General features: G+C 36.9%; 1 protein-coding gene across 1 annotated transcript; it reads left to right on the forward strand.

The window, feature by feature from the left end:
* Positions 1–15,036: 15,036 nt before the first annotated feature.
* On the forward strand, positions 15,037–38,400 carry LOC121417288 (recombining binding protein suppressor of hairless-like). Its single transcript, XM_041610934.1, has 11 exons — positions 15,037–15,637; positions 19,559–19,733; positions 21,991–22,104; positions 23,744–23,909; positions 24,633–24,807; positions 25,751–25,888; positions 28,111–28,223; positions 31,094–31,234; positions 33,369–33,524; positions 36,416–36,519; positions 37,909–38,400. The coding sequence occupies exons 1-11, from the start codon at positions 15,415–15,417 to the stop codon at positions 38,237–38,239; spliced, it is 1,836 nt and encodes a 611-aa protein (XP_041466868.1). The 5' UTR covers positions 15,037–15,414; the 3' UTR covers positions 38,240–38,400.
* Positions 38,401–72,089: the final 33,689 nt, after the last annotated feature.

The following is a 72,089-nucleotide window of genomic DNA, read 5'->3' on the forward strand; positions in this document are numbered from 1 at the left end:
TAGAGAAAAAAGACACTCCTTTTTTTTGGAATGGAATGGACTGTATAATGAAACATACTACCAAGTTTGAAGTAGCCACCGACATGTAATTCAGGCATTTGAAACAAATTGCTTTTGTTTATTTGTATGTATGAGGGTAATAATGCACATCCTCCCGCGTAAGACTCAATCAAGGATATGATTTTTTTAATATAATTTTTTATTGCCACCTAAACTGGCCCATGACAAAAGGGCATAAGTGACATTTCAGTGTTTTTGAGACATTGTGGGAAACCATGGGCTTTACTACTTACATGTACATGAAGAAGTTGATGCCGTGTACTTCGAACAGGTGGATTATGAAACAAAAGGGCTTATTTCCGTTATTTTTGTCTCGCTCTCCTTGTTAATTATTACTTACTGAGTATTGTAAACTATTCACATGTTACTCATTTTCAAATAGTAGTTATGCCCTTTTGTCACCAGAGGCACTATAATATATTATCACCTTGCTTCATTTTCACATTGTTACAAACTAAAGCAGTGTCATCAAATTTCCTCATTCTAGCACAGTTTTTTTTTACGATGTCACAGAACGATCACCGACACGGAGCATTAAACACACACAAACAGAAATTATTTCTATTTTGCAGCTGTATGCGTTAGGTGACAAATTGCCAACACTTAATTGCGTGAAAATATGCTTTTTCACATTGCTTCAACAAAAACTTTTTTTTATTCATTTTCTTTTGCCAAAATATGCGGTTGTGAAGTAAACATCAGGGATTGTGTAGAAAAGCTTGAAATTGTCGACATTGGACAGGATTTGGGGTATGAATGCCCAGGGGGAGTGTTTCGCAAAGATTTGAGCGACTAAAAATCACACTTAAATAAATTCTCGGTTGCGTGTGGTATATAACATACCAATGACATTAAACTTCGACCACACTTCTATAGAGTGCCCGTTGTCAACTCCTTTACTATTTATTCTATCATTCCAGTTCTGCGGCCAAAAAAATGTCCAGAAAATTGATCATGCTGTGAAATCAGAAGAATTTTTATACTTAGATTATACGGTTCGTTCTATTGAATTATCTGGTACATTATAGATACAAAGAGTAAAGAAGTGTCAGAATTTAAAATTAGCTTTTCCATAGATGTCAAAGTTTGAACTAAAACTCTTGTTCTAGTTTGGGGTTAAATGTTTTATCAGAATAACACCCCATGATTTTATATCATGTATACTTTGAAGTACTCAGTTGTATTTTAACATAGGACACCATCTTTTTTTAACCCAGCATTATTTATTACTTGTGTAAGTCACTATATAGGAGGGTGTATGAAATGACCTTGTAATGTATTCGATATATATTTTTAATCAGAACTTGTACTGTAGTTTTTTCCATTTTATTTAAAGAAAATATAATCTGTGTATTATTGCTCATTTTTATATATATATTTAACTGCCATTCTCCATCAATGTAGGTATCATGTATTATGAAGATATGTGAAATTGTATCCATTCCAAGCATTACAATTTTGATTAAACAGAGAAAAGGTATATCAACATGGTTTTGTCTGAAGTATTTGATGTCATTTGTGGATGTACACATGCTCACCTCCCCCCCCCCCCCCACACACCCACACTCATAAAACTGTGGTGTTAAAACTGACACCAATTGGTGTTAATAGAGGACCACACCCTGAGGTGTTAAAATAACACCCTAGAGATTGAACATAACAACAAAGAGTGTAAATGTAACAACCATAGGTGTTGTCATAACACCTATAGGTGTAAAACTAACACCACCAATTTGACACCGGTGTAAAATAACTGGTGTGGTCCTCTATGTACACCAGTTTTTGCGATGAAAACAGGAAGTTCACCCAGTTAATAATTTGGTTTAAACAAAAATTGAGAACTTTGGAGAAGAAAAAAAAATGTCGAAATTTTGATGAAAATCCATAAATGAGTGCAGGGGTTATGAATTCATTTTCCCCTCAAATTTGTGATGTCTGTGACGTATAGAGCAGCTCCCCCATGAATCATGTAATATAAATTCCATGAATTCTGATTTTAAAAGTCAAGTCCAGCCCAAAAAACTTCATCTGAATCAATAGAGAAAAATCAGACTAGCATTACGCTGAAAATTTCATCAAAATCGGATGTAAAATAAGAAAGTTATGACATTTCAAAGTTCCGCTTATTTAAAAAGGATAGTTATAGCACAATATTTAGTCACATGCAAATGAGAGAATCGATGATGTCCCTCTTTTATTTCTTATGTTTTTAATTATTTGAATTATACACATTTCAGTTTTTACAGATTTGACAATAATGACCAACTTTAACCATAGAATGTTAAACATTGGTAATTCCACATGTTCAGGGAAAATATAGCTTTGTTTCACGGGATGATCAGAATATTTCGTATTTCACATCATAGAATACGAAATAAATTGTGAGTGAGTGAGTGATGTCATAAGTCCCCTCATTTGCATATCGACCGGGACGTGCATATCAACTGTTTTGTGAAATTAAGCGAAACTCTAAAATATCACAACTATCTTATTTTACATCCGATTTTGATGAAATTTTCAGTGTTATGCTTATTGGATTTGTATCTTTTTTTTTATTCATATCAATTTTTTGTTGGGTTGGACTTGTCCTTTAAATTTGTGATGTCATTATGCGATCAACTCCCTCATAAATCATGTATCATAAATTCCATGAATTCCAATTTTGTTTGATAATGGAGCGTCATGATGAATTAAAATATTGCTCTTATCAACGTGACTGTATATCTCGTGCACAAATAGATTCATTTTTTGTTAGAAAATGGCATTTTGAGAATTTCTATTACAAAAGGAATTAATAATGCGCTGCTTATCTTTGACGTCACAAATTCAAAATTTTATAATTTAGGTCAGTGTTTGCCCCCCCCCCCCCCCACCACTTGATAATTAATAACAATATTCAGTTGTTATATAACATGTATCACATACCATTTAACGTTAGTACCCAATGGAGTGCCTGTGGAGTATAAGGACCCCCCCCCCCCATTGTGGTTTTGTGAACTTTCCTGATCTTTCTTTTTTCTTCTCCTTTTCTTCTTTCGGTTCGTGCTTGTCAAATGGCTTCAGAGAATATGTGAACTGTAAACAATTTCTACCAGAAAACATTAATGGGGTAACAGTTTATCCACTTTTAATTATCAAGGGAGGTGGGAAATTGGTTGCCAAAGAAATGGCAAACAAAATGGAAAATTTTTGCATGCCCCGCCCCCCCCCCCAAAAAAGAATATATTTTCAGGGTAGGCTATAAAGAGAGTACAATTCACAGAGCAAAATGCTTCAATTTTCATCAAAATCGGATTATCGAAGTTATTGAAATTTGAAATATAGCAATATTTTGTGGAAAAAACAGTTGTATGCTCGTATCATGAATATTCATCGGGTGGGCTGATGAACATCTTTTTTCTTATGTTATTACATGAAATCATAATTGTTCCATTTTCTCATACATGATTGTGTTCAGTAGCGGATGACCCGGAGGAGACAAAGCATGGGGGGGCACAGCATTGTTCACAGACAATGCAGTGCCCCCCCCCCCCATGCTTTGTCTCCTCCGGGTCACGGTCCGCCACTGATTGCGTTAATGATGTGTCTCCATTATGATGATATAAGTGGCAGCAATAAATAACTTATGCACTTAATCAGTTACGATGAACAAATAAATCTATCTGGACTTACTTTGACTGAAACAGGGGACAGTTTCACGTCCGATCCGGGACGCTACTTCAGCTCTTCTGAATCAGAATCAGCACTTAATCAGTTGTCAATCCAATTGTTTTAGTTCTTGGTAGAAAAAATTTGAATAAACCTTATTTCATACAAAATACATGAAATAAGGGATATGACATCAGTCCACCTCATGAATATTTATAAAGACATGCGTAGACCTTTTTCACCGGAACAATGCAAATCTTTAAAATCCAATAATTTTGTTATTTATTACCCTATATTGATCCCATTTTCAGCATTTTGCTCTATGAATTTTACTCTATTTATTTATTGAGATATCAATATTTCAGCCTCGAGTATCCCTTTAAGATTTAATAAAATGAGCTTTTGTTTAGGATTCATGATCTCTACCCCCCCCCCCCCCCGAAATAAAAGAATGTCCTGTTACATCGTCCCAGTATTGTATTGAAAGCGCATCAGTAATATATCTCTATGATTGCACTTATAATCGACCCGACATCATTGGGATCTCCGCAGGAAAAAATAATAATCGATCGGAAAAATGAGATGCTTTAGAATTTTCAACACGAGATGGCAGTATGCAGTTTGGGAGCAATCCCATTAAAGGGGAAGTTCACCCTGTAGAAAACTTTGTTGTAAAAATAGCAGAAAAATTAGTAAAAAAATATTGGTGAAGGTTTCAGGAAAATCCGTTAAAAAGTAAGAAAGTTATTAGAGTTCAAAGTTTTGGATTTGTGACGTCATAGACGAGCAGCTGCCCCATGTGTTATGTAATATAAAATGCATGAATTTCAAATTTTGTATGGTTCCTGATGACTTAATTTTGTTTTCTATTCATGATCGGGTGTGAAATGATTTGTCTATTGATATACAAAAGGTACAGTGAAAACCATGTTCACTTTTTGAGAAAATGACATTTATTTGATTTTTTACCATTCGCTATGTATGAATGCTGCTCGCATATGACGTCACAAATCAAATAATTGAAATTCTAATAACTTTTTAATTATTTGATGAATTTTTCTCAAACCTTTGGCAATATTTTTTATTATTTTTTCTGCTATTTTTACAATAAACTTTTTGTCAGGGTGAACTTCCCCTTTAAGGTGAAGGTGCCGTGGCCGAGTGGTCTAAGGCGCCTGGTTATACATGAAAAGTCCGGAGTTCGATCCCCGGCCGCGGCTCCTATGCCCGTGAGCAAGGCATTTTATCTACATTGCTCTTTTATCCTGCTTTCAAATAAATGGAAAGGCTATATGCATTATTGGTAACTAGGTGTGCACTTGTTTAATTTTTTTTTATTAAGTTCGATGACGAGGAATTATAGTGCCGATCAAAGGTCAAGTCCACCTCGGCAATTTTTTTTTTGTATTAAGTAGTTTTTATTGACAACTTCAATTCATATACAAAATACAACACATAAGAAGTTTGACGTCTTTACAAATTGATTAATACTTTGACAACTCATAAATATAACACTATAATTTTTCCTTAAATGTTACAATAAAACACAATATCAGACATCTTCCAATACATAATTATAAATAACATTGATAATGATAATAATATACATTACGAATAAGCTTCTACAGTAAATTAAAAAAAAATAATTTTTCCCCAGTGTAAAATATTAACGTAAAAAGAGATTTTCCGAATATACAAAATTTAGTCATTAATAAAACCTAAACGAATTGAAGCCATCGGTGTTTATTTGTATATATCGATATAGAAAAATTAAACAATTTAAAATATTACACAGTATACTATACAAAAAAAATTTGTAGTAAAATGACAACAGATAATTTATGTTCATTCTGCAGTAAAGAAGAAGAAACATATGATCATATTTTCTTTTCATGTGATAAAATAAAAACTATATGGAAAGAATGTGGGAACATTAACTCCCTATCATTACAAATATAGATTTAAAAAAAAGGTGTACACGTAGGCGTGGAAGGGCCAACTAAAGGAGAGGCTCAATTATTAAATCACATAATAATCCTCATAAAGTATATGATTTTAAAAAAATAGTAGAAACACAAAAGATCCACCGACCCTTAACCATATTAAGGAAAAAATACAAGAAGATAGACTTGCAGAAATAAAACTAGCTGAACAGAGAAGTCTATTATAACAAACCATTTCAGAAAATGGGACAGGTTTATTTTTTAGGGATGCTGGGGCTAAGAAATTTCAAGCATTATACAGTTATCAAACACTGTAAATGCGATGGAGATGGTCTGGTCCCCGGATAAGCCCGTTTTTTGTCTCGCCCGCGGCACACCCCTACCAATTTTTTGGTCGAGTGCCCCCCCCCCCCCCGGTGTCTGGTCCTATGGTCGCACTCCTGTTGGAGGGGTTCGGGGCGGTCATTTTGGGGTGGGCTTTGTATCTTTGGGGTGCATTGTGGTTCCTTCTGGAGTGAAAATTAAAAAAAATATATATATAATGCTGTTCGCTCCAGAGGGAGCTATATGGCGCGCTGTCGGGGATATGGATCCCACTTTTGGAGTGACTAGTCTCTTATCTCTCTCTTGGAGGGGTGTGTTTGGGGGCCGGGTGGCTCTTTTGCATTTGGAGTGACGATTCAGGTGCACAAGTTAGATCATGCTTGTGGCTCAGAATGTAGACTGAAATGGAGGGTAGCTAGGGTTGACGGGAGGGAAGCAGGCCGCGCTTCCTGGGCTTTGATGGGATGTGGGGGGGGGGGGGGGGGCAGTTGGGATGGGAAGGCTTTTTACTTCGTTTACTCATTCAGTTCAATTGCGTCGCTATAAATTCTTTTGTTATACTATTGTATGTATGATTTTGAACTGAATGATTTAATAAATACTACTTCAAAAAAAAACAAGCATAATGCCGAAATTTACATCAAAATCGGATGTAAAATCAGGAAGTTATGCATGACATTTTAAAGTTTTGCTTATTTCTTATTATATGTACAACTTAGCGATATGCAAATGAGAGAGTCGATGATGTTCCTAAAGTTACTATTTTTTTTATTTGTGATTTATACAATATTTTTATTTTGACATGCAGACTTGACAATTAATGTGAATCTTGAAAAAAATAATACCAATTGGGAAAACAATCGATTTCATTTTCTGGTCCTACATTATGGAATCATCTGCCAAATAATATTAGAAACACAACCAGTCGCAAGATATTTAGCAAATCGTTAAAATTAATGCTACTGGAAGATTATAATTAGGCCTAATTTGGTATGGTAAATACTGCCTGAAAGCAAATAATTCTGTATGAAGATTTTTGTGAATAATTAAGATGTTATTTCTTGTAAATAGTGTAAATATGTTCACTCAAAATGATCGCAATTGTCTGCATCAGTAATAAGTAGAATAAGTCCTAAATTTGATATACATTACTGAGATTTAATTAAAATTATTTAAAAACTATGATAATGACGTTATTTCGGGCTCACCTCGATTAGCATCTTGCTATTATAAGCTCCAATTACCAAATGTTTTGTTTGTATGCAGGGGCCGCGGAAGCGGGGGGGGGGGGGCACCCAAACGGAATCTTTCTTCTAAATGGGGAAAATGCTAAGTGGTTTTGAGAGATGTATCATACCGTGTCCTGTCGACAAATACCGAAACATTCTTTGAGTCCGGGCAGGCCGCTATCTCAGAAATGCTACCTCTGTTTTTAAAAATTTGATTTGCAGTTTAGTCGACAAGGGTGGTGCTATATTGTTGATGGTAAAATGAACTATGAGATAACGTCATTTAATACTATACCAATTAATAAGTCAAAAGACAATTATTAGAGTGTGTGATGTCATCATTCTTTATAGCCGTGCCGTGTATAATGACTATTTTCTTTTTAATGACTTTTTAATTTGACACCTGATATTGGTATTCTTGAAACACGCCTGTAAAAATAAAATTGCTCGTAATATATCAAGCGACTTGAAGCAGGAACAGAAAAGTCAAAAGAAAATGCAAGCGTTGAGAAATGTTTTATCACTGCATAAAAAGAGGAAACCCAATTTAGTAATGATTCCTCAAAATGGGTGCGCGGAGCAGTGATATAATTTTCTGCTCGAGCCAAAAAAATAAAATAAAATAAAGAATAAATAAATATAAACAAAAAATGAAATAAATTAATAAATAAATGATTGAATAAATAAATAGGCTCTAAGTAATTGATTGAATAAATCAATCAATGAATTAAAAAATAGAACAAATAAATGAATGAATAAATAAATAAGTAAATAAATGAATGAATGAATCAATAAATAATTTAACAATTAAATAAATCATAAAAACACAAAATGAAATACGATCATCGGGCCGATCCCCGCACCGTCCTGTCAAAACGTTGACGTCAAGGTGGTTTGATAACTGAATCATTCCATCGTATTAAAGTGATTGGTTAACATTGGTTTGACTTTTAAAAGATCTCAGCTAGAAGGTCACACTTGTCACCTGTGTCTGTGATATGTTACAAAAATGAAGCCCAGAAAAAACTGCGTTCGAAAATCATTATTTAGTGCTTCAAAAATTGAAATATAAAGTGACCGGAAACACCATCTTAATTTCATCTCATACACTTATGTGTACTATTTAGGTGTCTATAAGACGCCTGTTTACAAAATCGGGGTTTGCCTTGTAGTTTTCGCTTTTCGTTCTCAATAATGGTTGTTTTCGGGGTTTATTAGTTCTAATACATGCATTTGTACACATGTTTCATCTTGGTTGGAGAATTTTTAAATCGGCTGCTCACAAAGTTAAACAATACCTTTAAATGAACGATGATAGAGAAAGATCACAGTTAATTACTGTTCATTTATATTTCATCCGCTTTTCTTCTTTATTCATTAATATCTAATGGATTTTAATTGTTCTTATGTATTTTTAATCATTCCAAGCTCATATAAATTTGTTTTTTATCTTACATTTTTTTTTCACATTCAGAGAGAGAATAAAAAAGGAGAATAAAAGTGACGATAATCATGATCTCTCAGTGTCGTTTGTTTGACAATGGCCTGACACGATGTCCCATATTTTTTCTTGTTCAGAGAATTGAAGGGGCCGCTTCAGCCTTTTTCAAGTTCAATTTGTGAACATGACTGTCAACTAGGTCGTAGTTCCGAAACCTAGCTATGTACATTGTGTGCTGGGAAAATGAAGAGGTAAAAGAAGTTTCTTTGTGCCTTGGTATGGTAGCTGCACAATCATGGACTATTCGATTATAACTAAGGGGATCCTCAGAATTAAAGAAAAAAATAGGAGATGTATATTGTTCTGCATAATTCATAAAAAACTTGATGAATGAAAACATTAAAAAAGGTTAAGACAGGCAATTATTTTTAGTCAGAAATATTGATAGTAACCAAGTAGGGAAGATCATTTAAAATAACAGTCTCATAATTCTCCCTAAAAATAATGGACGCGTCCACCAGCCTTGCCTGGGAAATCTGTATGCAAATTAGGCATTTGCCTTTTTATCCACATGTCCCCTCTGAGGAAGCCAAGGTCAACATTGGAATGAACTTTTTTTACTCGATGTTGAAAGAAACTGTAAGCTTTTCCCAGATCAATGTTGTTTTGGGGTCGAAACATATCCTCCTTGCAAATCTTTAATAATGGCAACTCGAGAACGGGTAGCGATGTTATGTTAGAGATTTTAATCCGAGATACACAACAGTGCAGGGCATGGGGAAAACAGGAGGTCTATTGCATTGTTCGAAACCAACGGCAGGGCAGCGAACAAAGGCCGAGTCGCCCTTGTCTGACCCCGTTATCTAATCCAGGGGGAGGGTAGTTTCGATGGGAACAGCCATTCCCACGGCTCATAATCAACTATGTAAAGTTCCCACGGTGTGCTTTTCAGGACCGAAACAAGCGGTGGCCAATTTCACGCGTTATTTTCGTGGACGGATTTCAGCGGGATATTTGATAATTTTTCTTTCAATATTTAATTTTTGTTGTAATAATTCAAATTATAAAAATAATTATGAGTACTCTAAAATATTTATAAAATCTGATGGACTTATCAAATTGAAAATTTTATTTGAAATCCATACAAATTTCTAAAAATGTATTTCTAAATTGTATTACGCAAATTGATCGTGGGAATTTGCCGAGTGGGTGAGAAAATTCGCCCAAATTAACGCGAAGTTGGTGTCTGGAGCTGGAAGAAGAAGACTCCGTGAAAAGTGGTGGTGAAACTTTTCGTCGTAATTGGATTTAATGCGGTAAATATATAATTATCGTTGCTTATCAGGCTAGAAGTGAAGAATGTTTGTTTTGGATGATGTTCAGAGCGTTTGATCTTGTTTTGTAAGATTAGAGGGTTAATTATGAGAAAGATGAACTTGCGAACGTTGATGATGTGATGAGGGTGACAAGTGCAGGCCCTGTGCAATGCAGTGCAGTGGTCTTGATCTATGCACTGGGCCTGGCTTGCGAATGCTGCTGATTTTTAGTAGCAGGGAGCGAACTAACGTTACGCTGCACTCTGCAAATGCGCTTGGCGGTGATTTTACACCTTTTGGGAATCCTTACACAGTTACACTGTAAACTATGGCACAGGTACAGCGTAAAATATCAGAAATTTTCAATATTTAAGGGGGGTTATTCTTGTCTAGTCTCTGTCACGATAACTATTTTGTCAGTGACACTGATTAACTACAGTCTATGTGTCAGTAGGCCTATCAAGTATCATCATAATCATTCTCTACAAAAAAAAGAGGAAATGTAACAGCAATTATGGGACTGTAATTTGCGCACATTTTAAAAATTATCATTATGTTAATATTCAATCGAAAATTTCTCACAATTCACACGAAATCAACTAAATTCATAAATAGATATATAACGAAAGGCAAGATCCCAGACTAGAAAATGCTCGATGGGATAATGGGATTATAAAAAAGGTCAAGGGTTTCGCTGGTATTGTGATCTCAGAATTCTATGGTGATCGACCAGTGTGCACTCGGCTGAAAAAAAGTGTTGTGAAAAAGAGTGACCTTGATACTTTTGCAATGCTGAACAAAAAAAAGAAGTCAAGGAGACATCTGTACTGGATCTTGCTCCGCTCTTGACCACCTCCGCCAAGACTTCATACTCAGAGTAAAGGAGTGTCTCACTGACTTCCCACTTTATCTAGACGTGTATACTGCTGATGACCCACACCAATTCACCTGTGCTACCTTATTAACCCATCAACCTGGTCTCCCATCCGAAGTCAATAACTGTCTGCTCCTTAAATCTCTCTTTTTTCTACATAAAATGCATGGCTACCGTTCCAACCTGTTGCTGAACCTATGATTTACCTGACTGGGAATTGTTCTATTTGAATCTTAGAATCTCCAGAACAGTGGAGGGATCACCTAAGAGAGAGTACATGAAATTGTAGTAGAAAGGGGTTCAGTGCCATAAAATCGGTTGGTATCACATTTTACTTACTTGTTTGAAGACCTCTGCTTGCAAAGTCGTGATTTCTTGATGCTTGTCAAGAAGTTCAGATTTTCTCTTAACAGATCTGGGAAGACCAGCTAATAATAGATAGCTTTTTTTATGAAAAAAAGGAATTCACTCTGAAAAAAAGTTGGTTAAAAAATTTCAATAAAAGTTTAAAAGCATAAAAAATAGAGTAAAATATGGGGTGATGGTTGAATGAAAGTCTTTCAAACGGCAAAGGTTAGAAGAGGTAAATTTTACTTTATTTATATTTTTTAATTTGTGACGTCATACTACTGTAGTATGACTATGAGTAATTCCTCCAAATATAAATTCCAAATTTCAATATGATGATGGAGCACGATGAGTCAGAAAAATAAATACCCAATACTCGTGGAGAGTAGACTCGTCATAATATTGGTAGATAACCGTTATGAAACCAATGGCTTTCAACAATTCCTGCTAGCTCAGTGAGTAAGGCGACAGACTGGAGATGCTTCGTTCTTCAGCGAGAGGTTCAAATCTAAGATCCATCCGGAAGGAAGAAGAAAAAAAAAAGAAAAAAGAACGAAAGAAAGGCGTTTTGGAGAATTTTTTTTTAGATTAATAGAGGGGACATAAAGGCCACCGCACACCATACAACTGTTTGCGATCCGATTTTAGAGCAAATCGCACTTTGCTCATTTTCTGAATATGTGAATGCAACATATCATTATGTTTTAGGTTAGAATTATACAACCATTTTGAAAGATTGCAAACCTTCACTTTGGAGTAAAGACCAAATTAGTTTCAAATCATAGCCAATCGTACGACTGCTATGACGTCATTACGACTAGATATTAAATTCGCTTTTATTCTGAGAAGGATGATATCATAGTCACAGATTTGAACATAGGTATTCGTACGATGATTCGGAACATTACACAGTAAGATATATTCGAAGTCTCAATATTAGCATCAAATTCTACATCATTTTATTGCGCAAATCGGGTCGCAGACCAATCGTAAGGTGTGCGGTCGCCCTTAAGGAAGTCTTTCCTCACAACATACTGCCTACATGCAATATCTGTAACATTGGATATTAAAGGGGAATGAAACTTTTGGAACAAATAAGCTTGTGTAGAAACAGAAAAGTCAAAGAATAAGAATAAAGAAAGTTTGAGAAAAATCGGACAAATAGTGAGAAAGTTATGAGGATTTGAATATTGCAATCACTAATGCTATGGAGATCCTCACATTGGCAATGCGACAAGGATGTGTGATGTCACTGATGAACAACTTTCCCTTTGGTGGACTATAAAATACCCTCAAAATGTCTCTTTTTGCTTTTTGTTATGATGATACAAACTCTTTATCCATGATGTATTCTTATGTATTTCATGCCCTCATGTAGACAGAACACATGATTTATGGATAGATGTGATAAAAGAGGCAATTCTAGTGAAATATACTAAAGTAATGGGGAGAGTTGTTCACAAGTGACATCACACATCTTTGTCGCATTGCCAATTCGCTATCTCCATCGCATTTAGTGATCGCAATACTCAAATGTTCATAACTTTCTCATTATTTGTCCGATTTTTCTCAAACTTTCGTTGATCTGTTTCTTTGATTTTTCTGTTTTCACACAAGCGATCTAGTTCCAAAGGTTTCATTCTCCTTTAAGCTATAAAGCAGGGGTTCTCAAACTACGGCCCGCGGGCCGGATCCGGCCCTTGGAGTTTCTCAATCCGGCCCGCGAGACTCTGCTGGGTTTTTAAAATCATTTTTAAGTCACAATATGAAACATAGCTCAATATGATTACATTGTGTATCCATGTTAGACCTAACCGTAATAAAAGTAATGACAGTCAAAACATAATTATGAAACTGTTATAAATTTGTTGGATTAAATGCTCCCAAAATAAGGGCAAGATTGCACAAGAGAGCATCTGACCGCAAAGGTCTTTGCACTTTGCGCACATTTGTTTTTCTAAGTATCCACTTCACCCTGGCCCTTTCAGGTTTACTTGGAGTCTAACCTGGCCCTTTAAATAAAAAGTTTGAGAACCCCTGCTATATAGTATTGAAATGAATGGGGGTTTCCAGGGCTCTGTTGAGCACTTGAGGGGCGAAAATTGCCTTTGTTTCCGTAAAAGGTGTATGTGATGCATCCGCTTCGTCCGTAATGCATCTGCTCTCTCCGCAATGCGTCCGCTTCGCAATTATTTCCCGGTGACCCATTTGGAGCTGTCATCCACTTCCAACCGCTATGCTTCCTTTGACAGTCTGTTTATTACATTCCCGGGGAGGGGGGCCAGTCAAATATATTGCTGTACACACGTGTGTCTCCCGAAACACGTTTAAAGGGGTGCTTTTTCAGTTTTGGATGAGGGTTGCGCGTGCACTCGTTATAAAGGGTATCAACATTTATAAAACACTGATTTAAAAAAAGGGGTAGTTTTGAAAGACTGGTCAATGGTCAATCGCAGAGTCAAACATATTTAGGTTACATGTATGTTTTTTTTCCAAAGCTTTTTTTTTAAAGACTGGCCAAACGTGTTAAGGGTACCTGTATGTTTTTTCCCCCCCAAGCTTTTTCCCCGGGTCAAATTCTGGCAACTTGTTTAGGGGCCAAAATGTGTATACATGTAAAGCCCGCACAAAAACTTGTGTAGGTGGTTATATCTTGCACACAGAGAAAAACTTGTTTAGGGGGTTTTGGGAAATAATTTTGCCACGTGTGTGTACAGCAGTACATTTTACTGCCCCCCCCCCTGGATTTACATTCCCGCTACATACTGCCCATGTCCGTCCTTTTCTGTTCTGTTTTCGCAAATTTTCACCAATATTGTCCATTTCTGGTGCGGATGAAAACGGATGGAGCCACCCCCGAAATTCCACTCGTCTGCTGGGTCCTGTATGGGCATAAAATTTCCTGTTCGCCCACTGCCAGCTCATCCACTCACTACATGGAGTACATGTACATTGTACCTTCAAAGACTATTAAATGCCGTCCATCATTATTTTGTCTAACAACCATTCAGTCCATAACCATTTGGTCTAATCATCACTTTGTCTAATCACCAGTTCGTATATGACCACCAGTAGATAAAATGATAGCAGACGAATTGGCATTGGACCAAATAAACCCCTATTTCAGGATGCTATATAACTTCAGGCAAGTAAATTTTTAAATAGTTGGAATAAACTCGCCCAAAAATCTATTTTACTTTCCATAAAAATCCTAGAAAAAAAAAGTTTTACCTCATCAAAAAAAAGTTATGAGGTTTTATAAACCATTGACCATTTCTCTCTTTTGACATGAACTGATCTACTTGTACCTTGTTATTGCATTTCTTTTTCCAAAGTGATTTTTTATCTTGCCTGCCATGACCAAAATTAGGGTCAATATCATATGATATCGACCCTAATTTTGGTCATGGTAGGCAAGATAAAAAATCACTATGGAAAAAGAAATGCAATAACAAGGTATGCATACAGTATGTTTTGTGTTCATCCTGCATGGCATCTGCCAGTGTGACTTGCATGTTATTTTTCTTTTTTTTTTCTCTAGGATTTCTTCTTCCAAGATGGGCCCATCGAGTGATGTTCGGAGGATACAGGTCACCTGGGGCATTCGCATCGAAGGAGACCTGCAAGCCAACGTCGGTTCCATGCTCTGAGTCGGTCTCCCATTCGTCGATCATTCCAACTTCCCTCAACACGACACTTTGATACCAAGCGGTTCAAAAGCTAAGAACCTGCACGCACCGCATTATGTCAAAACCAGCCTTGACTTGTCTCTACATTGTGGGTCCGAAGTTCCTGTGAAAATGCCGTCATCAGATTGATCATGTGGGACTGAAATTAATTTTTCTATACATGTACATGTAAATGTTATACCGTATGCAATTCATCTTTCATCTTTTGTAACCAAACCAAACATCGTGCCAATTCTCCTTGTTGCTTCCATTTTAATACCACTTTGAGATATTTTCCAAGTAATTTTTGTCAAAGCAAACATTGTATGATACGTGCCTAGATGCTAAATATTACGCAAAATTAGGCATCCTGGACTGAGCAGTAAAACTATATATATTTTCAGGAGCTTGTTGGAGTTGTTCACCTTAAAATCAATTGAGACTTGGACAAAAGACTAGTCATGTAAGTGAATATCATTCCCCCTGACATAGCAACGAGACTAAAGTTTGTGAACACATATGTGAAGCAACAATCGGACTTCAACTACTTAGGAACTCAATATATGCAACTCATAACACACACCAGTATGAATCAGCATGCGTCGTACGAGGCGCTTAACCTGTCGCAACGTGGTATGGGCGTCGCTGGTGGGAGGGATCTGAGCGATGACCTGCACATGATGTCACGGGGTCAACATCAACTCATTATGGGCGCGGTGGGAGGGGCTTCGGGTATCTCATACGGTACTGTCATTCAAGTGGCGAACGATTCCATGAAATACCACAGTAAGTTTTCCAGATTTATCATTATTCTGTTTTTTAAATGATTTCAATTCAGATTTTAATTACTTTTTTTTTTTCAATATCAGTATCATTCATTTATCAGCTTCATTCTCTTATCATAAACTTATTTTTTTTTCAATTCGATTTTTAATTTTTCAGCTTTCATGTACTGTACATGTACCGTATTTGTTTTCAGTTTTGATTGTTCAAGTCTTAATTTGTGATTTTTCAATTGTTCTTCCGTTTTTCCATTTATCTTTTTATTACAATTAAAAAGCTACACTTTACGCAAAGCTTCATGTACATGTATACATGTACTTGCCTACATCTACATGTCACACACTATTTCTTTTGTTTTTATTGTTTAGATTATAGAATATCTCTTATGACAATAAGGACAATTTTGTTTGAACCACAAAATGTCTAAGGACAATTTTGCTTGAACCACAAAATGTCAAAACAAATGACATTCCCACATTTGTTCAGGGTGGAGTAAAACTATTTCACATGACAATAAGGAGATCATAAAAATTCATATGAATTATAAACTAAATAGTGAGTTGGGATGTCATCAGTCCCCTCATTTGCATACTGTGTAAAATCAACACTTTGAAACGTCGTAACTTTCTTATTTTACAACCGAATTTGATGACATTTTCAGTTTTATGCTTATTTGAATTTTCTGTTTTATTCAAATCAACTTTTTGTTGGGTGGACTTGTCCTTTTATAAAGGGGAAGTTCACCCTGATAAATTAATCTAAAAATAGAAGAAAAAAAGTGTTGGCAAAGGTTTGAGGAAAATCATTTAAGGAATAAAAAAGTTATTAGAATATTAAGTATTTGATTTGTGACGTCATATGCGTGCAGCTTTCCTATATCGTATGGTTAAAAATAAATGAAATGTCATTTTCTCAGAAAATTGAAAATGGTTTTTATTGTACCTCTAGGTTATCAATACACAAATCATTTTATAGAGTATGCTCCTGAGAATGAAATAAATTAAAAAATACATGTAAGTCAGCACAAGCCATTAAAAAAGTTCTTGAAATTAATGCATTTTATATATGTATATCATATGGGGAAACTGCTTGTTTATGACATTGCAGATCAAAAACTTGGAAATTCAATATTGAATAGATTTTCTCAAATCTTCACCAATATTTTTTTTTTATCGTTTTCATGCTATTATTTTACAACAAACTATTCATCAGGGTGAACTCCCCCTTTAACAATAAGTAAAAGTCATTATGAAAGATGCAAAATGTTACATACATGTAGATCTAGAGTTTGTAGAAACTCACCCATGTGCGCATTGCCATTGAAGTTAATTAAAAAATGGTAATATGTAGAAAGGATCATATTTCCAGTAGGAGAAACACAGAACACAATGGCCTGTTGATAGTCTTGTAAAACAGACCTCTTCCAGATTTAAGTTATAAATTTACCATTACATGTATGGTAACTTTGCCATGCTCTGTCAACTTGCATGGAATCCTTGATTCTGATTGGCTGTTGATCACCGTTACCATGGTACATGTACATGTAGTTAGCGTTGGATGGCAAGTAACTTTTATGCTGGGGGGCCCTGTTTATAAGTCAACATTTCATGTTGTACAACGCCTACTTAGCTTGTTGTACACAAGCAAATGAGTCGAGAGGCTGAATGTCAAACATTCAAACATCCAAAATGTATCATGGCTTTAGGAGGTGACGTCACAATATGATTTAATTCATTGCACTCAGTAAAGTGAAGGTGCAATATACGTATAAGCCTGTTGGCTAAATGCGCAATGCTGCCCAAGGTCATGTTCGCTTGTGGGCTTTGCTTTTCGCTTTCAAATTTTTTGCTCCTTTTTCATAGATTACTGCAGGGTAAAACTCTGCAGTGATTTCAAGTTCGGTGTTGGTGTTTTTTTCATATTTTCGTTTAATTCTGAGGCGTACGACACAGATTATTTGTGCAATGGTGCAAGATTTTGCATTCGGTGAAAGAAAAAGACACTCTCTTCACCTCATGCGAAATCTCGCACCATCTTACTCATGCCTATTCGCTATTTGTATACATGTACTAATTGGTATGTACGGTAAATGGGGCTATGCCGCTATGGAGGTTCTCGTAAACCGCTTTTTTGAATTTGGTCTTGAACCTTACACGTGACTCTGCCTTCATTGGGGGAGGGGTCAGCTTGGAGGCCCTCCCTCAACTTTTGGGGTAATAGTTTTAGAAAGCGAAAAGCTCTCAATATTCTGTGACGTATTTCCTTTGAATCTCCCGCACCTTCTAAGACCAAGTTTACGGTTCCGAAGATCCGCTTCATAACATTGTCAAACCAAAAATTGCCGTAAAACATAATTTTGTTTACAATTTAAAAACAAAACATGTTTCAAAATATTGATCTGATGCTGTTTGGGGTCACATGTGTACATACATACACCTGTAGCGACAACTTTCATAGAAAAAACATGAAAATCAAACAGTTGCAAAAACAATACAATACAATAATACATGCACATGCGCATCTACATGTAGGATATTGATCTGATTATCACAATTTTTAAAGAACATTGGCTAATAACACAATCAGAGTTCCTTCACCAAAGATGAGAAAATCTGGAGCTTTGGAGGTATGGTAAGAGCAAAAAGATTGATTTTGCATACTAATTACTAAAAAAGAATGATTTTGCATAGTAATTACGCGAAAAGAATTATTTAGCATACTAATTATGCATACAGTGTACATTTACATTAGCATTATAATTAAGAGCAATTTTTTACGGAATATTAAAATAGATATTTTTTTAGATAAATGTACATGTAGGTCCAAAGCAACAAGTTCTGAAGGGGGCCTGAGAGGCCAGGGGCCTGTCTTACAAAGAGTTGCGGTTGATCTTATCAATCGTAACTATGGACGGCCAGCAAAGCCAATGTATCAAATGCTTGTTTGTTCAAAAACTTTTCTAGATAGGAATGTATATAAATTCATTGATTTCTTGACAATTTGGTGTGTTTTCCTTTGTTTACAAAGGACATTTTGTAAATTTCCTGTAGAAAAAAGTATGCCACTGATGGATTTCCATCGAGTTACGATTGATTGGATCAATCGTAACTCTTTGTACTTAGACGGGGCCCTGATATACATGTACATGTAGAAAGCCAGCCAAAAAAGGGGTCTGCAAATCAGACTAGGCATTTGATGATGATCATGAGTGCATAGTACAGATGTCATTGGGCCTCGATTTTCCCATCATTTGTTACACTGTGTGAGGGAGGTTGCTTCACAGACAGGAGATACCCGATGCAGAATTATCATTCAAAATCATTTCCCATGGCTAGATGTACATGTACATTTGTAATGTACTTTATCAGGAAGCAGAGGGCTCTGCTGTGTATATAGTGAGGGCCGCACCTGATTGTGAATTTAGCTCAACCTGATGTAAAACATATAAGAAAAGATACTTTTAAAATTTATTTTTGATCTACATGTACCTGTAGATGGGTAGATGGTGACATGAAATACATGTACATGTACACATTGTGAATGATTGGTATATTTGTTATTTTCAAGTCATTTTAACATAAATTTGTGTTGATAATTATGTACATAACAATGTACATGGGGCAATCATGTTTTGTCATGTGCACCTGTCCTGTTTTGATTATAATTATCATCTTCAAAAACATTGCTTCTAATTATTGTTATGATATGTACATGTATGTTATTTATTATACAATAATTAATGTTTCATTGTTATCAATAATAAATTGTATTATTAACTGTTTTTATTGTTAATACAGTACTATAATATCATTTATTAATGCAATTCATGAATCGTCATTTCATTTTGTTTACAGATATTTTCAGGTATTGAATAGGCATCTCCATTTTTATGTCCATTTTTATAATCCATTTCCTTGAATTCAGGTTCCGCCAGTATCCCGTCACACTCGCAAGCATTGAGCATGGTCGCCAGGACGTCAAGCCCTCACCATAGCAACACCATAGCAACCTCAGTACATAGCCCTCCCAGCCCCGCCCTCAGCTCTTCCCCTCCCAACGCTGGGACAACAGCTATGCATGCGGATGAATTACATTCAAGGTATGAAATCAAATACTTTATTTTTTTGTACTATTAGAGTTGTTTTATCATTCCTTTCTTATAGCTATACTCTTTTTATATTTTGATTTGTCTAATTTTTTTTAATAATTCATTTTTTTTAATGTTAATTTGATCATTATTTAATTCTTGCCAAAGATAACTCTATTAGAGTTGTTTTATCATTTCTTTCTTATAGCTACAGGTGTATACTCTTTTTATATTTTGATTTGTCTAATTTTTTTTAATAATTCATTTTTTAAAAAAAAAGTATGTTGATTTTATCATTATTAAATTCTTGCCAAAGGTTACTCTATTAGAGTTGTTTTATCATTCGTTCTTTAATATACATGTAGCTACACTCTTTTTATATTTTTATTTGTCTGATTTTTGTTAATTAATTCATTTTTTTAATGTTAATTGTATCGTTATTAAATTCTTGCCAAAGGTTATAAGTTAGAAAATTGTTTTGATTGCATTTACCTGAAATTAGCTCTGCTTTATTGGCCTACATGTAATTCAATTCAAGATTTTATTCAAGACACAACTGCATATAAAGCAGAGGTCTATATATTACAAACATCAGAGAATACATCAAGGCAGGCATACAGAGATATAACTAGATTATAGAACAAGGTATACATGTGCCCTAAAATGATATTAGAAATTAACAATGAATACCGGTACACAAAACAAAGTGACAGCAATGTATAAAAAGTACAATGGAAATATTTACAATGGCCAGATCTGCCAACCTGAACAAGAACATTTTAGTATTTTCAAGGCTGAAAATCAGTATTTTGGTAAGGAAAGTAGTATTTTCACAGGAATACCATAGGACAACACATAAACTGAAACTTAAGAAATCAGTATTTTGCATGAAACCATCAGTATTCTTCTCTATTTTCAGTACTAAATATGGAAAATCAGTACTACTTGGCAGCTGTGAATGGCAATAGTAACTATTTTAGTACATGTAGATCCTGACTCATGACTCTGCCATTAAATTGTTATACCAATGCTTCCACAATTCTGATGTAAACCTCGTTCATCAGTGCCAGGGAAAAAATACACGGGGGCTCGGGGCGATTTTGCCCCCGAAATGCCCTAAAGAGCCCTGGGGCCTGTTGCATAAAACTTTTTACCTGAGAAAAATCTGGTAAAAAATGACAACTAAGGTTAGTCTGATTTCTGCCATTGACTTTAACACAGGGCAAAAACTGTGGTAAAAATAACCTGAGTTTTCTCAGGTAAAAAGTTTTATACAACGGGCCCCTGGAAAACTAAAATAGAGCCCCTGAAATTCCTATAGAGTCCAATGTAAACTTTAACACAAATTAGGATATTTGGGCTAGTGAGCTCAAAAATAGCCCCGGAAAATAAATTATTAATTTTTTCCCTGATCAGTGCACTGGATAGTATTTTCAGAAATGGCAAGTCTCTCATACCCTTTTTACACGGGATTTTCTTAGCCCCGGACTATCGCTAACCCTGTACTATCCTTACCCCCGTACTATTTTTTTCCTTTTCACACATGCCAAATTGTTAATTGCTAACCCCGGATAAGGAATGCTTGCTTTTCACACACAAAACTCGCTTACCCCGGACTAGTGGTAGCTCATGCTTTAAGGACATTTGTCGATCATTCGTAGTACAAGTACTTCACTCGTACACTTTTTACACACGCTAAAATTTCCTTACCCCGTACTATAGGTGGGGCTAAATTGCCATTTAGACCCACCTATAGTACGGGGTTAAGGTTAGCCCACTTTCGTTTTACACTAGCGATCTTAACCCCGTACTATCACTCTTAGCACCGCAATTGCTGGGATAACCCTGCTTTTTTGCAGGGCCAAATAATCCTGTACTAAAATTGGGGTTAGCCCACTTTGCAAAAATGCTGTGTAAAAAGAAAGTGGGCTAAGCTTAACCCCGTACTATAGGTGGGGCTAAATGGCAATTTAGCCCCACCTATAGTACGGGGTTAAGGAAATTTTAGCATGTGTAAAAAGGGTATCAATAAACTTGAAAGTTAAGTTTCTAACAACTGCTTGACACGAGGGTACATTGTACATGAGCATCAGCAAACATTCTGCTAGCACTAGAGTGTCTGGGAAGGAGGTGTACCTACGTGTAAGCTACCACAAGTTTCCTCAAACTGCTCTTCTTGTGATCTGCACCACAAATGTGAAGTATACAGCGGAGTACAACATGCTGGTAATATTTATCTTTGCTTTGATATCATTTTCCATTATTGTAGAGGCCAAAGATTAACCAAAGAATCAATGAAAAAATACTTAGAGGACAGGTGCCACCAGACGGTTGTCATACAGCATGCCAAAGTAGCCCAGAAATCATACGGGAATGAGAAGAGGTAAGAACTGTTCATTGTATTAACCCTGTCTCGTGTTGTGTTGTCGTAGGTTCTAATGCTCTTTTATTTTCAACCAGACTTAAAATGAGACTAATCGATGCAGGATGTACAGTTCATATATACATTTATTAATTAAAGATGATAACTTGATGATGATGATGACAAATGCATGAGTAAGTCTGATGGTGACTATACTCTGAAGATGAAGATGATATATATGCTGCAAACTAAGTATACTTTTCTGTAGCTCTAAACTCCAAAACTGATATATATGTTGGTCTGGTCAAGACTCTTTACAGCCAAACAGGTGTTGGTCAAACTTGGATGCTTGACCAAAACAACCTGTACTTCACAACCCTGAATTGGGGGAGTTGACCTTTTAGGGAGAACATGAAATGTAGTGAAGAAGAAACCCATAAAATGTGTGTGCGTCAGAAGTTTAGCTGGAAGATGAATAAGTAATACTTTCTTAAGAAATTTGGAATTGGTAGACATATAGTTTCCTGTTATACTTCCTGTAGAAGCATTGATTAAGTATTGATTATGTATTGAGATATAGGCTGAGGGATTGGGGAGATCATGAGATCATATGGCCGGGATATCAAAGAGGGGGGAGGGGTCAGTGAGATCTCGGCCGTTAACCACACATCTAAAATTACCAGGTCCCACTGAGAAGACCTTAAAGGGGAATGAAACCTTTGGAACAAGTGGGCTTATGTTGAAAGAGAAAATTCAAAGAATAAGGTCAAAGAAAGTTTGAGAAAAATCTGACAAATAATGATAAAGTTATGAGCATTTGAATATTGCGATCACTAATGCTATGGTGATTGGCAATGCGACAAAGATCTGTGATGTCACATGTGAACAACTTTCCCTGTGAAAGACTGTAAAATCCCCCTAAAATGTCCTTTTTAGCTCTTATGGTGAAACAAACTCTTTATCCATAATGTATTCTTTAAAAATCCATATTACCTGCGCTTTTTATATAAAGAATACATGATCTACTGATAGATCTCATAAAAGAGGCAGTTTATTAAAATGAAATATACAATGTATACAAAAGTAAATAGGAATTACACAATTTCTTCCAGAATCCTTTGGCACATATTTTTTATTTATACAGATACTTTGGTGGTCATTTCATTGGAGTCTGTACAAACTCATTTTGAAATCGTTACCAAAACTGGTATATCCTAAACCTAACATAAAACTCTATTGCAGCCCTAACCCTACATCTTAGAAGAAATAAAGCATAGGGCAATTGTCATGTAACTGATAATTCAGTTATGACATTGCTTTACCAGAGGGCCTGTTATTACCCTTCTCTGATCTAAAAGCTGAGTGCCCAGCATTCTAGGATCTGTAAGGTCCTTTAAAAAAAAGAAAATTTTTGTTGTTCCTTAACTTTTATTTCATCATCATTATGTAACTGTTTGTACAACTATGGATATGGAATTGATTATGTTGGCAATTAAATGACCATTCTTGGATCAATAAAGTATTCAAAAGGATATTTTTTTTGCAAGTCTTTTACATGTACTCCTACCCATGACCTCCTGTATGTGACATGTGCACTCTGCCACCATGCCCGATAAACAAGGTTAAACTATTGTTATTTTTTTTTCGTGTTTTTGTTTAGGTTCTTCTGCCCCCCTCCTTGTATCTATCTTCTAAATCCCGGCTGGAAGAGGAAGCGGGAACAGATGCTGAAAGATGGAGAGACGGAAGCCGGAAGCCAAGTCTGTGCCTTCATTGGGATTGGTAACAGTGATCAAGATATGCAACAACTCAACTTAGAAGGAAAGGTAAGGTTTTTGAAAACGGGAACGATAGATTTTGATTTTTTTTTTTTTGGGGGGGGACATTGTGTTGTAAACATGTGTTTTATTCAAATGGTTTAAAAAAAGTTTAATCTTGAATTGTTATTATTACAGGATTGCTGTGCCGCTATTGCTGTTATACATTTCAGACTCGGACAAGAGAAAGCATTTCTCTCTGAGCTTGAAGATATTTTACGGAAACTGGGAAGAATAGATTATGATTTTTTTTTTTTGGGGGGGGATTTTTTGTTGTAAACATGTGTTTTCTCCAATGGTCTGAATAAACTTTAATCTTGAATCTTTATTATTATTACAGGATTACTGTACCGCTATTGATGTTATACTTTTCAGACTCGGTCAAGAGAAAGCATTTCTCTCTGAGCTTGAAGATATTTTACGGAAACTGGGAAGGCTAGATTATGATTTTTTTTTTTTGGGGGGGGATATTGTGTTGTAAACATGTGCTTTACTAAAATGGTCTAATAAACTTTCATCTTGAATCGTTATTATTACAGGATTACTGTGCCGCTACTGATGTTATACATTTCAGACTCGGACAAGAGAAAGCATTTCTTTCTGAGCTTGAAGATGTTTTATGGAAATTGGGGGATAAATAATCATTTTTTTGGGGGGAGGCTATTGTGTTGTAAACATGTGTTTTCTCCAATGTTCTGAATAAACTTTAATCTTGAATCTTTATTATTACAGGATTACTGTGCCGCTAAGACGTTATACATTTCAGACTCGGACAAGAGAAAGCATTTCTTTCTGAGTGTGAAGATGTTTTATGGAAATGGGGAAGATATCGGCATGTTCAACAGCAAGAGGATCAAAGTCATTTCGAAACCTTCCAAGAAAAAGCAATCGCTGAAAAATGCTGACTGTAAGTATAAACTTTTTTTTTTTCTGTCTTCTCTATCTGTCTGTCTGTCTTTCTCAGACATACTGGCCCAAATTCACAAAGATGGTTTTGAAAACCATCGGTCGAACCCATGGTTTATGCAGATTTCCTGCGTAAATTACGCTTAATTTACCCTGTGTACTAAAGAGCGTCCAATACTGATGCGTTCCTTTGTCACAGTGCGACGAATTGAAGCCTGTTACCATGGTTGAATACGCTGTTTTATTCACGAGTCCATTGTTTGAAGAGTGGACTCATTGATTAAAATAGTGGACTCATGAATAAAATAGCCTTGTAAATTACATTCCACACTATTATCATGCCAATTTTCAGGGCGTTCGAGTTATCGGCGGGCAAGACCTCAAGGCGGGATTGAATCAACTAACACCCAAAAAGCCTGGCCTGTTTAGGGCTAAAGTTGCCTTAGTACAAAACCACACTTTCTTTATTTTTTCAAATTCCAGTACGTATTCAGTATGGGTCGACAGTGGTTCTCTTCGATCAATTGAGGTCCCCCCCATCAGCTCACACCCAAAAAGCACAAACAAAGTTGCCTTGGTACAAAACCACATTTTTTTTTTTAATTCGAGTGTGTATTTAGTCTGAGTCGACAGTGGCTCTCTCTTATCAATTGAGGTCGAAGCCGTTGTCCTTAAAGTTGCCTGTAGTATATAATCATGCTTTTTTTTTCAAAACTCAGTATGTATTTAGTTCAGTCTGGGTCGTCTGTTGCTCTCTTCTATCGATTGAGATTGCAGACCATGTCCTTACAGTTGCCTTCAGTATAAATCACTCTTTCCTTTTCAAATTTCAGTATATATTTTTCACGTCGACAGTAGCTCTCTTCAACCAATTTAGATCGCAGACCATGTCCTTAAAATTGCCTTCAGTATAAATCACACTTACTTTCATTTCCAAATTTCAGTATGTATTCAGTCTGGGTCGACAGTGGCCCTCTTCAATCGATTGAGATCGCAGACCGTGAGCACCAGGTACCTCCATGTAGAAAACAATAATTTCAAGGCAAGCTCTCAACAGTGGGGAGCCTTCACTATCCATCTCTGTAAGTATGAAATGGTGATCATTTACGATGGGTTTTTTTATGGTGCTTACCCACTATCCGGTGCGCCCTCTATAGGTTGCAGAGGACAGGCTGATTGACTAGCTCTGCGGTCAACATTGCAGGCAGCGCAAAGTGATAGTGTACTGTAATCCCGGGGGGGGGGCACTTACATTGATGAATGGATACCATGCACAACCAAAAAACACGTAAGAAGGATGTCTTTTTCAAGATAGGGCATGTTACGTACATGTACGTAACGTGATAAGGGTGTCAAAAACACAAAAATAATGAAAAAAGGGTATCTATTTCGATAAGAAAATTACATGTTTAGGGTCGAATTTGCAGTGATGATAAAATAAGATATAGGATGTCCTTTTTGCCCCAATACTACGTGTTTAGAGTCCGATTTGCACGAGGGGTGGAAGAGGGGGTCGTACTAATTCAAATGATGTGTAAAGGGTAAAACCGTAGACAGAAGGACCCGTACGTGATACAACAATAAAATATTCCTGTACTTGTTTAGGGGTTCATTTCAGGGAATATTTACCAAGAGTGTCGTTTTGTTTCCAAAACTTGTTGAGGGTAGGGTTTTACATGCCAATACATGTTAAGGGGTGCATTTTCAGAATATTAAAAATATGTGTTTAGGGAGCTTTTCGATGAAAGTGGCCCAATCCGCACCCCCCCCCCCCCCCGGGACTGTAATGTGACTGTGATGCTTCAAAAAGAAACCCATAGTGCAGTAATTCATCGAAAACGGTCAAAATTTCGCAAATGAATATGCGGGCAAATCTCTCTCCCACCTCCTGGACACTAGTACACTGCAAATCCGGTCAAACTGCGTCGGCAAGCTCCGAATAATCGCGCTCATGCACTTTATTATTACTAGCTCGTGAAACAGGTGCCGACTTTTTCCAATGAGGCATTGCGAATTTTGGCCTGTCCGCCGCAACTGATAGATGGCGCACTGTATTGTGAATCCAACGTATTGTAAATGCTGTGGTCAGGATAAAGTAGGAACAAATATCTAAAGCTTTTTTGATTTTATTCTTACTTGCATTTACGGTCTGCCCTGGATGTCATAATCAAATTCACAGCTACATGTATAACCTCAATTTCATTTTATAACAGATTTAAACGCTATCTAAAGCTTTATTTGATCAAACGTGACTCTCGTTGAATTCTAAAGGATTTTTTTGGTCTCCTTTTTACTTTCACCCCCCCCCCCTGCTTTCCATTCTCTCCTTCCCTATTCATGTATGTTTGTTCTGGGTTTGTTTTGGTACAAGACGCGATTCATTTTTTATTTACTGAGTATTCACTGAATTTGTTCTCCGCTTTTATTAATTGATCAAATCTTATGTTATTAAGGGAACTGTCTTGACAAGACCTCTTTGGTCTTTTACAGCTATACCTAATTTCAATACTTTTTTTCTATTCAATATGCATGTATATACCATTGAATTACTTTATCTTATCTTGAATTGCATTTTTTTTTATTGTGTGTTGTTAAATGTTTTTAATATTGGAATTGAATAAAGTTGAATTGAATTGAATTAAAAGGCATGCTTAGAAAGATGAATCATGTCAAGACTTTCATACTGTAGAGGTGTTGTGGCTCAGTGGATAAGTCTCCGGACTGTAAACCACAAGTTCCGGGGTTCAAACTCCCACCGCAGCACGAGCGTCCTTTGGCACGGCGTTTATCTACATTTGCCACTCTCAACCCAGGTGTAGTAAATGGGTACCCTGTAGGAAGAAATTCCTTGAATGCTCGATGCGCCCGATCAGGCTAGCCGTGCTAAAGCCGGGGTAATAGTATGCAGCGCTTAGAAACATTAGTATTAAGTGCTATATAAATGTTGCATATTATTATTATTAATACTGGCTTACACCTAACAAATAAGATGGCATGTTTGATCTGAAAAAAAAAACGTCCGAATTAAATCTTGGGACCAGAAGAACTCGTTTTGTTACGTTTGATTTGTTTTGGGCCATATCCCAGTAAAGCACAATACTTGAAATAATTGGTTTATTTGTAAAAATAATTCTTGTCTCTTGTAGTGGACTATGATGTTTGATTAAAAAAAAATGGTCCAAATTAATTCTTGGGACCGAAAGAATTTGGTTTGTTACTTTAATTTGCTTTGGGCCCTTTCCCAGTAAAGCAAAATACTTCAAATAATTGGTTTATTTATAAAAATAATTCTTATCTCTTGTAGTGGACGATGATGAATCGGAGAGTGAGGAGTTTACCGTCCGGGAAGGCTATATCCATTATGGCTCTACCATCAAACTAGTAGATACAATAACTGGTATGGCGTTACCAAGATTGGTAAGTTATCTTATGGCATTCTTTTCTCAATGAAATTATGATGAGGGATGTCACTTGTTATACGTCAGTTACATTTCCCTAAGGCGAGTCAAAAACAGCCATTTTACATTTCTTGTACAAGCTACAAATGGGTAGTTTGAATAAATTTATAATTTTTTTTTTCGACTCGCCGTATGTCGGCCGCAGAGGAAATTTGTCTGAGGTATTGGACTAAAACATGAATTCAGGCTTTTGAAACTTATTTTTTTAGCCACAGAAGACACGATTTCGGCCATCGCAGGCACTAGTGAACATTCCCTAGTGTTTGAGATGGATGATTACATCCAAACGGCAGAAATTTGTAAATGAATATAAGAAAAAAAAAAATATCTCAATCGGAATTAACCGAGTTGATTGGCAGTGGGAGCCTCACAAAAGAGTCTGCGGACTTGATTCACTGGGGCTGGGGTTCAAATCTCCCTGCAGCACTTGGAAAATGTTTATCTATCACATGTGCTTCTCCGTGACACCGGTTTAGCAAATGGGTACCCGGTAGGAATCCGTGAATGCTCGCTCGAGCCCCCCCCCATAAAATTACCTGTGTTAAAGCCAGGTAATAGTATGGTGACACAACATTTATTCTTGAGAAAATCGCTCTAGGCTTGATTTCGTCTTGAGATGTAGGGTAAGGGTCGAAATAGGGTTTTATGTTAGGTTTAAGGTAGGGTATAGTGTTGAAACCCGGGCCCTGTCTTACATAGGGGGCGTTGCAAGAAAATATTTGCGATCAATTTCAAAAATTCTGTTGCAATTCACAACTGATAGATCAATGTTAGCTGTAGCAAATAAGATTAAACTTCTTGTTTCAAGGAGCAAATTAACAATCAATCGCGAATTTGCAATTAACAGCAAGACTTATGATTGATTTAGGGACCAAAAATTGACTTGCAAATGATCGCAAGTTTCTTGCAACACGCCAATAGAGTTATGATTGATCAGATCAGCCTCAAGTATATGGAAATCCATCAATGTCAAAATCTTTTCTTTAGGAAATTTACACAATGTCCTTTGAAAACAAAGAGAAGCATGTACCGAATTGTCAAGAAAACAGTGAATGTATGAATATACATCACATCTAGAATATCTTTTGAACAGACGTGTATTTTAGATGTTGACGTTGCTGGCTGTCCATAGTTGTGGTTGATTGGATCAGTCGTAACTCTTTGTAAGACGCGGAGCAATTGTTGGAGCAAATGTCATGCAAACAATAATACGCAGCGCTAAAGGTAACATTTTACGACTGGTCTGCGACCTGATTTCAGAAGAAAATGTTGTAGAATTTGATGCTAACATTAAGACTTGGAATATCTTACTGTGTAATGTTCTAAATCATGTGAATACCTATGTTCAAATCTATGACTATGCTATCATCCTTCAGAGAATAAAAGCGAATTTAATATCTCGTCGTAATGACGTCATAGCAGTTATACGATTGGCTACGATTTGAAACTAATTTTGCCTTTACTCCAAAATAATAGCTTGCAATCTTTCGAAATGGTTATATTAGAATTCTTTCAATTAATATTAACCTCAAATTAAATGATATGCTCCATTCTCATTTTTAGAAAATGAGCAAAATGCGATTTGTTCCAAAATCGGATTGCGAACAGTCGTAAGGTGTGCGGTGGCCTTAAGAAGCACCATTGCATAAATGTTGTATATAATAGTTCAGCTAGTCATCTTGACTTCAACATGTATCTCTACTCCTCTAGAAAAAAAAAGTAGACAAAACATGATAATAGTTATGCCAATCGCCATCACCATAATGATTGTGTGGTTTATTGTCAATTGGTCTACTGCCAACTTGTCCACTCACCACATGGTCTACTTTCATTTGGTCTAATGCCATTCTTTCCATCAACAGTTTGTCTAACAACCAGGTCCAGTAACCATTTGTTCCATTCATCACTTTGTCTGATAACGACTTCGTCTGAGACCATTTCGTCTCATAACCAGTTGGTCTAATATCCATTTTGTTTTCATTCATTTTGCACGATTAACACTTAGTCCAATTAGACCGAATGGCAATGGAGTGTACTAAATGGCTATAAGCCAGTTCGTAGTTCCTTTCTGCGCATGATCAAAAGATTCTACGCATGATCAGAGGAAGGTCTTTAGTACTAAAGTGACATGGGGTCCGTTGCAGAAAGAGTTGCGTTAAATGCAAGATAAAAAACCAATCGCATGTCCAAAATGCGCGCTGTTGATTGGTTGAAAATCAAGTTGCACGTGAATTTTAGAGTTGCGTTTGATTGCAACTCTTTCTGCAACGGGCCCCTGGTGGTTTAAAATCTAATGAGATAAGCACCAACTTTGATGTCTTGATTATTCATATATTCTTTTGAATAGTGGTATTCATTTACATCCGCAAAAAACAACAATACGTCCACTAACGACTGGTATTTCACAGTTCGCGAAATACATTGTGCAACATACTATAACATGCATTCAAAGTAGGAATGCAACACTTGGCTTGAAGTGTTCATTGGTGTGCTATTCTAGTCACCTGGTCTATTCAGTTTCTTCATCCTGCTATGTAAGGCAAGCTTACGTAATATCTTGCTTTGAAATCTGCCTATCATAATGAAAAGAAATAAAAGGTCATTTGACCAACATTGTCCAGAAGCAGCTACGAACTGGTCTATTGGACCAACTGGTTATTAGCCGAAAAGGTGAGGGGACAAATTGGTAATTAGATCATGTGAATAGTGGATGAACTGATGGTAAACCAAATGATAGTGTATGAGTTGGCAATTGGACGAATAGGCATTAGACGAACTGAAATAAACCTATTGTTTCATATTTCTTTGATCTTTTCTGCCTTTCTCCAGATTATCCGCAAAGTTGATAAGCAGATGGCTCTGATGGACGCGGATGACCCGGTTTCACAACTCCACAAATGTGCCTTCTACATGAAAGACACTGACAAGATGTACCTCTGCCTCTCCCAAGAGAGAATCATACAGTTCCAGGTACTGACCAGGGTCACGTAACACAGTAACTGATCTTACAATTGATATTTGTAATTTTTTGTACATAGTAGTCAATGCAGTCAGTCATAAAAGTTTGTTCTGTGATTGATTGCTAATTTTTTTGTGTAACAGACCCCAAGGGAGTGTTTCATTACATATAAACAGTGGGTGATTTCAAATTCAGTGTTGACCTTTGGTGTTGGTGTTGGGTTAATTTTTACACGATTATAACACCAAACATAAAATGAAGATGGTCCCGAAAAGTCACTCACTAGTTGTTGAGATGTCAAGAATGTGATCTGGGGTCCGTTGCAGAAAGATTTGCGTTTCAACGCAAGTCAAAATATCAATCGCAAATCCCAAATGCGCGCTGTTGATTGGTTGAAAATCAAGTTGCGCATGATTTTTAAAGTTGCGTTTGATTGCAACTCTTTCTGCAACGGGCCCCAGGATCAGTTTTACAAACTCTGAATTTCAACACCAACACTGAGACCAACACCATACTTCAAATCACCCAATGATGTTAGCTGTTAACATACTCTCTGAATATATAGAATCCATTTTAATATGTTTCTCCATTTTCACTATGCCTCTCATTGGCCCGTGTTCGTGATTCAAATTCTGCCTTGGTTGAATATGTATAGCCAATATTAGACTCTCAAATCATTCATTACTGACTGGGAATGATTACTGAAATAGCTCTTTTCGTTATCAAAACATGAAGAAAGGGGCAAGTATAGATAAACATACATGTACAGTGTAAATGTAATTTTGACATATTTGGCTTGCGGTAGTTTAAACTCAGACCAAACGCTATCCAGGCTTAAGAATATAGCAGGGTGCTACATAAGCACTTGCCCGATTGCCCGGGGCAAGTAAAAGTTAGAGTCAGGCAAGTGTTTTGAAGTAAAGACCAAAACTACTTGCCCGAATTGGGCAAGCAATATTCACACAGTAGAAAGCAACATTCTCACAGTAGAATGACCAAAATTAGGGTTGATATGACATGATATATTAAGTTATTGACCCTAATTTTGGTCATGGCAGGCAAGATAAAATCACTTTGGAAAAGAAAACAAGGTAGATCTGTTCATGCCAAAAGAGAGAAAAAGGTCAATGGTTCATAAAACCGCAAAAACTTTCTTTTGAAGAGGTAAAACTTTTTTTTTCAAGGATTTTTCTGGCAAGTGAAATAGATTTTTGGGCAAGTATATTCCAAATTTACTTGTCCGACTGGGCAAGCGCTTCTAAAAAGTTATGTAGCATCCTGATATAGGTCAGTTTTACCGCTTTCAGTAACTCATGATTTTGGCCCTCACCAGACCATCACTGAAATAGTCTGCACCACGCTACTTTTAAAGGGGAAGTTCACCCTGAAGAAAACATTGTTGTAAAAATAGCAGAAAAATTGTAAAAAAAATATTGGTGAAGGTTTGAAGAAAATCCATTAAAGATTAATTTATTGGAGTTCAGTTTTGGAATTGTGATGTCATAAACGAGCAGCTGCCCCATGTGTTATGTAATATAAATTGCATGAATTTCAAATTTTGTATGGTTCCTGATGACTTAATTTTGTTTTCTATTTATGATCGGGTGTGAAATGATTTGTCTATTGATATACAAAAGGTACAGTGATAACCATTTTCAGTTTTCTGAGAAAATGACATTTCATTGATTTTTTTAACATTCGCTATGTAGGAATGCTGCTCGCATATGACGTCACAAATCAAATAATTGAAATTCTAAATTATTAGATGAATTTTTCTCAAACCTTCGGCAATATTTTTTATTATTTTTTTCTGCTATTTTTTACAATATACTTTTTGTCAGGGTGAACTTCCCCTTTAATAATGATGACGATTCAAGAATTTTGGCACATAAGGGATAACTGCCATGGTTAGTGAACACAGCATATACAGAGTAGAAGTGCTCCGTGCGAGGAGGAATTTGGCCGGGCTTGTTGCTGCTATCGATCATAAACTCTTTGGTTGGGCCTGGCATGGTCTATTCTAGCCCGCGCAATTCATGAACTCAAAATTTCACGACTCAGCCAGGGCCTGGTCCGGACCAGCAAGTTACTGAAAGCGGTATAAGTCTATCAACTTTATTTTGTTTTTTTTGCGTTTTCTCCAAGGCCACGCCATCGCCGAAGGACCCCAAAAGGGAGATCATCAATGACGGGGCATCGTGGACCATTATCAGTACAGACAGGGCCGAGTACAGCTTCTATGAAGGCATGGGACCCGTTAAAATGCCTGTTACGCCCGTACCACTTGTTACAGATTTATGTGTAAGCACTGCGTTCACATTCACTAGGTTGCGTTTATTATTACGCTTATACCTCAGTCATGTATCACCTAAGGAGAGTCGAAAACAGCTGTTTCCACATATTTTTTTTACCAGCGACATTCAGGTGGTTTAAACAAAACGGCTCTTTTCGACTTGCCGTATGGCCGCCGAAGTGAAATGTGAGGGAGGTATTAGCTCTATATGAATTTAGCTTTGAATTCATATTTACTTTATGTTAAAGGAAACCAAAACCATGGAAAGAGAAGCAATCTTATTTGAAAGAGTAAAATGAGAGGAACAATTTAAAAAAAGTTTCATCAAAATTGGTTATGAAATAAGCAAGTTATGGACAATCAAAAAGTCTTGTTGTATTTACTATGTGGATCCTCAAATTGGCAAACGTGCTTCAAAATGGCTGATTTTGTGGACAACTCTCCATTTGTTTTGTACACATATTTTCAGATTTTCCCCTTTATTTTACATATTTCACATTATCTCCTCCTGACCTTGACATATATGGTGTGGATTATATTTTCCCATGACATATGTTGTGCTCAGAAGGAGGCAAGATGCAATTTGAAAGATAATGAGGAAAATCTGAAAATTTGTGTACAAAACAAATGGAGAGTTGTCCACAAACTCAGCCATTTTGAAGCACATTTGCCAGTTTGAGGATGCCCATAGAAAGTACAACAAGAGTTTTCAAACTGCCATAACTTGCTTATTTCATAACCGATTTTGATGAAACTTTTTAAATTGTTCCTCTCATTTTACTCTTTCCAATAAGATTACTTCTCTTCTTGGGTTTTGGTTTCCTTTAATCAGTCTATATAGATTGATATGGACACAGCTTTTATGAAGGCATGTGACTTTCAAAAATGCCTGTTGCACCGCTACCACTGGTATCAGAATTACATGTAAAGACTGCATTTGCATTCACTAGACTAAGTGTATTATGCTTAGATCTAAATATTTATTCAGCTTTGATTTCATATTAGCTTTATGTTAATCAGTCTATATGTTAATATGAACACAGCTTTTATGAAGGCATGTGACCTGTTAGAATGCCTGTGAAACCGGTACTACTTGTATAAAGATTTTACATGTAAAGACTGCATTTACATTCACTAAGTTAATGTATATTATGCTTAGATCTAAATATATATACAGGGGGGTGTTTCACAAAGATTTAAGTATGACTATGAGTCGCACTTAAATGTCTTGTCGCGTGCAGTATAAAAGGCATGACAGCATTGGTCAGATCATGCCAAGAGGACGCGCACTATACCATATCCGATATCCACTGTAAACAAGCTATCGCCCGAAAAGGTCATTGTGATGTCATCGCGCATGTACTGTTACGCTTGTTTACGTCAAAATTTTGAATTTTCGATCAAGGCAGAATGAATCAAATAAAGGATGCAAAATGATCTGTAAGTACAAATCTGGTACCGTAATTGTCATTGGGATTAAAACTGCCCGCATACTTGTTAGTTGAGAAGTCCAGACATACGATCTAATGTTAGATCTACTGCCCTGAGCTGTGAACAGCCAAATTCTCCACTCACCACTGCACTGCCCAGGCAGCTGCAAGCGCTGGCCCCGGCGCGGCCCGGGCATACACACACTGCTATTGGAGGTCGGAGGCTGCCTCAAGATCTTGTCAATGCAAAGCTGTATTTGGCATTTTGGGTATAATAATGCCTTTGTGCCAACATATTATGCAGTTAAGCCCATATTTATGTTGTCCAGGGTTATCAAAGTGTCTGCATTACATTTTGGAATTTTCATGCATCCGGTAAATAAATCATGCGTCCGGTAAAAAAAATCATGCGTCCGGTAAATTTTTTCATGCGTCCGGTAAATTCAATTTACCGGATGCATGAAATTATCATGCATCCGGTAAATCATTAATTTTTGTATTTTATTCAATAAATTTTTTCCATTCTATAAAACAGATGATGCATGGGTTTCTTTCGTGGGTCAGTGGAACTGTGTGCACGCGGTAACTTTGGCATTATGGTCTAAACCCACTCGGCTGCGCCTCGTGGGTTAAACCATGCCAAAGTTACCTTGTGCACACAGTTCCTACTGACCCACTCTAACCCATGCATCATTTGTATATTGATCAATAAGATTGCGCGTTGCTTATAATGTACGCGTCGACATTTAAGTGCGACTCTAAGTCATACTTGAATCTTTGTGAAACACCCTCCAGGTCTGATTTCATTGTTAATCCTGGCCACGATATAAATGCATGCTTTTGGCGAAGGTGGCTAAATGGATGCTTGAATGAAACGTGATCATACAAGAACTGTTTTTCGTGGTAAATGTGTAACGCAAATAAGAATCCGCCAAGACTTTATTCCGTCAAGTCTTGCGCAACTTATGATATGGGGGTACACGGTTCTGAAGTTATGCAACATTTCAGAAGTGCATGACAAACCCAAAATTGCTCAAAAATGTGGTTTTATGTACAAATCCATCGCTAAGTCTGGATGTAGCTAAAATTCGTAAATGTATCATTATTTTTGCTTTTATTGATTAAAAGGAACTGATTTCATGAATTTTAGGACTGTTCCACTGTATTATGGAACTCTGTTAAAAATATGTTTCATTTATATTATACAGCTATCATAATAGCATAGACTCTACTGCGCTTTTAGCTGAGCTGCTGTATAGGCGCTAAACCATTCAAGGAATAAATCCCCCATTCACCCCACCTGGGTTGAGTGCAGCACGATGTGGGTAAAATTCTTGCTGAAGGAAATCACGCCATGGCTTGGATTCGAACCCAGGTCCCTCAGATTGAAAGACGAGAGTCGTAACCACTAGACCATGACCCCCCCACCAAAATGTCATCAACCCGTTTCTTTCCTTTTGCATTCTCAGCTAAATGGCGGCGGTGATGTAGCGATGCTTGAACTGAGAGGAGAGAACTTCGCCCCGGATCTACGGGTGTGGTTCGGATGTGTCGAAGCAGAGACGATGTACAGGTAAGACCTTTAGGAAATTGCCACTTGGTCTACCCCACTTTGCTTTCTGGGTTCCGAGAAATCAATCACAATGAAGGCTTCCATGGTAGTTACAACATTGACAAAGATACCGTAGTTTAAAGATAAATTCAACTTTTGGTAACGATCTCAAAATGACTTTTTACAGAATCTAATATAATGACCACCCAAGTTTCTGTTTGTATGAATAAGAAATATGTGCCAAAGGATTCTGGGAGAAATTGTGTAGTTGCTGAGAAATAAGCAAAATAAGCGCGGATTCGGTCACTTCCGTCAGGTCTTTATTCCAGCAATAATAATACACTGTCCCACCTGTGCCTATCTGTGTTGGTGATCTTCAGTGTGAACGGTTTTTCAGCGTAGATTTCAAGATTTCACAAAGTTCAGTTTATGTAACTGATCCTCGATGATATTCTGACAATTAAGCCTGGTTTTACAGACTTTCTCATGAAATCAGTGTTAACTGCAACTACTGGCATTTCTCTTTAAGAAATGCATGCCTGGGTCCTGTCTTACAAAGAGTTACGTTTGATTCAATCAACCACAGCTACACGTATGGAACGCCAGCTATGTTAACTTTTAAAATGCATGTTCGTTCCAAAAAAATTCTAGGTACGATGCATATTCTTTCATTCATCATTTTCTTGAAATTCGGTGTGTTCTCTGTGTTTGCGAAGGATATTGTGCAAACTTTCTGTAGAAAATAATGATGACATTGTTTTATTTCCATGTAGTTAAGGTTAATCCGATCAATCGTAACTACTTGTAAGAAGTCCATCTGATTGAAAGACAAGAGTCGTAACCACTAGACTACGCAGCCCCCACGGACCACAATGCCCTCACAGAATAAAAAGAACAAGATTTTTTCACAATCAAGATTGACAGCCATATGTTGCAGGGTACTACATAACTTTTTAGAAGCGCTTGCCCGGTCAGACAAGTAAATATTGAAATAGTTGGAATATACTTGCCCAAAAATCTATTTGACTTGCCCGAAAAAATCCTTGAAAAAAAAAAGTTTCACCTCTTCAAAAGAAAGTTTTCAGTTTTGTGAACCATTGACCGTTTCTCTCTTTTGGCATGAACTGATCTATCTTGTTATTGCATTTCTTTTTCCAAAGTGATTTTATCTTGCCTGCCATTACCAAAATTAGGGTCAAGATCATATCGACCCTAATTTTTAGTCAGTCTACTGTGAGAATTTTGCTTTCTACTGTGTGAATTTTTCTTGCCCAATTCGGACAATCTGTATTGGCCTTTACTTCAAAACACTTGCCCAACTCTAACTTTTACTTGCCCCGGGCAATCGGGCAAGTGCTTATGTAGCACCCTGCGTTGACAGCTGTGTATTCTGTTTTTCTCCTCTCCTAGAAATGCTGACCTCATGTTCTGCGTGGTGCCGGATATCTCGGCGCTCTGCGGCGAATGGAGGTACATCCAGCGTCCGACCCAGGTCAACATCATGCTAGTGCGGCAGGATGGGATCATCTACCCGACGGGCCGCATGTTCACCTACACTCCGGAACCATGCGCAACGTCCCACTGCCGAGCCATCGACACCATCATGCGGCGGGAGCGGCTCCCGGAGATGAACTTGATAGGTCCCGACAGCATGCCGGCAATGGACGGTGCGATAGGGGGGTCGCTTGCCATGTCGGGGGAGATGATGGCGTACAACGCCATGCGCATGAGCGGAAAGTGAATCGGTATCAGTACTTGTTTGGACTAGTACAGACATGAAACGGGGCTCGTTGTGTCGAGAGGAGAATCAAAGCCTTTCCGGAGGATATCCCTGTTTCTAACCTAGCGCCTCGCTTCCACATGCATCTGTTGTCGTGGAGGAATCTACTTCTTCATCCTTTCTGAGTTAATGTGAGGTCGAGATAGGTTGCTACTGCTGTAGATAAGATCTGTGCTTTATCTGACCTCTGACCTTTCTTTGACCTTTGACCTAATGAACATTGTAAGCAAAGTGACCTTAGTAACCTGCTTTGTACATCTCGTCATTGTGGAAGTTAGGGTCAAAGGTCATTCGGTGTAACCGCACTAAGTGAGGTAAATCACTCTGTATTAAGTCTATCAAATGTCCAATGGGAATATACGAATAAACGACGTTTGAATGGATGTGCAAAAGTATAAGTCAGTATTTCAATACTTCTGTGTTCTCATATTGTCTGAAATCGAAATCGTGAATGCAAGACAGATTTTCTATTTTTTGTCATTTCTTTGTCCGCCAGTCATATTTTTGAGGTAATACTCCTGCCTTATCATGTAATACACAATATTCTCTGGTGATTTGTCGGAAGATGGCTTGGTGTTGTAGTAATTTGTGTAGTTTCCTCTCTTTCAGTTGATTTCAACCCTAAATAGACTGGGCTATTTTGATGCCTAAGAAGAGAGGGGGGGGGGGGGGGGATGGGTGTTGACTCAGCCCCCCTTATGATCTCGGCTGTCGATTGCATGATTGTGACGATTGTTGGCGCGCGCGTTACCCATGGCATAACCTACAAAACTATAAGATCAAGTTTTGCGAAAAATATCATTGCTTATTTATTATGCTAATTTATGCGTAAAATCAAAAGTTTGCTCTAAGTAACTATATAATGCCCGTAAAATGCTAATTTTTGGTTCACAGACTCATTATTGGAAGTTGATCAAATATACCCTATAAAATGTTGAACCCATGGCATAACCTACAAAACTATGAGATCAAATTTTGCGAAAAATATCATTAATTAATTATGCTAATTTATGCGTAAAATCTAAAGTTTGCTCTAAGTAACTATATAATGGCCCTAAAATGCTAATTTTTGGTTCACAGACTATTGGAAGTTGATCAAATACACCCTATGAAATTCCAGCATCACATTTATTTCATTATGTATTTTATTGTTTTCTAAATTTCTTATGTATTTCTTTGTTTTTTTTATTGCTTTTTTTCTATGGAAATTGTTGGGGCCTTAATTTAGATTATAATTAAGATGAAAATTATTTTATTCAGTAAAAGGAAAAATAATGATACGTTTTTTTGAATTTTGGCTAAAAACACTTTGCATTGGATTTGGACACAAACTAACTTTTTTGAGCAATTTTGGGTCTGCATGCATTTACAACATGTGTAATTTCCGAAACGCATACACAGGAGTTACAATTTTGGTCTTGAAAGTTGCGTGAGATTTGGAAGTAAAAATTCAGCGAGCAACGAGGTCAAAAAATTTCGCGCTGCAGATTTATAGCGAAAAATTTCAGGGGGGGGGGCTGAATCAGCCCCCCACTCTTCTTGTTAGGGGTAAAAGTAGCTTGATGGTACTCCGTATTTCTGTTTTATGAACAAATATGAAATACAATATGTAAATGATATTGAAACAGAAACAAAACACAATAATGTGTTCTAAGCAAAGGGAAACGTCGGGCAAACTAACTTGAGGAATGTTGAACAAACTTTACCAAATTATCGCATCTAGAAAGTGCCTACAGTTGTGCCAAATGTTGCTGAACAGTTCATCAAGTCATCAATTTGGGGTTAGTCGAACTTAATACAAGAATATGGAATACAAGAAAGAAGTCACGGCAGGGATGTCATCTCAAAATTCAAATATTTCGAGATACAAAAAATTTTGAGAGCAGCAGAAAAACAATTTTAAATTTTTAGGTTGTGACTTGCGTAGCTACCTTCTTTTTGCCTGTAAAGAATTCTCCATAGTACATACATGTAGGAGACGTTTCCCCAGACGCTATGAGATTGCCAAAAATGCCGTATTTCTAAAATACCACTTTTTCAATTTTGAGATGCTTTGATTTAAAGGAAGCCAAAATACAAGGAGGAAATCTATTTTATCAGAAAGAATGACATTAGAGGAGCAATTCAAAACTTGTTTTTTCGAATCAGTTATAGAATTAGTAAGTTATGGTTTGAAAACTCTTGTTGTATTTTCAATGGGGATCCTCAAATTGGCAAACTTGCTACAAAATGGCTGATTTTATGGATAACTCTCCATTTATTTTGATAATAATAATATAGGGTATTTACAATGCGCACATATCCACCTTGTTAGGTGCTCAAGGCGCTCCTCTACTATTTTCCTCATTATCTTCCAAATTGCATCTTGCCTCCTTCTGAGGACAACATTTGTCATGGGAAAATATAATTCACACCGCATATGTCAAGGTCAGGAGGAGATAATGTGAAGTATGTAACATAAAGGGGCAAATCTAAAAAATTGTGTACAAAACAAATGGAGAGTTGTCCACAAAATCAGCCATTTTGAAGCACGTTTGCCAATTGGAGTATCCCCATTGAAAGAACATCAAGACTTTTAAAACGTGCATAACTTGCTTAATTCATGACCGATTTTGATGAAACTTGTTTGAAATTATTCCTCTCATTTTACTCTTTCCAATGAGATTGCTTCTCTTCTTGGGTTTTGTTTTGCTTTAGCATCCCATCCACAGAGTACTGAGTAGACAGTATTAACCCATGATATCCTTAGGGGGGGGTTTCACATATAATGAATTCGGTGGATTCACTATGCAGTGCGCCCTCTGTCGGTTGAAGCGGACAGGCCCATTTCTAACTTCGGGGTAGATATCGCACGCTAGATATAGGCAGCGCACAGTGTTAATGTACATGTACTGTATTGTGTACTGTACTGTATTGATGCTTCCAAAATGAAAACCATAGGGCAAAAGCGGAGGAAGAATTCACCGAAAACAGGTCTTCTTTTCCCAAAGAAATATGCGGAGAATTTCTCCCCCACCTCCTGGACCCCGGTAAACAGCGTAATTTTATGTGAATCGCCCGAACCGCGTCGGCCAGCGCAGCATATCACATACACGCCCTCTGGTGCGTTCAACAGATGTCAACTTCCTCCCCACGAGACATTGCGAATTTCGGCCTGTCCGCTGCATCCAATAGCTGGCGCACGGTAGGACCTATTGTGCATTCACCCTATTGTGAGAGTCATGCCTGAATGGTCCAGGGTGCTACATAACTTTTTAGAAGCACTTGCCCAGTCGGGCAAGTAAATTTTAAAATAGTTGGAATATACTTGCCCCAATATCTATTTCACTTGCCCGAAAAATCCTTGAAAAAAAGTTTTACCTCTTCAAAAGAAAGTTTTTAAGAAAGGTGTTATAAACCATTGACCTTTTTCTCTCTTTTGACATGAACCGATCTACCTGCCATGACCAAAATTAGGGTCAATATCATATCGACCGTAATTTTGGTCATTCTACTGTGATAATTTTGCTTGCCCAATTCGGGCAAGTAGTTTTGGTCTTTACTTCATAACACATGCCCGACTCTAACTTTTACTTACCCTGGGCAATCGGGCAAGTGCTTATGTAGCACCCTGATGGTCACATGACACAGTTCAACCAATCATTTAATTAGGATGCATATCACCATTTTATTTAAGTTTTGACATTGATGAGTATACATAAATGATGCTTCCTTACATTATTAAGTCCACACTGCCAGTACAGATAAAGAAAGAAAAATGAGAAGTAATCTATTTTTATAATGCAATATTTCTCAGTAGATGATGTATATAAATGTATTTTTGTCAACTCTTGTATAACGCTCTTACATGTATAGTGTATACTCCTTTCCTTTTCAGTATTGGTTGCACACAGCAAGGGGGGGGATGGGGTTTAGAAGGGGGTTCGGGGGAAATTCACCCCAAAATGCCACTGAGAGCCCAGGGGCCGTTTGCAAGAAAGGGTCCATGCAAGAACTGTCTTTCGTGTCGCTCATTTATGTGAAATGCATTTTCAATGAATTACCTGTAAACTTTAATATTGTATTCGTCTGTTAGAGTAAACCAAATTTATGTGAAATGCATTTTCAATGAATTACCTGTAAACTTTAATATTGTATTCGTCTGTTAGAGTAAACCAAATCATTGTTCATAAAATAATATGAAATCTCATGAAATTATATGAAAATTTATTTTAATCCTAGCTAGGGAATTTGATTTGTTTATCATTAATTTCAAAGATATCCTGCATACAGCGCATGGTAAAAAAATAAGCGACACGAAAGACGGTCCTTGAAATTACCTTTTCTTTCAATCGGCCATTGGAAAACAGAAAATTACCCCCTGAAATTTCTAACCTGGAATACAATGTAGCCAATGTAGAAAAAATGAGTTGTCTGGGGTCCTTCTTACAAAGAGTTGCAATCGATCCAGTCAGCCACAACTATGGAAAGCCAGCAGTGTCATTGCATAAAATGTCTGTTTGCTCAAAATGTTTTCTAGATATGATGTATATTCATACATTCATCGTTTTCTTAACAATTGAATTATGATTATGATTTGTTTACAAAACGGCAATGTGCAAATTTCCTGTTGAAAATTCTGATTTTGTTGGATTTCCATATGGTTGAGGTTGATGAGGGCCCCATCTTACGAAGAGTTGCGATTAATCTGATCAATTACATCTATGGACGGCCAGCAACGTCAACATCTAAAATGCAATTATTTTCTAGAAATGATGTTTATTCATACATTCACTGTTTTCTTGACAATTCATTATGATTCTCTTTGTTTTCAAAGGACATTGAGCAAATTTCCTCAATTTTTTTTGACATTGATGGATTTCCATACAGTTGAGATTGATTGGATCAATCATAACTCTTTGTAAGACGGGGCCCAGGTCAAATGCAACACTTTGTAAGACAGGATCTGGTTTGTAGTTCCATTCTGTGCATGATCAGAAGACAGTCATTTGAACTCAAATGTCAAGGTGGTTTGATATGCAATGAGATAAGCACTCACTTGATGTCTTGGTCATTCCTATAATCTTTTGAATTATGCTTTTTTTTATTAGATCCACTGGAAAGTGGCAATGTGACTGATATCTGAAATTTATTGGTTGGCCAAGAAACTTGTGGTAATAGCAAATTACAACTTTTTCTCACCAGATCATGAATAAAGTAATACCATCAAATTGGCCAATAAACATATGATAAGATCAATTTAAGATTTAAAAAGATGAGTTTTAAGCATAACTTTCTGATGTATTAACACAGTTAGCATTGCAAATTTGTAGGGGGAGATTGGTCCAAAGAAATGAAGCTGCAGAGTCAATGAAAGTTATACCTGTGTATTTTTCCACAGCGTTGAGTATTAACTTTTAATATTCACATGTCTGTCTGTTCGAGCTGTTTTTAGTTGGAGATAATTCTATTATGTGAAAATTTAAGTTTTTACCAGTTTCTGTTTTTTCCTTAAAATATTCAATATCAGCTGTTAGCACTAGAAATTTTCATCATTATCAGCAATGTACTTATGAACATTTTTTATATCGATTTAGTAGCATATGATTTTAAAAAAGCAATTTCAGCCATTTCCTTTTCTTTCTCTATCTCATTTATGTGCTTGAATGAGCCTTCATCATAAAGCCCCAAATTTTATTGCTTATTGATCAGTTGTTCCCACTTCATCAAGTTTTTTATAATTCTGTTTTATTGAAAAAAATCATGAAAATAACAATATTTACAAGAATTATTGCACAAGTTTGCTCATACATCCCTCTTTCTGTTATACATGTATTTGGGGATTAGGGCTGCTGAAATGTTGCTTTTTATTGGAGATAAATCCGGCAATGAAAGTACAGGATTGTTTATCCCACTCTGAAGAATATCTTGCAAGATTCTTTCTTTTAGAGCAAATAAAACTCATTACTATGAGGAGAAAGCAGATTTTTTATTGTGATAAGAATGTAATTTCATTTTATCCCCCATACTCTTGCTTACAACAAGCTTTATTACCAGGCGTTGTACAATAATTTATAGCGTTTAGATGAAAAAAGTTTTCCTTTCTTCTTATACAGATTTCGCTGCTCCCATCTTGCTTTCGCAAGCTGTGTAAATATACACTTTATTCTAGTTCATTTTGAGCCAGCAAAACTTTGTATGCAAGGTGTTTTTAACTTTTTTTTAATTTGCTCTTTGTTTAATATTTTGGTTAAAAGTAAACAAATGTTTATCTCAGTGCATATGCTACAGAGAAATATTAAATCCTTGTTTGATGAGTTTTTTTCCCCATCAAATTGGCAATGGTATTTTATTTCTTAGCTTCATTATTTCAGTTAAAGTTCATATATCAGAAAAAAAAGGATTGGTTAAGAAAATCTGTAGAAGAAAGATAGTTGCCAATTTGGATGGAGCAACAATGATTCTACAATTCAATTGCATTGCCAAATCAGGGATTTTAGTGATTAATTTTCATTTTATATATCGTTAAACATTGAACAAGATACTAGAACAATAAAGATCTTATAAAGGTTTGTATAGAATAATTATACTCTTATTTTCTCTTCCTGGTATAATTTCAAGGGAACATGTCAAGTTATTAGGCAAAATTCACACATTACATTGTCTATTATGGCCAAAAGAATTAGTGAGGGACATCATCGACTGTCTCATTTGCATGTCACTGAGTTATGCATATTACTGTTTTGTGAAAAATAAGCAAAACTTTAAAACTTTCATAACTTTCTTATTTTACATCCGATTTTGATGAAAATTTCAGCGTTATGCTAGTTTGATTTTTCTCTGTTTATTCAAATCAACATTTTTCTGGGATGGACTTGACCGTTAATGGGTAAAAAATGTGACATCTATTTAAGTGCCATTTAAAATTCCATTCTAAAAAAAGCACAAGTAACCAGCCATCTGATGTTTGTTTTAACTGCTGATATTCTGTGAAAATTTGAATAGTCAAATCAAACATATCTAGCGCCCACTCTCTCTTAGTGATATGTAAATTTTCTTCAAAAGGATTACTTGAACATTTTACCCTACAAATTTGGGGATTTGATATCAAACAGAAATGAATATCTTGTGTGTTATATCAAGTTGTCAATATTTTTTTGTTCAGTCTTCATGGTCAAAATTTAAATAAATAAAATTTCATATAATCAAATATAACATGACAAGTTGGGATATGACGTCATCAGCTTGCTCGTTGCATATTCATGACATAAGTGATACATAGGACCGTTTCTCTAAAGCTAATGCAAAGCTCTGAAATGTCTTAACTCTGTTATTCCTTGTCCGATTTTGATGAAATTTTCAGTGTTGTGTTTGTCTGAAGTCACTTTATCATCTGTTCAAACCATATTAATTGTTGTGGCCCAGTGGATTAGTCTTCGGACTTTGAAACAGAGGGTCGTGGGTTCGAATTCCAGCCATGGCGTAATTTTCTTCAGCAAGACATTTATCCACATTGTGCTGCACTCGACCCAGGTGAGGTAAATGGGTACCTTGCAGCATACCCCCCTAAATTTGAGGAGGGGGGACGGTCCCCCCTAAATTTGTTGTTGATGACCTGTTTTTTTTGCTTGCTTGTCAATTTACTTCCCTACGTTCCCCCTAAAATTGTTGGGTCGAGAAATTTTATTTTATTTTTTTTTTTTTTGCTAAAATTTTTGGCTTCCGCCGCCAATGCCTGGCAGGAATTTTAATCCTTGAAATGCCACCGCACTGTGAAAGGCTGCAGGGCTAAAGCCAGGGTAATAATATCCAATTAAGCGCATAGGGATGCATTTGGCAGTGATATGCGCTATATAAGCACCCCCTTACGCATGGCATCTCCATACTTATTCATCTGAAGTCATATAGTTGCACCAGCAGGTTCCGAGCCATTGATGACAATGCTAAAGCTCTGTCTTTAATATCGTCTCATGAAAAAAAAATATGTAAAAATGCTCTTTTAAAGGTAAAAGAAAGTAGGTGCAGCTAACAATTATTTCATGAGAAAGTATGTAAAATCAACTTCAAATTCCACCATAGTATCATAGATCTAGTTCTGGTACATTGAAATAAACTTATCTTTGTGAAATCATGAAATCTTAGCTGAAGACCGATCAATTCTGATGATCACTACCACAAAAATGTGTATGTGGGGCAGTGAAATGAAATCTTAGCTGAAAACTGATCAATTCTGATGATCACTGACACAAAAATGTGTATGTGGGGCAGTGTATTCATATTGTTTGGAAAAATATCTGACATTTTATGGAATTCTGTGCTTATTTTGCTAATTTCTCAACACTTGCACATCTTTTTTTCTCCAGAGCCATTTGGCACATATTTTTTTTTATCTATACATACAAACACTTGGTGGTCTTTTTATTATATTTTGTTCGAACTCGTTTTGAGATCGTTACCACGACTGGTATTTATCTTTACTTCATGTGTTGCAGCTCATTTTATTTGTATTGTTGGGGAATGATGCATGTTTATTTGAATAGATGAGGAATATTCTGTTGAGCTATTCAGTGTATGCATGTATATTATGTTGTACTTAATAGGAACATAATTTTGTTCACTTTGAAACGAGCCATCTTTTAATCAAATTAAGTTGTATCAGGTTCGAATGATGTACTCTGCTTCATTGTTTTATATGCCAATTTGTATTTGTCAAAAAAAAGGAGAGACTTATGCCCCTTCCCCCTTTTGTTATACAGATGAATGTATTTTGCGTCATATTTAATATCTTGGGCAGTATTTTTTATGAAAAAAAGGGAAAAAATAACTTCTCTGCCTTTTTAGATTGCAACAATAAAGTACATTTTTATGAAAAGAAAGAACATTGTGTCCTGCTTTATCTCCCTTGGTCAGTAATAGAACTTTATTCATGTTTTTGAAGTTATGCGTGACATGAATGCAGAGGCGGATCCGGGATCTTCCAAAAGGGGGGGGGGGCAAATTTTTCAGAGGAAAATTTTGGCAAGCCCCCCCAAAAAATGTTTTCTACCACAAATTAAGGATTTTTCGTACACGAAAAAAATTTGACAAGCAAAAAAAAAGGTTTTCAATTTCAAGAGGGAGAACACCTCTATTTTACTCGCATTTTTACATTACAAATTTTAATTCTGCTTCTCAAAGAGGGGTGGGGGACAAGTGCCCCCTCCCCCTGGATCCGTGCCTGCATGAATGGCATACAAAGCGCTTAAGTTTTATTTGGCAATTTCACAAAATTTACAGGTCATACGAACCAGCTGCCTTTAAATATCCCTACCTCAAGTCTTCAACTACTCTCTGGCCAGGTTTGCTACCCACAATGCAACATATTTTCAGCAGTGTAGTCTTGTAACATAGTACCTCTTAAATTACAATTCCCTTCTTCACTACCTTCTACATGATAACTTAATACCTGTTCTCTCGAAAAATTGTCAATTTCTCTGTGGAAATAAAAATATAGGCTAACTTGTATTCTGTAGACTGTACTTCTAATAATTATAACAAAAGTTACATTTCTCAAGACTAGCCAATTATAACACAGTTGATGAGAGATGATGCAAAACAATGGTTAATTCGTTCCCCCTTTTAATCATTCCTGATTCAATAGGGGCACTTCATAAAATCGTTGAAACAAAGTTTGAAAGAAAGAAATGGCACGAAATATGATAAATGATCAGGGATCTGTTGCAGAAAGACTTGCGTTTAAACGCAAGTCCAAAATGCTCGCTATTGATTGAAAATTGAATATTGGTTGAAAATCAAGTTACGCATGATTTGTAGAGGTGCGTTTGATTGCAAGTCTTTCTGCAACGGGTCGTAAGCCTAGGCTTAGTACCAGTCAATTCTCTTTTTTTTGCTCTTGCGAGACAAAGACAGGCCGAAGTGTTCTAAATATTTAACAGGTATTTTTCTCTCAGAACTTACATTTGGGTTGATTTCCTTTATGTGCAATATGCCGCGGAACGGTTTTCAAAGTGGGGGGGGGGGGGGGAGCTGACAATGCAAAAATCACAATCATGTGGTAATTTTTACTTTTTTGTACACGGTTTTGGAAAGAAAAGTGTGTGTGTGTGGAGGGGGGGGGGGGGTGAGTATTCAATATATCTTTGAGAATGCCCTTTTCTCGGGACCCTTTTCATTGAAAAAAATGATAAAACGCTTTAGCTTCCGCGCTTTGCGCGGGATTATTAATATTTTAATTTCCTCCATTGTATTCCTTTTTGTGCGTTCACAATCACTTTGAAAACAAGGTTCATGAAAACAAGGTTCAAAATCGTCAACTGAATTGGAGCTGATATAGGTACTAGAGACAAGAGAGATGGCTCCTTTTCATTTTAATTTATGAATCACCTAAAGCACTATTGCATCCAAAACGCACTATCCTGTACTCTGACGTCATACCAAAAGTACTATCCTGCACTCTGACGAGAAGCACAATGCTGAAATTTCATCAAAATCGGATGTAAAATGAGAAAGTTATGACATTTTAAAGTTTCGCTTATTTTTAACAAAATAGTTATATGAACAAGCCAGATACATCCAAATGAGAGAGTCGATGATGTCACTCACTCACTATTTCTTTTGTTTTTTATTGTTTGAATTATACAATATTTCAATTTTTACGAATTTGATGATTAGGACCTCCTTGCCTGAAAAGCACAAAATGTTAGAATGATGGAATTCCACGTGTTCAGGGAGAAATGAAACTCCATTTCACATAACAATGACGAGAAAATAAAAATATTTCATATAATAAAATACAAAAGAAATTGTGAGTGATGTCATCCGTTCCCTCATTTGCATACTGACCGAGATTTGCAACTGTTTTGTGAAATGAAGCGAAACTTTAAAATGTCATAACATTCTTATTTAACAACCGATTTTGATGAAATTTTATGCTTGTTGAATTTTTCTCTTTTTCTTCAAATCAATTTTTTGTTGGGGTGGACTTTTATTTTTTATTTTTATTCATATATATTCATTCAGGATGACAAGATCAGTTAAAAACTGTTTTACATCATGGTCCTGACATTACAAACATAAATACATGTAAATCAATGATATATTATAGATGAGATAAAAATCAGAGTAATATCTAAAAGATTGTGTTTAAAATAATACAATGCAGTACAAGAACATTTACAATATATTATACAAAGAAATAAAGTAAATGTAATTAAATCTAAGTATTTAACAACCAAAAAAGTACACGATTTATGGACGAAATGTATGAATTAATGGTTATGTAAAAATCGGTAAAACTCAGGATAATAAAACATAAATTGAATATTGATATGTAATAAGCCAGTTCGTAGTTACTTTCTGCAATCATCAAAATATTCTACGCATGATCAGAAAAAGGTCATTTGTACCAAAGTGACATGGTGGTTTAAAATCTAATTAGATAAGCACCATCTTTGATGTCTTGATTATTCATATAATACATCCACAAAAAACAGCAATGCGTCCACGAACGACTGGTATTTCACAGTTTGCCAAGTACATTGTGCAACATGCTATGATCTGCATTCAAAGTAGGAATGCAACAAATACCTTCATAAAGTGTTCATTGGTGTGCTATTCTAGTCACCTGGTCTATTCAATCTCTTCATCCTGCTATGTAAGGCAAGCTTACGTAATATCTTGCTTTGAAATCTGCCTATCATAATGAAAGAAATGAAAGGTCATTTGAGCAAAATTGTCCATGAAGTAACTACGAACTGGTCTATAGGAATAAAAAAAAGTGGTATAATTTACATTAAAGTATGAGAATACATAACACATGTGTTTCATGTATTTATATGAAGCAAATTATAAAATATAAAAAAAATGATACATAATAAATTGTAACGAATTATGACAAAGATATAGGTACTAAAAAAAGAAAACAATGTTTGGATCGAAGTGTATTTGAACAAAATGGTAGGTTAAATGTACATGAAACTGTATATCGGGTTCTGGGCTACAAATCCATTCCTTGTCCTTTAACCCTAAAAAGACTGGGGGGGGGGCCTTTTAGGCCCCTCCCTGTACATAAATCGCGATAACTTTTTTGCGCATGAAGCGTTCGCGCCGCCATTTCATGACTTTTTTTTTCTTGAGTTTTGCGCAAATTTTGATACCAAATTTGTATACCCCCATGCCGCGGTTGCGGAGTTACGTAACATTTTCGTATCACATGTCACGTAAGAAATTGAAATTTGTATTCGTTTGTGTGTAAAGTGTATGGTATTTGAATGAATGTTATACACATTGTTTTCTAACTACATTTTTATTTGTTTCTTTCTATATCATGTCACTTGTGAATTCAAGTAGCAGTTCTAGGATATGAAAATAATGAAAAACATTGCATAAAAAAATAAAGAAATACATAAGAAATGCAAAATAAAGAAATACATAAGAAATTAAAATCAAAGAAAAACATAAGAAAAGTAGTGCAAATACCAGAATCGCTTGCACAACTATATTTAGTAATTACTAATTTGCATAAGCATATCTAATAATTCAAGCATGAAACAACACAATTCCATGATAAACAACCTCTTCTTACAGCTGAAAACCTTGAAACAGGAATTTATGGACCGCAATAAGTACCAAAATATGAAAAATTCAATTTTTTGATAAAAATTTGCATATTCACATAATTAATTATGAATATAATTTGCATAAATTATGTGATATCTCTTATGCTTTGTTTTCACCAGCTAGTGTACATGTAACACATCACTTGTTTATCTTCCAAGATTGCTTTGGCTCATTGCAAGAGAGTGTAATGCAATAAAACATGCCAAATGTTGCATTTCTCTACATAACGCATGCAGAGTACTTATTTGCATATTTAGTAATTACTAATTTGCATAAGCATATATCTAATAATTCAAGCACGAAATAACACAATTTCATGATAAACAACCTCTTCTTACAGCTGAAAACCTTGAAACGGGAATTTATGATAAAAATTTGCATATTCGCATAATTAATTATGCATATATTAAAAAATACAATGAATATCAGTATTTTGACTATGTTTTCTTTTAGAGGACATGACAAAGGATGTGTGTGCCAAATTTGGTTGCGATCGGACGACCAACGGCCGAGATCTTAGGGGGGGGGCCAAAAGGCCCCCCCCCCAGTTTTTCTAGCCTCCAAAATAGCCAAGTCTTTTTAGGGTTAAGTGCTAAATTAGTATTTCATTTTTTACAGTGAAGCAGCTAGTGGACCGGACAGCACGTCATAAAATTCGGGTCAAAAAAGTGCAATTATGTCATTTGTCCGGAGTCTATATGGTCAAGGACGACAATGCTGTTTTGATTTCGTTTAAGGCTGCTTTGTTATGAAAGGCTATTGACAAAAAGATTCTCTGCGTTATATAACGCGTTTGGGAGGTGATTCGAACTAATTAATCTGTGCCTACGCAACCTACGTTGCCCTTACTACTAACAGAAGATCAAATTATAAAAAGATCCCTATCCGCCCTAGGATTACTAAATCACTTTTAAGATCCATCAACCGCAAGAACAACCTATATTATAAATACATAACTAAACCAAGTGATACATCTCGCTTTTTTTTTTTAATTTATTTACCACTTGTGGGATGAAACACCCTATCAGCCCATGCTGTTTTTCGTAGGGGTCCATACACACAACAAAAAATGTACAATAAACAATCAAACATGATAATGACAAAACACACAATTATATAACATAAATCATAAGAACATTCAATAAAAAGCGAAAGAAACAAAATACAATATAATAAAAGCAATATATATATAAAAACAATAGGGGGACTAAAAGTAAGGAATAAATGTAAAACAATAGAGAAATAACTTAAAGATAACCTAAACTCAAGCAGGGGAAATGGGATTGAAATGAGGGGGGGATGATGCAGGCGCTTTTAACAACAATAATCAGGATGAGGGGGGATGAGCATGTTTTTAAGATGTGTTTTAATAGTGATACAAGGGGGGATTTTCTTTTCAATTGGGTACCATATTTGGGCACCTCGGTAGACGAAGCATCTTTTACCATAATTTGTCTTGGGATGCGTTAACCTTAATTGGGTTTTTCCAGATCTGGTATTATAGGGTGTGTTACGAATGGAAAAGGTATAGCAAATATAATTAGGAGCAAGTTTGTAGACGGCACGATACATAGAAAGAGCCAATTGTTTTGATCTACGGTCTTCAAGATTATCAAGTTTTAGGGTGTTATACAATACTTTAGTGGGATACATTAAAGGGACCTATTTGCAAAATTTGGAGTTGTTTAGAATTGTTTTTACCCGTGTTACCCCCAAACTGTGCTACAGTAATCGAATTGAGACTGGATGATACTTTTGTAATATAAGAGAGCAGTTTTTTGATCAATGTAGTAACGAATTCTTCTAAGGAGATATAGGCTTTTAATAACTTTCTTACGTAGAGACTGGACATGATCGTTCCAGAGTAGATACTCGTCAATATATATGCCTAAATATTTACAAACACGAACTCTTTTTGTTTCACAGTCATCAATACATACTTTGCATTTATTAAGTTCGGTTTCATTTTTCTTAAGCCTCTGGGCTGAACCAATAAACATGGTTTCACATTTTGTGGTGTTAATGATTAATTTGTTATCTTTTAGCCAAGATGAAATAATTGATAAATCTTCATTCAGCTTATTATTTATGACTTCGGGATTTTTTGAAGAATAAAATATACATGTATCGTCAGCGTAGAGAGACACTTTACAGTGTAATTTATCAGGTAGGTCATTTATATATAATGAGAATAATACGGGCCCTAAAAATGAGCCTTGTGGCACCCCGCAGTTCACCTGCCTTGTAAGAGATGATATACCATTAATACACGTAAACTGTTGTCTTTGCCTCTGAAACCATTCAGTGGTGTGATGGTCAAATCCATACATTTTCATTTTATCCAACAGGATCGAATGGTCCACCGTGTCGAAGGCCTTTTTTAGATCAATCATAACCAAGCCAGTTAATTCCCCTATGTCAATTGAAGAAAGCCATTGATCAGTTACATTTATCAATGCAGTTTGCGTTGAGTGTTTGGGTCTAAAGCCGGATTGACACGGAGTTAGAATATTATTTTTTGTTATAAAATGCATCAATTGGTCGTGTACTACTTTTTCCATAACTTTACCCAAGACTGAAATAACGGAAATCGGACGATAGTTATCAAAACATGATTTACTACCTCCTTTAAAAATTGGTGTAACTCTCGCTAACTTCCATTGACTAGGGACATTGCTTAAAAGTATAGAATGATTAATGGTTTGATTCCAAACTGGTGCTGTTTCAATACTTCTCGGGTGTGGACATATATAGATTCCGGGCTGGTGTTAAATCAACACCGGAGTTTTTGCAGGGCAGTTAATATTTTCCTTCGTAAATGACCTTGAAAGTATGCAACAAATATTGAAACAAATTCACTATTTTGGATTTATATACCTTACGAAGAGTGTGAAAACATTTAATAATCAAGCCTGCATAAAGGTCAAATGACATAAGATTCAGAACATACCCAGACCATCCTGAATCTTTTAACATTTTTATGTTGCACAAAGGCCGCGGAACGGTTTTCAAAGCGGGGGCTGAGCCAAAAGTGGGGGAGCTGACCATGCAAAAATCACAATTGTATAGTCATTTTTACGCTTTTTTGTACACTGTACTGGAAAAGAGTGGGACACAAACTCATCTCTACCTTCAGTTCCTTTTTATATCTATCTGTAAATAGTGTTTGTACAGTATCGTGACACCTAAGGTTGTAAATCTTCTTTTCTTGCTTTTTTTCTGTCAGAGTAATTGCAATCAGCAAAATGAAAGTAATGATACGCACTGTATATAGCAAATATGAAAGAACATTTCAGCCCCCCCCCCTGCTTGGATCCAGTCGGATGGCCAGTTGGATCCCCTCTCCCCAATCATCGTTTTCTTCAAACGTGTACAAAAACGTAAACTGAAAAAAACGGTGTCGATTAAACTCCAGCCTGGTATCTATATCGGTCCATATCAGGAAAGCGTTAAAAAACACCAGTTGAAGGTCAAGTCCACCTCAGAAAAAAGTAGATTTGAATCAATAGAGGAAAATCAGACAAGCACAATGCTGAAAATTTCATCAAAATCGGATGTAAAATAAGAAAGTTATGACATTTCAAAGTTTCGCTTATTTTCAACAAAATAGTTATATGAACGAGCCAATTACATCCAAATGAGAGAGTCGATGATGTCACTCACTCACTATTTCTTTTGTTTTTTATTGTTTGAATTATACAATATTTCAATTTTCACGAATTTGACGATTAGGACCTCCTTGCCTGAAGCACAAAATGTTAAAATAATGGAATTCCACGTGTTCAGGGAGGAATGAAACTTCATTTCACATGACAATGATGAGAAAATAAAAATATTTCATATTTCATATAATAAAATACAAAAGAAATAGTGAGTGAGTGCTGTCATCAACTCTCTCATATGAATGTAACTGGCTCGTTCCTATAACTATTTTGTTGAAAATAAGCGAAACTTTAAAATGCCATAACTTTCTTATTTTACATCCGATTTTGATAAAATTTTCAGTATTATGCTTGTTGAATTTTTCTCTTTTTATTAAAATGAAGTTTTTGTTGGGATGGACTTGTCCTTTAAGAATGAAACCGATATCGGTTTAACACTAGTTTTGTATTGCTTAAATGCCGAATTTGTGTTAACCGGACGCCAACCGGTGTTGTTTCAACACTTCTCTGGTGTGGACTGAGGTACCAGGCTAGTGATTAACACCGGTGTCTAAGCAGAGCACAAATTTATACCATGAAGGTGTAGTTTTATGCACACTCAGCCACCCTAACCGAGTTTGGCCACCCCCCCCTCTTCCCACACACACCTTTTTTGAATTGACAAGCATGGAATCAAAATCTGCGGACTTGGAAAAGTCTGATTTATAATCTACCAAATAAATTTGCTAAGTTTCTCATGAATTCCCTTTCCAATACACTCAATACAAATGCAAATCTATCTCGTTGAGGGGAAATGTCTTCAGCAAATTGTAAAAGATGTCAAAATAGAGAAACAGTACATCATGTGCTAAATGCATGCCCTATATCACTTGACGAAGGGCGCTACACTTGGCGTCATGACAAAATCTTATTGTATTTGGCCGAATCTATTTAAGAAGGCATAAATCATTTATGGATATTATTATCATGATTATGTACACAGATCTTAAGGAAGGGCGATGGACAAAGGATGGAATATCTACCATACCACTAGAATGCACACAAACAAATCTCATACCAGATATCTGCATTTTTTAGAGTAACACAATAAAGAAACTTCTCATATTTGAATTATCAGTCCCTTTTGAAATGAATATATCCAATGCACATGAGTTCAAATCAAAGAAGTACGCCCCCTAGTCACAGATATAGAAAGCAATGGATATATCTATTGATATACGCTATGAATTGTATTTGCAAACCTCTTTCGCATATATTCAATCTATCATTTACCACAGGCATTTTTCCAGATAAATTAAAAGTTGCAAGAGTTATACCAGTTTTCAAAAAGGGAGATAAAGAATTACCTGGAAATTATAGACCAATATCAATTTTACCCGCGATTAGCAAAATATTTGAAAAACTAGTGAATGCACGATTGATGAAATTCATAGAAAATAATGAAATATTGTATTTACACCAATATGGTTTTAGAAATGGATACCCTGTACGAAACTTTCGCTGATAAATCTTATTAATCAAATTACAAGATATACTGATGAAGGAAAGGTGACAGTAGGAATATTCATCGATTTTGCTAAAGCTTTAGATACGATTAATCATTCTATGCTCAATAAGAAACTGGAACACTATGGCATTCGTGGTATGGCAGTAGAATGGTTTAATGATTATTTACGAAACAGAAAGCAATTTGTTAATTATGATGGTGTAAATTCCGAATACAGGTCGGTTTCATGCGGTATTCCACAAGGATCAGTTTTGGGTCCAACTTTGTTCTTGCTGTATATAAAAGATTTGGCAAACTCATCAAATTATTTCAATTTCCGACTTTTTGCGGATGACTCAAATTTATTTCACACTTTCAATTGTGATGAACAACACATTGATTTATCAGAAATTAGTCTCAATTTAAACAATATAATAGCATGGTGCAATGCCAACAAATTGACAATCAATGTTACGAAAACTAAATATATGTTGTTTAAAAATAGACGAAAAAATATTTTGATATCAGGACAATTGTCACTGAAAGGAACTTTATTAGAGTGTGTTGAATCAACATTATTTCTTGGTATATGTATCGACAAAAACCTTACATGGAAGAAACAGGTTGACATTGTCTGCAATGTGCTAAGCAAAAAAATTGGAATACTTTATAGATTGAGGAATTATGTAACAAAGAGAATCTTAGTTATGTTATACAACTCATTTATTTTACCACATATAACGTATGGTCTGGAAGTATGGGGTGGGACGTGCAAAACAACCCTGAACCCTATATTATTACTACAAAAACGAATAGCTAGAATAATGACGTTCAACCATCATACTTACCACTCTGCTCCTTTATTTTATGATCTAAATATTCTCGATATTTTCAAACACTACCAATATTTGATAGGAGTATTTATGCACGATTTAATTAATAATCGGTTGCCACATAGTTTTATTGATTATTTTTCATTTATAAATCATCCTTACCATACAAGAACTAGAGAAAAGCGAAATGTTAATCTTGAGAAAAATAATACCAATTTGGGAAAACAATCAATTTCATTTTCTGGTCCTACTTTATGGAATCTCCTGCCAAGTAATATTAGAAACACCCCCAGTCGTAAGACATTTAGCAAATCGTTAAAATTAATGCTACTGGAAGACTATAATTAGTTAGATATGGTAAAATACTGCCTGAAAACAAATAATTCTATGTAAAGAATTTGTGAATAATTAAGATGTTTTTTTGTAAATAGTGTAAATATGTTCACTGAAAATGATCGAAACTTTCTGCAACAGTAATAAGTAGAATTAGTATTGAATTAGTTGTATAATATTCAGATTTAGTTAAATTTATTATTTAAACTATGATAATGACATTATTTGGGGTTAACCTCGATTAGCATCTTGCGATTATGTTAGCTCCAATTGCCAAATGTTTTGTTTATATGTGATGTACTATTCCTTGCAATTGTACCTGGCGGTAATATTTGGTAATAAATTCAATTCACTTCAATTCAATATTCAGTGGTAATCCTTCCTTTGGAAATCGGCTCTCGAGGCCACACCGGGGGGCGCGGGGGGGGGGGGGGCACTCGATCAAAAAGTGGTGGGGGTGTGCCGCGGGAGAGACAAAAAACGGGGGCCTTGGAGCGGGCTTATTGTAAAAAGGAGGGTCCTCGGAACGGGCTTTGGAACTAAAATTCTGTGAAAACGGGGGTCCTTGGAACGGATCGCCAGCGTGTGAGTACGTGCGTATGCATCATGGAACGGGCATCCGTGCATGATGCAGCTAGCGCGGCCTCCGGCGCGGGTGCGCTCGCTCAGAGACGATGGTCGGACAGCGCTCTGCGGCCGCTTTTCACCAAAATTGCAGCAGATCAATGCGACCGGAACGAAGTAACGAAAATATGCGAAGCTTTGGAGCGGATTTCTTTCTTCTTTTTTCTAGATTAAAACAAAATGCTATGCCTTGGAGCGGCTTTAAAAAAAAAATCTCAATAAGACAAAAATGCTATGCCTTGGAACGGAAATTTGGGTGTAAAAATGGGGGTCCCCTCCGCGGCACATACCCACTATGCATTATATACTGAGTGCCCCCCCCCCGGAGGCCACATCTCACCGGGCAATGCAATGAGGCTAAGCGGCTGCTGAAGGAAACTGTGAGTCCCGTCCATCTCAAACAATTCCGAAAGAATATATCAAAATTGGCCATTGTGTCATCTTTTGGGAAACCAAACTCCCTCTCCGTATTTCAAGTACATAGACGGACTCCATTTTCCTTACCTTTGCTAACCTCGTTGCATTGCCAGGTATTTTTTCTCCATATTGATTGTTGTATTGTAGTATAATTTTTTTTCTGAATAGTAAATTTTATTGCCCTGCATTTTCTCATTTTAGAGAAATGTCCTGGGCGTATATTGTATTCCTTTATTGCGCAGATTTGCAAATAAAGTGATATATAACAACACATCATTCGTTCCGCGGCGCCTGCATAGACCTTCGTGTGCTGAAATTCTACTGGATTATGTGGAGGGGGGGGGGGGGGGGGATCTGACAGTTACATTTTTCGACAACGTGAATGTATATTCGCATTATATGTTCCATTGCTGCCTCACCGTATTCTTTTCATTGAATTGCAAACTCGTCGTCTGCCATGCAGCTCGTCCACATGGCCTACCTTCATTTAGTCTAATATGCCATTCCGCCCATCAACATGTCGTCTAACAACCATTTGGTCAAATAACATTTCGTCCGATCATCACTTCGTCTAATCGCCAGTTCGTCTATGACTATTTCGTCATGACCAGTTGGTCTGATATTCGCTTTATTTTCATTCATTTAAATTAGTCTGATCAGAACAAATGGCATATTGGACCAACTGGTATTAGACGAAACAGCAATTGGACCATGTGAATATTGGACGAACTGATGGTATTTAGACCAAATTATGGTAGACGAGTTGGCATTGAACCAAATGAAAAAAAAAATTCTTTCCAACGGGAATTTAGTCTGGTCAATTTCGTTGAAAACGCAAAGAAATGTGGAAGGTCCGGAATGTACTAATTACTCCCATTACGGTGACAACGAAGGCGCTAAATGCTAAGACAGCAACCGTAATTATTAAATAAAGGGAAGAACTGGAAAGTCTAGACGGATCTGTTTCTGCACCGCACCTCACTTTGCTAGCCCACTCTGAAGCTGTGAAAGAATTTTCAGACCTCATTTCTCCTGCGTTTCGTCCATGTCCAATGGCAATTATGGCGAACTTGTACTCAATCCAGGTGCCAAAGCCTGGCGCGAGGCAAGAATAGTTTCCAGAGACGTTTTCACTGATGAATTTGAGAATGAGACTGCCATCCGCAGTAACATCGATGGAATGATTCGGTATGGTTGGAGAAAGTGTCTTTAAAATCATTTTATTTGGAAGAGCCCACAGTATGGCACTTTTGTCGATCACATTCAAAGGACATGGTAATATCAATTGGGAGTTGTCAACATTTACGAATAAAGTTGGATATTCAATCGAGCAAGTCATGTTATAGGTTTGAAACTCGCATTCTCCATATTCTGCCAGGGTGGCACATGGGACACCCTCTACGTTGCCTGACATCCAATTGCAAAATGACCGTAAGTAACAGTCACAACGCCACGGATTCGAAGAGAGGTTCAATTGAATGTACCTTCCTGTAACTGGCAATGTGTTCTGGTGTATCAAGGTCAAGTTGTTGTTGTTCAAGTTAAGATGGAATAAAGATTTCGTGGTTACGAAAGAGCCTTCCTTGATGACCATGATTTCATTATTGTCAAGGTGAAGAAAGTACAGTCTGAACAGTCCGAGAAAGCCATCCTCCTCAATCATCCTGATTTTATTCCAAGACAGCTTCAAACGGATTAGATTTGGATGCAAAGTGTACCTGAATTGATCTGGTACTGAGTAAAAACAATTGTGGGTTAAATCAAGAATGCGGAGGGATCCAGGTTTATACCTGGGAAATGTACTGGTAAGTGAGTTTTGAGAGAACACGATGCTTATCAGGGGAGCCTGAATAACGAAAGAAGAGTTAAGGGACCATGACTTGACAGCAGAATTGTTGGTCATGTTCAGATGTTTAATGCTGCTCGAAGAAGACGTGAGCAATGTTGGAAAGAACTCGAAGTCGGCCTTAAAGTGAGAGATTTTAAGACGCTTGACGGGGAACGAATCGAATGGGCCAGTGATCGAGACCATCTTCACCGGATTTCCAGTGAGATCGAGGTAATGCAGGCGTGGGCACACCGAGAAACACGTCCAAGACAAATAAACTATTTTGTTCCACTGGAGGCTAATTGTATGCAGTCCAGTGAGACCGAAAAGTATGTCTTCGGTTAAGGAAGAAAGGACGTTGTGTTGGAGATGTAGTGTAATCAACTGGGAAGCTGACTGAAAAGTGAATGGTGCTATGTATCGAACTGCATTATGCGATATATCAAAAGACCTTAAGGACTGTCCTATGTATGGTTCATTTGAGATCGATACAATATCATTTCTTCCCAAGGACAACAAAATAATATGTGTCATGTATGTCAAGTAGGAATTGTCATTTTTTATTTTGTTATCTTCAAGGTTGACGTAAGTCAGAGCTGAGGAGAAAACAGGATTACCCCTTGCTTCATTCCCGCGAAGATTAAGATGTTGAAGCTGAAGAAGATTTTCAGTTTCGTTTCGGTGCATTCTCGAAATGTTGTTATTTTCGAGAATTAGTGTAATGATTCGATTTCTTGTGGGTAAAGTTGGGAATCGTCTCAACATATTATTTGAGGCATACAAAGTTCGTAAAACCGGAATCTGACCTATATCTTCTTGTTCAATATCAGATATCTGATTGGAGCTGAGGATGACCTTATCTAATGTTGGAAGGAGTGTTAAACACGGAACAATAGTAAGTTTATTTCCAGACAGGTCAAGTGTATCAAGTTTGGGAAAAGATAGTGAATCCTTAGCTATGTGCCGTATGCTATTTTGGGATAAGTTGAGGAAGTGAAGTTGTGGTAAGGAAGGTAGACGGTCAAGTTCTATCAGGAGATTCTTTTCTAAGCGAAGACGTGATAGATTGGTCAGATTGCTCATAACTGATTCATCCCATACAGTTATCTTGTTGCGGAAGAGGTACAGGCACATGAGATTAGGAAGGTTGCGAATGTGACTTAAATTTGACAGGAGGTTATCACTGAAATCGATGTATGTTAGGTTATTGCAAGTCGTCAGGTTATCAAAACTTATGTTCCTAATGGCATTTTCATAAGCGTATATACTTCTCAGTAATAAACACTCTCGGATAATCAATTCAGACAAATCGTTCTCTGAGAGGTTTAAGTTCACCAAAAGAGGAGAGGATGATAAGAGATCCGACGTCATCAAACTAGTAGTAATTGCATTACGATTTACATTAAGACTTCGCAGACTTCTTAGCGGAATAACAGGAGCTACCAGTAATCTATTTCCAATCAAATTCAATAATTCAAGCTTTGTCAGGTTCGCAAGGGATCCAATACCAAGTGTTTTAATTCTATTGTCATCCAGATAAAGCACTTTTAATTCCGGAAGATTTCGAATTGCCACGATGTCAGCGATATTATTGTGCCTCAAATCTATTTGTTGTAAATATATAAGATTTTGAAAGGAATCCATGTTCATTCTTCGAATCCGATTGAATGGAAGAATCAGTCTCCGAAGATTGGAAAATCCAGATAACGAGTCAAGAACTTCGATGAGACCAAATGACATATCTAATACAGTTACGTATCTCGGATACAAAAATGTCCTGGCTGAAAAATCAGTAAGAGGAATGCCTTTGAACTCAGCATATTTTATCCGATATGCTACGACGATTGGGTTTTCAAGAGGATTCCATGTGAAACGAAAGATATTTAATTGCTGGTGTAAAAATTGCGTCGGCATTCTAGCAATCAAGTTCCAAGATAAATCGACAGTAGTCAGTTTGGGTAACACGGGTTCTGATGGAAAAGTGTTTAAGTAATTCCCGCGAAACGAAATGTGTTTGAGTTCAAGAAGACCTGCAAAGGAACCTTCCTCTATGTAGGCTATTAGGTTGTTATCCAGGACCAGGGTATTCATGTCGGATTGGCAAGATAGATCATTAACGCTGATCTTCCGCAGTGTACCAAAGACTAACTGAAAGGTTGTCGTCGAACAAGGTGTAGTCGGGGGAATTTTGTCTGCCGAGGAACAATCCACGAACACTTCCTCTCCTGTCGTGGTGCAACGGCATTTTCTTGGACAGTTGCTGATCATTTGCACATTAATGGGCACCAAGATTAAGAAAATGAATATAGGTAGGCCTACTGTCAAAGAACAGGAAGCACGAGATCTTACCCACGGCATGCACAGCGGTGCCATCATGATATATATTACCACTCATATAATATTGCTACCGATTTTATTTAATCGTTACTCCAACCACAGTATTACTTCTTAAATTGTAGAGTCGAAATTGTAGATTCCCAAATTTAATTCAACTGCAGGGATTCTTAGATGTTTGTATAGGAACATCAACGATGGAGGGCATGAGAAGCTTCTAGATTACGACCGAGAAGTTCGGGTTCCGCTTATGTAATCAACGATGGACAACTGCAGAGGTTTTACGATGTTTCAATTGCTACATCAATGACCGATGACGTGCAACTCGAAAAGTTCGGGTTGTTCCGGTTACAACATCGACGATGGGAAACTAGAAAAGCTTGTTTCGATTGCGGCCTTAATGCTCTGCAACTTGAGAGGTTTTCGTTCCGGTTACGACACCAACGATGGACAACTACAGAGGATTCACGGTGTTTCGATTGCTACACCAGTGGCGGGCAGCTTGAGAAGTCTGGGTTGTTCCGGTTGCGACATCAACTATGGACAACCAGGGAAGTTGGTACTAATAGATTTTGCAATTGCTTCATCAACGATGGAAAACTTGAGAAGTTCGTTGTTCTTGTTCCGATGACAGCATCAATTATGAGAAACTGATAAGTTCATCGAGATTTTGACTGCATTATTAATTCTGTGCAACTAGCAGATCAATGCGACCGGAACGAAGTAACGAAAAATATGCGAAGCTTTGGAGCGGATTTCTTTCTTCTTTTTTCTAGATTAAAACAAAATGCTATGCCTTGGAGCGCCTTTAAAAAAAAATCTGTGAAACTATTAGAAGTTCTGGTTGTTCCGGTTTCGACAGCAACGATTGGCGACTTGAGAAGTTCGTTTGTTGTTCCCATTCGACATCAATGATGGACAAGATGTTTTAAGATGTTTCCGATGCTATGTCAATGACAGACAATTTTAGAGGTTCGAGTTGTTCCGGTAGAGACATCGACGATGGGAAACTAGAAAAGCTGGCAGATGTTGCGATTGCTACGTCAACGATGGCCAACTTGAAAAGTTCTTTTTCAATGATGGAAAATTAGAAATGTTTGTAGAGGTTTTGATTGCGACATTAATTCTACGCTACTGTAGATTTTCGATTTCTTCCGGTTGCGACATCGAGGATGGTCAACTACAGAAACTGGTAGATGTTGCGATTGCTACTTCAACGATGGACAACTTGAAAAGTTCTTTGTTGTTCCGAATATGGCATCAATGCCGGCCAACTCGAAAAGTTTGTTGAGGTTTTTATATTGCGACATTAATTCTGCGCAACTATCAGATACTATAGATTTTCGGGTTGTTCCGGTTACGACATCAGTGATGGGAAATTAGAGAAGTTTGAAGATGGTTTTAATTGCTCCATTAATGATGTGCAACTTGAGGAGTTTGTTGTTACGAATACGGCATCTATGATTGGATACTAGAAAGGTTTGTAGAGGTTTCGATAGCTATGTCAATGATGTGCAACTAGGAAAAGTTTCGATGTTACAAATGCCACATCATTGATGGCCAACTACGACTTTTGTAGATAATCTGATTACCGCATCATGGATGGGCAACTATAGAGAAGTTGGAAGTTGTCCTGCTCATGACCACTGGTGTGTAAGAAATGCGTTTCATATGATATCTTGCGGGGTCTAGGTGTCACTTGACTTGGATATCAGCCTATGAGGAAAAGGATCAAAAGATGAGAAAAGATGGGTATGTATTTCGCTTTCCCATCGCAGAGAGAGAGCGAGAGTTAAAAGTGCTCAGACACAACTCAAATAATCAAACGGAACTTGATTTTCAAGCAATGAAATGAGGAAACTAGCGATTTATGGAATTGTGTTGAATGAAACATTTTCTACAACAAACCCAAGGACCATTATTATTCTGGAGGAAAGTGTATTGTCGTCAAGCATTGGCGGATCCAGGGAGCACAGCCGGTCCGTACCCCCCCCCCGAGAAATAATCAAAATTTGTACTGAAAATTTACCTCGGCAAAATGTCCCTCCCCCTTTTATTGGGGGGGGGGGGTCATGGATCCGCCCCTGAAAATAAAAGTGCTGAAAATGACCAGGGGGCCGTTTCATAAAGCTGTTCGTCTGTGTGTGTATTCGAGTTCTGTCAGACGTGTATCAATCAGACGTCTGGGACCGACCTTTAACGTCACCATCCGAAAGACGTGACCAGGGCTCGAACTTCGAGCCTCTGCATCAATTTGTAACTTCCCCACATAGCTTAGATTACAGGCGCACGCCACAATGCCCAGTTGTAATCTAAGAACGACTTTAAGAACGACTGGTGTCTGGTGAACCTTTCTCACGCGGTAAACCATCGCCAATGAATATACCATATTAAGAAACGATCACTAGTCGTTCTTAAAGTCGCTCTTAACTTACGAAAAGCTTTATGAAACACCCTCCAGTTTTCAGGCCTTAACATCATCAAATTTCATGCCCTAATTATGCTTATTAGATTAAGATGATAACATTTTCATGAATTCTTAATATCTAAATTTTCCCCCTTTTCAGAATGGGGAATAACGAAAAGTTTCATCTTGCGCTTCGGAAGATGAATAGGGAGATCATTTTCATATGACAAAATGCCCTTTTAATGTCGAGGTCCTAGGTCAAAATAATGATTAAAAAAAAGTTTGCGCTTCGAGCTCGCATCATTTATAACGTGCGATCCACATCCTTTGTCATAATTTTCATACACAGTGCTTGAAATAGTGCTCAAATCAACCCTTTTCAGACCAGAATATCAAATAATTTCAGCTCGCGGTTTGCACTCGCATTTTACTAATAGCTTAAAATGCACTTATAGGCACTTACATGAGAAGACGGGAAGACTGGCAATATTGCAAATATGTTGCTTGTCCAGAGTCTAGGACGACACTGCTGTTTCGATCCACCGATTGTCGACAAATGCCTACCTGTATGAAGAGCGTGAAGACAAAGGATTCTTTGCGTCAAAGGAAGCATGCCCAAAGCGGTGCCTAATCACAGGAAGAAGACGGATAATTACTTGCTCGAAGAGGCTTCGGATGAAGAGAGGGGGGGGGAGACAGTGGCGTTACTACGGGGGCACGCCCCCCTCATATCGGCTGGCCGAAAAAAAAAAACAGGGGAAAAAGAGAAAAGGAGGGAGAAAGAAAGAGAAACCTATCGGGGGAAGGAAAAATTATTGCTTATTATTATGTTATAATTATTATATCATAATTTCACTGTACATAAGATTTGTTTTTCATAACTCCGCGCGGGCACTGTTCGTTTAGTGAGTCAGGTTTGTATCATGATAACAAAACGTTGCTTATAATGTCCCATTTTTAGGTCTGAATTAAAAAAAAAAATCAGCTCACTCTTCGCGCTCGTATTAATGGATCATTGAGATACACATACCTTCAATGGCACAGTCATTAATATATACCTATTAGGTCAGTGTAAATTGCAATGGAGCGCGCTCTGCGCGCCAACTAAATTTGAATTCACAACGGTGGTTTTTAAAACCATCGGTTGAACCCATTGTTTATGCAGATTTCCTGTATAAATCACGCTTATTTACCGCGTATAAAAAAAAGGCCAATGCTGATACGCGCTTTTGTCACAGTGCGCTCATGAATAAACTAGCGGGGATAACCACGCCAACAGGCGTCGATTTGGCGCACTGTGACAAAAGCGCGCATCAGCATTGGATATTTTTTATAGGCTTATACGTAGTAAATAAGCGTAATAATACAGGAGATCTGCATAAACCATGGGTTCAACCGATGGTTTTCAAAACCACCTTTGTGAATTTGTTCCTACAATTAGTGACACGAAAATTTTGCTGGTGCCCCCTCCCCCCCCATTGCCGTCTCTGGAAATACACAAATTACACACATTGTATTATCATATCATATCCTGACGATTCATATTCGATCATTGTTGAAGGAGGCAGATATAGAGAATTAGAAGATAACGACAGTGAAATCAGATACTGCACTTGTGGACAGAGCACCGGGAGTAGCAGGGGGAGGGGGGTGGTTTGCTACACCACCCCCTATAAATGGAATGATATAATACACACACACACACACATATATATATGTATGGACATAATATGTATATATTTTTAATTTTTTTATTTACTTACATATATATACATAGCTTCTATAAACATGGATGTATACATAAAATATTTACATTTAAGTAAATAGATATTAATAAACAATGTATAAACAAATGAAATTACAATACAGAATCTTTATCACACATTATTCATTATTACTTGTAACTATGAAACTAACTATGGATTTTTTATTTCATGTTTTTGTATATATATATATATATATATATATATATATATATACATACAGGGGCGGATCCAGGATTTTGAAATAGGGGGGGCGCCAGCGGCGAGGGAGCGAAGCGACCGAGAGGGGGAGGGGGGATACCCCCCTCCCACGGCAAGGACTTTTTAAAAAAAAGCACTTTTTCAAAAAAGTCGTATTTTGAGAGCACCTTCAGAAGAAAAATGCACACTTAAATCACTGTAACTTCATGAATAAAAGACACATACTGACTCATTTAGGAGCTGGTTTCCAGTCACACACCGTATAAGCGGTCATTCAAAACATACATTTGGCAAAGGCTCTTCACTTGCTTGCATCGTGTGATTGAAACGTCAAATCTAAATGATACGAAACTGAGACTTGTAATCGATAAGTTCCGAATAATCCATTCTGTTTATTGTCATTTGTGTATTTACATTGTGTGTTTCAAACGAGAATTGTTTAGTCGTATGGCAACATGCATAAAATTTGGTTCTTTTTTCCCCAAAATGCACAGTTTGCTCCTTGATAATTCGTTGGAATGATTGCTTCGGCGAAACTTAGTTGGGGCGCCCTGGATAATATGCCTCTGAATCTACCAGAAAGTGTAAAAGTTAGTTTACATTAAATACAAATATGTCTGACCTATACATTTCAGTGAAAACGTACATGACCAAGGCAGAATGATAATGCTGCGCACGTGGCGCCCGATATAGGGCTTCATCTTTGAGTGAAGAATAATCTCGGGGATAGACATTATCATTCGCATCGTTGACACTTTCTCTCGCGATCTGTTACTTACAATTTACATGTATTTGCCATAAAGACGGACAAACGCATGTTACAAAAAACACAAAATTTCGGGAAAAAATGATATCCAATCCAACATCTTCACACTAGTCACTGCACTGCAACTCCCGATTACAAGTGGTGCAACTTTCCAACCAATCGACTTGCGCGCCCTGGAATTCCGGAATTTACATATTGCAGTACAGTATGACATAGGTGCATTTGTGCGAACACAAAGGCCATGAGCGTAAGTTAAAATATAGTTTTGACTAGATCTAGCCCTTGAAATTGACTACATTGTACCAATCCAGTAAATATAACCATCAAAAAAAAAAAAAATCCGGCGAAAATAGGGGGGGCGCGCGCCCGGGGCGCCCCCCTCTGGATCCGCCACTGACATATATATATATTTGTGTGTGTGTTATTATTTTTCGTATTTTGTTTATTTATTTATTTATTTTTTATTTCTTATTTTTCATTTTTTATTTTTTTTTTATTTATTTTTTCCCCCTATTTATAGGGGATGGTGTAGCAAACCATATATACATATATATATATATATATATATATATGTGTGTGTGTGTGTGTGTGTGTGTGTTGTTATTTTTCCTCCTCATTTTACATTGTAGATAGCGAAGTTGGCTCAGGTCTAATAAGAGTAGGAGGAAGCCCTAGTACTGCTGGGCGTATTTCGGGAACTATGGCTTCTCACTTTTTACGCAATATGTTTTTGTTTTTCATGATCAAAATTTAAATAAGAGAGGTACCATATTTTCTGTAAGTATCACACAAAACACAGCAAAGCGCTTGGAAATTGCGTCATTTAAAACGTAAAAGGAAAGAGGTGTTGTGGCTCAGTGGATAAGTCTCCGGACTGTGAACCACAAGGACCGGGGTTCAAATCCCACCGCAGCACAAGCGTCCTTTGGCAAGGCGTTTATCTATATTTGCCACTCTCGACCCAGGTGTAATAAATGGGTCCCCCGGTAGGTAGAAATTCCTTGAATGCTCGATGCGGCCGATCAGGGTAGTCGTGGTAAAGCCGGGGTAATAGTATGCAGCGCTTAGAAACATTTGTATTAAGCGCTATATAAATGTTGCATATTATTATTATTAAAGAATAAAACAAGCGTGATTCACATAATCATTTTCATTTTCAGAGTCCTATTATTCGAATACTATGTAAGAGGACTCTTCTGATAAAATTGTGTGAATCGATGGAAAAAAAGATAAGACAATAAAAACGATATCTCGGTCTACCCCCCGCGCCCTCTCTCACACGGACACACACACACTCACACACCCTCACACACGAGGTAAAGGCGAAATTTGATGAGATTGTCAATTAATGCACGATCCGTAAAAAGTGCGTGTTCGCTCCCGAATTCCTCAAATTTCACCTTTTCCTGTAATTCGGGGAAGCACTTTTCCAATGCAGATTCTGTAGTAGACCCAGTCTCCCGATCCCGGGGGGGTATTTACATTGACGACTGGATACCATGCGCGACCCCCCCCAAAAAACGTAAAAAATATGTCTTTTTCAAAATAGGGCACGTTACGTACGTAACGCAATAAGGGTGTAAAAAACACTAAAATAAAGTAAGGGTATCTTTTTTCGCTAGGAAAGATGATGTACGTGTTTAGGGTCAAATTTTCGAGGGTGTAAAAAATTAAGACTAAAATGTTCTATAAAGGATGCAATTTTTGCCCCAGGAGTCGACACTACGTGTTTAGAGTACGATTTTGTCGGGTATTGCTTCGTCTCATTTAAAGTCTGGTTGAAAATAAAAGTGCAATCGATCCAACCCCAACACAACATGGTGGAGAAGCCCGTTTTCAGCCAGCGATGAACTTCAACTCCGATTGATAGAACATTTAAAGGGGAATCCAGCTTGGCCATAAAATGTTGTATCGGGAAGGAGAAAAATAAATTAAACAGAATGGTGAAAGTTTGAAATAAATTGGACAAGAAATAAGAAAGTTATAGCTGCTTTAAAATTGAGATCACTAATACTATGTAGATTTCAAATTGGCAACTCAGTAAGTAAATTATGACAAGGGGCAAGGACAACTTTCTCATAGGCCATGTACTTTATTATCAGGGATTTGTGGTTTTCTCCAAAGTACCCATTCCCCTGGGGCAGTAATCTAATTATAACCCAGGTAGTATATTGTTTTATGTCCTCATGAAAGAAAAATATAATTTGAAATAAAACTTTTGGGAAAAATGACATTTTAGTCAAAATATGTATTGGAGTACATGGAGGAATAGTCCTTGCCTTACATCACTATGACATCTCATATGCGGCCAATTTGAAGTCTCCATAGGTATAGTGATTACCAATATTTACAACTTTTAAAAATTCATAACTTTCTTGTTGTTTGTCCAATATTGTTCAAACTTTCACCTATCAACTTGTCTGATTTTTATTTTCCTTATAAAAACAATTTTTTATTTGGGTTGGATTCCCCTTTAATATCGAGCAATATTAGAGAGAAACTCATTCGATGAAGCAGCTGCAGATTTCTGCAAGCCTATATATAGAACTCTCGACAACGATGTACCTTCAATGACACATCTCCCACAACTTCTACGACAGACATTAAAGACGGATGATCAGACGGAACGACAGACGGACGAACAGACGGAAGACCAGAAGGATGCTCTAGCAACATCCGGGGGGGGGGGGGCACTCGACCAAAAAAGTGGTGGGGGGTGTGCCGCGGGCGAGACAAAAAACGGGGGCCTTGGAGCGGGCTTATTGTAAAAAGGAGGGTCCTTCGGAACGACAAATGTTTGTGAAAACGGGGGTCCTTGGAACGGATCGCCAGCGTGTGAGTGCGTATGCATCCCTATGGAACGGTCATGCGTGCAAGATGCAGCTAGCGCGGCCTCCGCCGGGGGAGCTCAGCGGCCGCTTTTCACCAAAATTGCAGCTCATTTAATGCGATCGGAGCGGCGTAAGGAAAAATATGGGAAGCTTTGGAGCGGATTTCCCTCTTCTTTTTTCTCGATAACAAAATGCTATGCCTTGGAGCGGCTTTCTTTGTTCTTTTTCTCAACAAGGCAAAAATGCTATGCCTTGGAACGGAAATTTGAGTGTGAAAATGGGGGTCCCCTCCGCGGCACATACTATGCATTATATACTGAGTGCCGCCCCCCCCCCCGGGAGCAACATCAATGTTTCTTTTACCCGACGGACAACAGAATTAACAGACGACCTCGCCTGTTTCTACTGATGACAATTCCAGCCCCTCTAGAAGCAAGAATAATTTGAATGACTTTTGGACTCTAGCTAAAAATTGAACTTTAGTTTTTGCATCTTTCAAGCTTCGTGTTTCTTTCATTTGATTTTGGTAAGTGAAACTTGATTTTCTACCTCGATACAAGAGAGAGCGAAAGAGTGTGTTACATAGTCCATGCATCTGATTAATTTAAAGTGTATTGTAATTTCCTCAATTCATTTGTAGATTTTCATTTGTACTTTTACTTGGTTAAGACATTAATCACAATATGTCTGTAGATCCAAGACCCACCCCTCCCCTACGACAGACTGACTTTTTACCTAACATATTTTCGGGTGACAAAATTGACCGCGACCTATGCACAGCTCATTTTTTGACATTTGAAGACTACTTGGATGCCCATGACTTTAACCCTACTGACCCTTCCCAATTCACCGACATTCTTCGGACATTTAAAAGAAGCCTGCAAGGCCAAGTCAGACTTTGGATTGAGGGCCAGACTTTTAGTGACTATCAAGGACTGAAGTCTTCCTTTATTGGAAGGTTAAGCGGGACGAAATCGACCTATGCATACGTTAGAGAGTTTAATGACTTATCTATGACGACGAACGAAAGCGCAGAGATGTCTTTGCAGCGCGTTAGGCAAGCGGCGGCGCGCATCGGCTATGGGGAAAAACAGGTAAGAGACAAGATTTTATCTTCTCTTACTAGTAGACTTGTTAAGAGGTTGAACGCTGCATTTTTGAGTACAAATGTCCCACTTGGCACAAATGTTCCTTGAGTCAAAAGAAAAAGATTCATCCAAAGAGACACGCTGTATCTATGCAAATAAGCAAGTAATTTGCATAAATTTGCATATTAGGTCGATATAGTATAAACAAGTAATTCAGAATATATATTTCACCAGAACTGCCCTAAAATTGGAAATAAAGACTTAGGGTAAGACAGGGAAGAAAATTGTCATAAAATAATTGGGATATCCTTGTTTATTATTACCTAATTTACATAAATTATGCAAATTATAATTTAAAACAGAGTATTTTTTCAAGAATCCTGAACTGTTTTATAAATAACAGCAATTAATACAAAATGTCAACATTCTACATGAAAGAGAATATATTAGCGAAAACATCGATATGCTTCATGACAGTATTAGTGTCTTGATTTGCTTAGAAAGAGGGCAAATATGTTGAAATGTATGACGTGATATTGCGCTAAAACGAGATCAAAACAACCTCTATGTAACAGTCACACTCACGAATTGGACAAAGCGATCAATGGTATGTCATTCGAGATAACACAATCTCAACACAA

The sequence above is a fragment of the Lytechinus variegatus genome, chromosome 6 (genome assembly GCF_018143015.1).
Source record: "Lytechinus variegatus isolate NC3 chromosome 6, Lvar_3.0, whole genome shotgun sequence".
Classification (NCBI taxonomy): Eukaryota; Metazoa; Echinodermata; class Echinoidea; order Temnopleuroida; family Toxopneustidae; genus Lytechinus; species Lytechinus variegatus.

Coding starts and splice junctions, on each gene's coding strand:
- LOC121417288 (XM_041610934.1), top strand. CDS start 15,415: ATGCAACTCATAACACACACCAGTATGAATCAGCATGCGTCGTACGAG. Junction 31,235..33,368: donor AGAGAATCATACAGTTCCAG/GTACTGACCAGG, acceptor GTTTTCTCCAAG/GCCACGCCATCGCCGAAGGA. Junction 36,520..37,908: donor GAAGCAGAGACGATGTACAG/GTAAGACCTTTA, acceptor CTCCTCTCCTAG/AAATGCTGACCTCATGTTCT.